At 47.3% G+C, this 70,738-nt stretch overlaps 3 protein-coding genes across 4 annotated transcripts in view; all 3 read left to right on the top strand.

The window, feature by feature from the left end:
* Positions 1–9,310, top strand: part of BPIFA3 (BPI fold containing family A member 3) — an 11,302-nt gene extending 1,992 nt beyond the window's left edge. Inside the window, 7 exon segments of the mRNA XM_033095482.1 lie at positions 3,623–3,744; positions 3,747–3,778; positions 5,569–5,676; positions 6,321–6,470; positions 8,015–8,099; positions 8,542–8,605; positions 9,138–9,310. Of these exon segments, the coding sequence (XP_032951373.1) occupies positions 3,623–3,744; positions 3,747–3,778; positions 5,569–5,676; positions 6,321–6,470; positions 8,015–8,099; positions 8,542–8,605; positions 9,138–9,310 (734 nt within the window).
* A 6,048-nt stretch (positions 9,311–15,358) lies between these two features.
* Positions 15,359–22,126, top strand: BPIFA1 (BPI fold containing family A member 1). The gene is made up of 9 exons (XM_033095108.1): positions 15,359–15,446; positions 16,983–17,130; positions 17,280–17,403; positions 18,903–19,010; positions 19,332–19,481; positions 20,366–20,450; positions 20,981–21,044; positions 21,387–21,462; positions 21,927–22,126. Exons 2-8 carry the CDS (start codon positions 16,998–17,000, stop codon positions 21,425–21,427), a joined length of 705 nt encoding a protein of 234 aa, XP_032950999.1. The 5' UTR covers positions 15,359–15,446; positions 16,983–16,997; the 3' UTR covers positions 21,428–21,462; positions 21,927–22,126.
* Positions 22,127–39,721: 17,595 nt separating this feature from the next.
* Positions 39,722–70,210, top strand: BPIFB1 (BPI fold containing family B member 1). Of its 2 annotated transcripts, none has more exons than XM_033095037.1 (16): positions 39,722–39,857; positions 49,667–49,823; positions 52,353–52,494; positions 53,148–53,255; positions 54,190–54,339; positions 55,119–55,200; positions 58,636–58,699; positions 60,445–60,530; positions 61,549–61,728; positions 62,709–62,762; positions 63,259–63,417; positions 64,728–64,795; positions 65,702–65,747; positions 66,621–66,684; positions 67,670–67,746; positions 70,048–70,210. In XM_033095037.1, exons 2-16 carry the CDS (start codon positions 49,709–49,711, stop codon positions 70,078–70,080), a joined length of 1,428 nt encoding a protein of 475 aa, XP_032950928.1. In that variant the 5' UTR covers positions 39,722–39,857; positions 49,667–49,708; the 3' UTR covers positions 70,081–70,210. The 2 variants fall into 2 exon arrangements, with proteins under 2 accessions (XP_032950928.1, XP_032950926.1); XM_033095035.1 differs by lacking the exon at positions 39,722–39,857 and adding an exon at positions 47,245–47,288.
* The last annotated feature ends 528 nt before the right edge of the window (positions 70,211–70,738 follow it).

Here is a 70,738-nt window from a genome sequence, read left to right as displayed (position 1 = left end):
GTTCCTAAAAAAAAAAAAAAATCTGGAAATTTGATTGGGATTACACCGAATTTGTTTGTTAAAGAGAATTAAGATTTTTGCAGTGTTAGGTCATCCAATCACAAACTTAGTATATCTTTCAATTTATTCAAATTTTACTTTATATCACTTAATAGACTTTTTAAGCCCTATAACTGTTTTAGCATGCTTCGTCAAACAAATTCCTAGAGAATTTATAGTTTTTGTTGTTATAGTAAATATTACCTAATTTTCTATTATATTCTCTATGTGGTATTGGTGGTGCAGACGAGAGGAAAGCTGTTGATTTTTTACAATTAATCTGCTATCCAAAAGTCTTACTGACCTCTTATTAGTTCTAATAGTTTGTCTTATTTATTCTTTTGGATTTTCTACCTGGAGATTACATCAGCTGAAAATAGTGACTGTTTTATCTCTTCTCTTCTAAATGTTACACTTCTTGTGCCTTTTTCAGATCTTGCAGTATAGCAAAGGCTTCTGATAGGAAGGGCAATGTCTCTAGAGTGCTCAGCTACGCAAGATATTTTCTGTAGGTTTTTGGAAGACAGTTTTTATCACATTGAGGAAGTCGCTTTATATCCCTAGTTTTCTGAATTTTTCTTAATAATAAGTCAGTATTGGTCTTTAACAAATGTTTTTTTGCTTCTAAAAATTAATCTATTTTTTCTTCTAATCCATTAATGTGGCAAATTCTCTTAGTAGATTATCTGATGTTGAACCTATCCTAGCATTTCTGGAATAAATAAGATTTTTAATAATGTACATTTTTATAATGTACTATAATGATATATTTATAAAGTACTATTTTATAATGTATTTATAATGTATCGTACTAAAATATATTTTATAATATAATCTGATATTTTTTATAATGTACTATTAGCTATTAGATTTGTTAGCTAATGATTTATTTAGGACTTTAGCAAGTTTTCATACATAAAATTGATGTATAACTTTCTTTCCTCATACTGTTCTTGAAGACAGGCAAGTTGTCCTAGCCTCATAAAACAAATTTGGCATCTTCTTTTTCTATTTTCTTTTATAATTACCTCATCATAAAAGTTTGGTAAAGCTCTTCCATAAAACCATCTAGATCAAAAACTTTTGGGGAGGGCCGGCCCTGTGGCTCAGGCGGTTAGAGCTCCATGCTCCTAACTCTGAAGGCTGCCAGTTCGATTCCCACATGGGCCAGTGGGCTCTCAACCACAAGGTTGCCAGTTCAATTCCTCGACTCGACTCCCGCAAGGGATGGTGAGCTGCGCCCCCTGCAACTAGCAATGGCAACTGGACCTGGAGCTGAGCTGCGCCCTCCACACTAAGACTGAAAGGACAACAACTTGAAGCTGAACGGCACCCTCCACAACTAAGATTGAGGGGACAACAACTTGACTTGGAAAAAAAAGTCCTGGAACTGCACACTGTTCCCCAATAAAGTCCTGTTCCCTTTCCCCAATTAAAATATATATATATATATATATATATATATATATATATGAATGAAATAGAAACTCCAATGGGGGAGAATATTTAAAAAAAAAAACTTTTGGGGAATGAAATCTTCAATTCCTATTTCTATTTCAAATGCTTTTAGATAATCAATGTTTCTCATTTTCCCTCATCACGACTTGTCATTTAGTTTTTCTCATTTTCCCTCATCACTACTTGTCATTTAGTTTATCAAATACATTGATGTGCAGTTGTGGGTCCAGGTATCCTCACCTGTACAATGAGTGCAGTCAGAGTGCTATTTCGTGGGGCTGCTTTTGAGGCTTAAATGAAGGAAAGTATGTACAAAGTGCTTTTTCCAACTGTGAATATCACTACAACCATCTCTCATGTATCAGGGTGTTTAGCCACAAGTAACAGAAAACCCAACTCAAGCTATTTCACGTAATTGAAAGTCATAGGTAGGGCAAGCTCCAGGTTTGATTCAATCAGCAGCTCAAAGCTGCCATTCAGAACTACATTTTGCCCATATTTTAGCTCAGCTATCATCATGGTTTTATCCTCATCCTGCTGATTCCCATCATGGTAGGAAAACGGTAGCCAGTGGCCATTGAGCTATAAGCTGTCTTGTTCCTTTCCAGTAGAAGAAAGATAAAGAAACCTTCTTCTCAAACATGAAATACAAGATCTTCTCTTTAGTCTGACAGGACCAACTTGAATCACATGCCAACTTTGAACCTGAAAGAGTCACCATGCAATAATAGCTCAGATAATCAACAGCTTCATGTGGAATTGGAGAGAGTGCCAGAATCAAAAGAGGGTTCAGATGGGAACAATAGGGTGGGGGAATGAAAGGAAGGGTGGGAGGATGGATGGATGAATGGATGAGTGGGTGAAATGGATGATGGATAGATGGATGGAAGGTTGGACGGATAGATGCATGAATGAATATTGGACAGATGGATAGGTGGATGGATGTATGAATTAATAGATGAAAGGGTGGATGGATGGATATTGGATAGACAGATAGATGGAGGATGGATGAATGAATGAATGGATGGATGGATAGATGGATAGATAGATGGATGGATGGCTATCGGACTGTTGACTACTAATGTCTGCTGCTCACAAATAGCCAAGTGCTACTATTTCATTAATCAAGAGTTACTAAGAGTTCTAGACATACTTATAGTTTCACTCTATTTTTGAAAATATGTGGTTAATGTATGTATGTCTTTTCTACGAGACAGAAAACTGGTTTGTGTCTTCAGTGCCCAGAACAGGGCTTGACACCCACGAGATATTCAATATTCTTTGGATAAATGCTTTCAATATTCTTCACAAGAATTCTATCAGCTTGGTATGAATACTGCCCCTATTATATAGATGAGGAAATCAAGACTCAGGAGGTGACAAAGCTAGGATTTGAACCCAGATCTGTGACTCCAGACACACTTTCTTGTTTGCAGACAGCAGAAGCGTGGGGTACTTTAAAGGGGTCTGGGAGCTGGCCCTGGAGGAAGGAGGGCGAGGTGTAACATGATTTCTGCTGGCCTGCAGTAACCCATACTTCTCAGTGCGAGTCTTGATCATAGAAAGGGTCGAGTCAGTAAAATAAATGTGCCCTGTGGTGAGCTCTGAGGTTTGTCAGAACTGGGCCCCCATCCTGGGCAGGAGAATCTGAAGCCAAACAAAGCAGGAATTAAGCATGTCCATGGCTTTTAAAATTCCCTTCCCTTTTGAAATTCATTCTTTTCTGCTGGGAGCTCTACTCAGTCATGCAGTTTATTTCTGGGCATGGTGTGAGAGGATTTACATTTATTCTTTCCTTATTTTCCCACCTATTTTAATCTTCAACCCACATTTATTGTAACCTACATCCTGTATGTTAGACTCTATGCTCCAGACTCAGAGATACAGCACTGGGGGAACTTCCAACCATAATATCTTTTTAGAACAGCTATTGCCTGCCAGACCCTCTGCAGGAATGTCACATCACCCCTGTAGAGCGTAATTTCAGGTGAAGAATATGGATCTCAAGTGTTGAGGGTAGGAGCGTTCAGCAAGAGGTGGATGAAGCAGCCGATAACTCAGGCCTCCTGACTCCAAGTCCCCACTGTTGCCATGACATTCTGCAATGTCCCTGGTCCATTTCTAGTTATTGCCCAAGGCCTCTTGAAGCATAACCTAGAGGGCCAAATCCAAGACATCCGCCTCCTGGACAGCATGAATGCCTTGGGGCAGGTGGCCCCATGGATGGTAGGCTGGCTAATCGGCGGCGCGGCGTGAAACTCCAGCAGCAGCAAGAAGGCAGGTGAGACCCCAAACCCTATCCCTAGCCCTGGGATTCTTTCTAGAGCTCTGGGTCAGAGGGCAGAGCTGGGGAATGAAGGTGCAAGGCCTGGGCAGGGGGAAGGAAGGAAGATTGGAAGGAGGAGATGTGAGGCCCCAATACAAGGAGTGATTTGTGGAGGGAACATAGCAGAGTAATTAGAAGTGAAGGCTTGGGAGTAAGAGTTTCTTCATTTAAATGCTGGCACTGCCACCAACCTTGGGGAAATTGCCGGACCATGCTGGCCTGATATATAACATGAGTACCGAGAGCACAGCCTGGATAAACATCTGCAGTGCCAAAGGAACCCAGGACGAGAGTCAAACATTTGAATCCCACTCTACTGTTTGATGGTTGTGTGACTCTGGGCACAGCATTTGAGCTGTCTAAGCTTCAAGCTTGAGTCCTCATCAGTGAAATGTGTATAATAATGGTCCCTGCCTCCGGAGTGGTTGGGAACTTTCTCTGCTGCACAGAGTGGATGCACAGCCATTGGTAGCTATGATCAACCTCACAGAACTGGGCCTGTCCTGCTCACCTCGATTTCCACTCCTGCTCTTGATGGATGTAGGCTTCTCCAGCTTCCCAGTCTCAAAGCTACTCAACCACACCACCATTATTCTAGCCGGTTGTGCCCTAGGGCTCCCTTCTCTCTGACTCGTATCCCCTGTTCTCCCCATTTTAATGAACACTGGTACTCACCAGCAGGGTATCCCTTGGTGAGTGCAGCCACAATCACCTCCCTTCATTCATGCCTTAAACAACTGTTACAACTATTCATTGAGTACCTACTATGTACCAGGACCTGGGTGGGGTACTGGGAATACAGCTGTAAACAAGACATACTGTCTTTTGGGATCTTAATCCTAGTTAGTGAGCTAGACCACAAAAGTAAATAACTAATTTCATGAAGACAAATCTGTCAAGGTAAAGGGTAAGAGTGAGGGGACTGATTAGATCAGGAGGACCTTTGTAAAGAGGTAGCCATTAGGTAGAAACTTGAACAAAGAAGTGAGGGACATGGGAAGCAGTGAGTGGAAAAGCCCTGAGGTAGGAAAGAGATTGGTGTGTTTGAGGAAGAGAAAAAGTCCTGTGTGGCTGGGTGAGCAAGGTGGCAGGTGGGGCCAGACCCTGCAGTTCTAAGGGGCCAGAGTATAGAGTTTGGATTTTATTCCAAGAGCAGTAAAAAACCAGGGGAGAATGTTGAGTGAGAGGGGAGGTAGGCCCCTCTGGCTGCCACCTGGAGAACAGTCGATAGAGACACCAAGACCATTGCCGGGAGCCCAGAGAAGCTAGAGCATCTCTAGACAGAAAGTGATGGCGAGACCTGGATCAGGTGAAAATGGTAGAGGTGGTGGGAAGTGGCCAAACTCAGGATACATTTTGCAAGCAGAGTCAACAACATGATTTGCTGATGGTTTGAATGGGGGGAGTGAAGGATGGAGAGAAATCAAAGACAGCCCTGGCATTTGGGCCTGGGCACTAAGGCAGATGGTGGGGCTGTCTACTGAGCGGGAGAGGCTTGGTGTAAGAACAGGTCCAGGGTCTGGCTCTGCTGTCGGCTGTGGGTTACACAAATGAGGTGTGTGGAACTGTTAGGGACACTTGGGTACAGCTTGCAGCCCAGGGCTCCTGCAGGTCGTTCTTGCCTTCAGAGCATCTATTAACTCCGACCCACGGCCAAGCCCTCTTTATAGGGGAGCTAGCCTTGTTTGTCAGCCTGAGGCCTTGATGTCTGAGGTCCCTCACCCCTCTGCTCTTTCCTTGTGTAGCATCAACATCACCAACATTCAGCTGGACGATGGCGGAATCCAGATATCTTCCCATAAGGAGTGGTTCTTGGCACACATCTCACTTGAATTTGACATTGATTGGAGCCTGTGAGTCCTACAGAAGTGAGGTCTGAGAGGGGTTCTTCCTCCTCACTGGGAACCTGGCAGCTGGGGGTGAATTTGGCAACCTGGAGAACCCAGATCGTTTTGACGCCAACCTGATTTCAAATCCTCGTTTCCGAATTCACTTGCTATGTGAACTTGGTCAAGTCACTTACATCTCTGAGCCTTGGTTCCTTCAGCTAAAATGTGAATGGCAATGATTGATCAGTGGAGGCAGGTCATATGCTCATGTCAACCCCTGTGAGTTCACTACAGTGATTTAAAAAAGAGAAATGCTGTATCTTATCACCCTTCCCTTCTCCTGTTCAAACTATCCACTGCCTCCGAGGAAAGAGAGGCTGCAGCTAAACGGCAAACATATTAAAAATAAGATGAATTCTCAAAGTTTGAATTTGCAAAGGCCCCTAATCTCGTCTATTTAAAGGATTTTCAGAAGCCACTCTGGCTCAGAGCAGTTTTCTCCTTAATCACTGACTGCAGGCAACACTGGGCTAGCTTGTTGGAAGGTCTCAGAGTGTGGACATTGCTGTCCGCACAGGGAGCCACTCTTCGCACTGGCCGCTTCCACCTCCTACCTCTCTCTGTCTCCTGCCCTTTCCCCTCCTGCTCCTCTTGCTCATCCCCAGAAGGCTCTTCAATAACAAGATCGCAAAGACACATGCCCACATGAACCTCGCCGTGGAGTCCTGGCTGGAGAAAGACAAGTTCTGCTGGAGGGGTCTGGCAATAGGCACTTGCCTCGGGGAGCCCAGCAGCAACCACACGACGGTCCTCACTGAGTGAGGTCCCAGCTGCCCCTCCTCAGGGCTGGGCCCCTTCCTGCCCTGCCCCAGCTGGGACTGCATGTCTCCACTTCCTCCTGGAGGAGCCCCAAACAGATCTCACCTTTTCCCCAGGATCTGCTTCTCCTCCTGCATCCCCTCCCAGTGATGGCCCTGCCACCCTCCCAGAAACCAGACTCTTCCTCCTCTTCACTTCCCGCAGCCCATCTTCACTGGCTCCCATCAGTGACTCCCTGGAAGCCCCCGCTTGCTCCCTTCTCTTCATCCCCACAATCACTGTCCCGGGTCATGGTCCACTTCCTGGACCATTGAGGGAGCCTCCTCCAGCTTTCCCTGACTGAACCTCCCCTCGTTTACTCCATTCTCCTCCTGCAGCAGAATTAACTTTCTAGCACGGGAATCTAGTCATGTCCCCCAACCCCTGCTCCAAATCTCCCAATGTTTCTCTCTCACTCTAGATGAAGAGCGAATTCCTGGATGTCACTCAAGGTCCTACTTTCCCTCTCCCCTGCCCCACTCTGCAGCTCTTTGCCCTGTAGTCTCTCTGAAGGATCCACCTCTCCATCAACATCCCATGCGTTTTATACCACTGTGCCTTTGCATATGTGGATCCTTTTGCCTGGAATGCCCTTCCCTTCTTCTCTAAGCTCCTCCTCATCACTCATTCATTCAACGTTTACTGGGAACTTGCTGTGTGCTAGGCACAGCATGCTTCACGCTAGAGATAATACAGTAGTGAACAAGAGAGAAAAAAATAGAGCTAAATGAAGACCGAGACTCTGGCTGACCAAGTCTGTCAACTCCATCAGACCGTGGATTCCTCAAGGGCAAGATTTGTGTCTGATTTCTCTCTGTAATTCCAGAAGGCTGAAAGCAACTAAGACCTCAGTGGATGTCCATTAATTTATTCATCAGATGTTCACTGGGTGCCTAGATCTTGCCAGACATTCACGGAGAAGACAGTGCAGGGGAAAGACTGGATTCTGGAGCTCTGCTGACCTGGTTCTAATCTAATCAACACTTAGTAACTAGCTGTGTGACCTTGGGCAAATCACACCACTCTCTAAATTGCCCCTTTGACTACTGCTGACAATGATACCTCTTACTGTGTTTCCCCAAAAGTAAGTCCTAGCCAGACCATCGGCTCTAATTTGTCTTTTGGAGCAAACATTAATATAAGACCTGGTATTACATTGTATTATATTACATTATGTTATATTATATAAGACCTGGTATATTATTATATTATATTATATTATATTATATTATATTATATTATATTATATTATATTATATTATATTATATTATATTATATTATATTATATTATATTATAGAGCCGGTCTTATAGTAAAATAAGACCGGGTCTTATATTAGTTTTTTTCCAAAGGACGCATTAGAGTTGATGGTCCGGCAAGGTCTTATTTTCGGGGAAACATGGTATATAGGGCTGGCTGAGGATTAAATGACCGTGAGAGGTGTGCTCAACACATAGCACCTGGCCTGTATTTATTTGTTCCGTATATCTACCTTCCTTTCTAGAGATATCTCACCAAATATGAAACATTTTCTCCACAATTTTAGAGAAAACCTGGGAAAGGTTATCCCACACCTGTTAGAAAGTCAGGTAAGTTTGAGAAAAATATTTTTGCCTTGGGCATCCTTTAGTCTGAGGGTCAGGGCATATATATTGGCCATTTAGCAAAGAGTTTCAAACTTTGGGCTTTAGAACTTGAAAGATCTCAATTAAAATGTTCAGTTTTGCCATCTACTGGCTGTGTGTCCTTAGGCCAGTGACTCAGACCCCTGGCACCTCAGTTTTTCCATCTGTAGCATGGAAACCATCACGATCCCTATTTCACGGAGACGTCATGAGGATTCAGGGAGATAAAACATGCAAGTGTTGTGTGTGGCCCCAGCGTGCAGTCGGTGCTCGATACAAGGAAGCTAAGCCACTCTCGCCATGATTCCGTATGGAAATCCAGTGGTGTCTAAGCTTCCAGCCACAGGCCCTGTCGTTTTCTTTTCCCAGTCGCTGATCTGACCTTTCTCTCTGTGCTGTGGTCCAGGCATGTCCTCTGATCAGTGAAATCCTCAGGCAGCTGGATGTGAAACTGTTGAAAAGCCTCATGGGTGAGTGTCTGCATCCATCCACTAAGGAGGACTCGGGATGGGCAAATGGCTGGAAGAGGCCCCCTGACTGGGGCTCCCAGTGAGGCCTGCATGTGTTCTGAGAACACTTAGAGGTGACCACATTATGATGACCTTTACTGTCCCCCAAGAGTGCTGGGGCAGCAGAGAGCACCGCTATAAGCAGGCTGGGCCCCGCCAAGTCACCCAAACCTCCAGGTTACCAGAGACTGTAGCTTCTCTCAAGATCTCCACTCAGTCCTTTGGGGAGCACTGGCCCCACCCCAAGCCTGAGACCACCCCAATCTAATTGCAGATAAACAGATACAGTCCCCACCTTCATGGAGCTCACAGTCTAGTGAATAGAAGGCAACAAGAAGCGAATACTTAAGTATCATTTGGAAAGAGCTGTAGTGTGAACGCTCTGGGCCTGGGCCCTCGGTCCGCATGAATGGTTGAGAATCCCCTTCAGTGCGAACCTGGGGGTTGGAGGGAGAGGCACACTGGTGACTGACGCTGCCTCCTCTCCTTACAGGCAAGCTGCTGCTCAGGAACTCAGCCAACTGTGAGTCCAGCCAGCCCGTGAGTGTCCTCCAACTGCCTGCTGATGGTCAGAAGGAGATTCCACATCTGGGGACCTTGAGTCTCTCTCAGAGCGTGGTTTCTTTCTACTGTCCCGAAAACCTTTACCACAGGCCCTCTGGATGACCCGTCCTCCTCCATAACTAATTCTAGCTCTGAAGGGTGCAGAGGTCCCCCTGCCTGGGCCCTGAATTTGGGTCCCTGATGTCAAGCCTGATGAAAGCCCATCCTGAGACGAAGTATACCGACACACCAGAGAAAACACTTCTCCTGGATTTTGCAGCCAGACACCCATCCATAGAGATGTGCTCATCAACGTAGAGGGTTCTATGGAGATTTCCCATTCCCTCATTCATTTAACCCATATTTACTGAACACATACTATGTGTCAAGCACTTTTCTGAGCTCCAGGAGAATATAGAGAAAGGGTAGCAAAGTGGAAAAGCCCAAATGTTGGCTTCAAACCAAGCTGAGTTCAAATTCAATTCAGCCCAATGAGAAGTTCCATGAGGGTGTGGACCATGTGCATTAGGGTGACCAATGTCCCCTCAGCCCACAGCGTAGGGCTGGCACAGAGTTCAAGCTCAGCTAATATCTGAGGTTTAATGAGTGGATGAATCCTGGTCTTATGACTCCCTAGCTGTGTTTGGGACCAGGCACTTTACCCCTTGATCTTTCCCAGCTGCAAAATGGGAATAGAAAGCTTATAGGATGTGGAGTAACTGGAGCCTTCGCACGGCTGGTGGGAGGGAAGTTGTGCCACCACTTGATAAAAGTGAGTAAAAGCATCTCCTAACGTGCCGCATACGCCTGCCTGCCTTATGACCCAGCAATTCCACCGCTAAGTCTATGCACAACAGAAACACACGCATATGGGCACCACGAGACGTGTACAGGATTGCTCGTAGCAGCAGTGGTCGTAATGGCCCCAAAGTAAAAACTCCCTAAATGCCCATCAAAAGAATGGATACATAGAAGGTCTTGTTGGGACAGTCACCCAGCAGAACGCTCCAGAGTAATGACAATGAACCACATAGATGAATCTCACACAACGAATAACGCCAGACACAAAAGAGCTCATGTGGCGTCTCCCATTTATACGAAGCTCAAAACAGCAAAACTAATCTATGCTGTTAGAGGTCAAGATGCTGGTTATTCCTGGGGAGCGGCTTAGTGACGGGGAAGGGTACGAGGGGGGCGATGTTCTGGTTCTGGATCTGGGTGCTGGTTCTGCAGAGGATGTTTAGTTTGTGAAAATTCATGCTCACTTCTGAGCATTTTTCTTAGGTATGTTATACTTGAACAAAAAATTTTTAAATGAAAAATATTTACCAGGCAGGAAAACCGCTTGCAATACGTTTAGCATATGCTAAGTCCATGGGGTATGCTTATTAAATGTCACTTGATTCATTGTTAATTATTTGATTAATGACTATTCAATTGTTAACTATTAATTCCTGTCCTCCTCCACCCAAGGGTAGAGAGAGCCTACTGAGAAATCAATGGGAAATGACACACATACTAATAATAGTAGCACACACATGTTAAGCCTGTGGCGTGTGCCAAACTTGGTGCTCAATGCTCACATGCAGCATCTCATCAAATCCGCACAGCAACCCCAGGAAGCACAGAACTGCTATCCTGTTTTACCCATGAGGACACGGAGGCCCAGAGAGAGAAAGCTACTTGCCCAAGGTCACACAGCCAGGAAATGACCAAGTTGACTGCACTCAGGAAAATAGACGCACACACTTGACCACTGTGAATACAGCCCCCCGTCAGTCTTTCCTCCCTTCCTTCTAACACCCCCCACCACTCCAACACACACACACACACACACACACACACACACACACACAGAGGGGAAAATGATGAAATATGTGTTCAGCTGGATTGAAAAACTCAAACAAGGAAGTGTCAACAGCTCAGAGAGGAGAACAGGGCAAGAAAGGCTCGTGTCTCCATCTTTCAATTCAGACTACCTAATCCGATATCCTTTTCTGGGGATTTGCAACCCTAAACGCCCATGTTCACACGGATGATACCCCCTGACGGCATTGAGGTTATGGGGTTTTTCCTGCTCATGGCTCAAAGAGTAAACACAGGAGGGCTGGCCCCATCCTCCAGAGAGGTCGCCTGGTCCCTTGGGGAAGGCAGCTTTTGTCTGTCGTCCCCCAGACTCCTCTGGGTGGCTCAGGGACCTCCTTCCTCAAGGGGCCTCCTCAGGTTTCTCTCGTTTTCATTTTAAGGTTCATGGACCTTTCATTTTAAGGTTCGTGGACTCATCATTTTCTCCTGGAAGAGCTTGTTGTTGACTGGACCCCTCTTATGACACTGAGGACCTGGGTGAGGAGTAATTTAAGCAGAAATTCAGCCCCAAATGCTCAGAAGCTTGCTCCAGACCCTGCGTGTCTATCCGTTGTAACTTCCATGCCCTTCTGTTAGAAATCGATTCTGCCAGGTGTTGGGATGCAAGCTACATTTATTTCCCCATTTAACTCTCTCCACAGCCCTAGGAGGTAGGTGCAATCAGCTCCATTTTATAGGTGAGGAAACGTAGTCTGGGACAGAGGGAAGCATCTTGCCCAGAGTCATGGGCTGAGCCAGGTTTGAAACGCAGGGCTGTCTGATTTCTCAGGAATGGGAAGGCTGCAGAGAACGTGAGCAGGCACTTTTGAACTGAAGATTCTGTGAGGTCAACTTGCTCTTGAAGTTAAGGGCACTGAAGCCAGACAGCCCCAGACAAGAGTCTTGACTTCACCTCTTCCTAGCTGAGATGACCCTGGCCAGGTGACTGTCCTTCCTGAGCATCAGTGTCCCCACAGTGTTGTTGGAAGTGGTATAAAGTTCTAGTGGCTCATAAAAAGCTTTTATTAGTAGTAGCTGTAAATGTAGGTGGAAAGATGAATCTCCAAGGTAAGTGGGACTTAGGTTAAGCAAACTCTGCTTTAAAAAATATATTTTCTCATCGAAGTTGGGGTGCCTAGCTCTCTGTGAACCCTTTTTGCCCTCTGCCCCTCAACAAAACCACTGGGGTTTCCAAGACAATCTGAAGATCCCCCCCTCAAATCCAGCGCCCTCTTGATCTTGCTCCCAGGGGACAGAACCAACGTCCCACTCCCAGGTTCTGGAGAACAGACCTTGCATAAGTCAGAGTCCCTTGGAAAAATTAACTCTGTCCTTTAAGAATGGATCTCTTGATTCATAGAACACCCCCCATAAAGGTTCCCAACCACAATCACAATCAGATACGGAGGGAGGAAAGGGCGCCACCCACAGTTTCTGAGAAACACGGTTGGAAGGCATTGACGTCACCAATGTGGAAAACACTGTCTAGAAATATTAGTGGTGTGTCCTTTTGCATTTCCTGATGCCCCATGACCCTTGCCCTGCTCGGGGCAGTGGGTCATGCAGCACCTGTGGCTTCAAGGACAGGTTTTTGAGTTTCCAACGCCAGGGTCTTTGACAAAACAGTGGTGACAGAGAACAGATCAGCACTCGCCCGTGGGTGTGGGAGGGTGTGGCTCTAAAAGGGCAGCAGGGAGGTGTTTGGGGAGCCATCCCGATTATTATGGTGCTAACCTAAAGCTGTACGTGCGTTAACATTCATTGAACTACACACTTAAAGATAAAAGGCCAATTTTACTGTGGGTTAATTAAAAAAGAAAAATTAAGTCTGGGTTTTTCAATTTCAAAACTTGGGGCACAGGGAACGTCAAGAATAGCACATACACGCATATACTGAACTGAAGCAAGGTTTCCTGCCCCAAGACTAGAAAATTCCCTTCCCCATGTTGGGTTGGTGGAGTGTGAGAGTCCAACAGAAATCGAGGAGAACATAGTTCTGGTGGGTTCTTGAAAGTGTCTCGTTCCTTTGTTATTCTCCATGTAAAACTTGGCATGGGAGGAGGGATGACAAAAACCAAGGCGACGTGCAGGATTCAAGAACAGAGGGCATCTGTGCCCATGTCCCCTTTCAGAGCCAGGAGAGATGACAAGACCCCAGGGAAGGAAGGTAACTGGAGGGTTTAGGTGGGTCCAGGCAGATGGGCTGGGGTAGCCCCTCCTGGTCCTTCCTGAGGCCCAAGGAATCGAGAAACAGCAGAACAATCTGGGCTGTCTTAACAAGAGAGTAACAAGTAACCGATACATCCAAAGGGGCCTTTCGACAGGAGGGACACACAGAGTCTCAGCAGTCAGGGGCCAGATGGCATGTGGAGGTCTCTGTATTTCCAGTCAAAACCGGGACAGGACAGCTTCCTCCTGATGCCAGGGCACAAGTGAAGCCCCTGGAACAGCAATAAAACCCCAGGGGCAATGGGCAAGTTTCTGTTACCCAGCAAAGGGCGCTTGAAATGGTATCATCACTAAACTATAGATCATTAGAAAGAAAAATGTGTAGACACATGAGTTCATGAACTAAGATTCATACAAGGAAGATTCCTGTGAGGAAGATATTACAATGCGACCATTGAGGAAACTGAAATGCATGGGGTTGGAGTGACTTTCCCAGAGTCACAGGATTTGAACGAGGGCAATCTGTGCCCCAATTCACCCTGGCTTCAAATCAAAGGCTGTTAGCTCTCCAGTAACTAGCTACACAAATTTCAATCAGTCCTTTGACTTATCTGCCCCAGTTTTCCCACAAAGATAGTAGCAACCTGACCCAACCCGTGAGAGCTGAACCGACATAACAAAAAATAGGACCCCTACCCCTTTGAGGGTGACTGACAACATACAACCTCTGGGAAAAGTCTAACAAGTGCTTGAATGGATAATTGAGTTCAAAGCCACGGCCCTGGCCCCGTGCAGGCATCAGCTGGACTCTCACAGAAAGTGGAAGCAGTTCCAGGGTAGGCAGCCTGGCTCACAGACTACTGGAGCAACAAGACACAGAGGTGAGTTCTGACTCTACTCCTTGCTGGCTGTGTGTCCCTGGGAAGTAGTCACCCTCTCTGAACCTTGGCTTCCGTATCTGATATTTGAGGGACAATACTAACAACTCCTGATGAAGATTAGGTTCAAATATGGAGAGCACCTGGCGTGTAGTAGGTGCTCAATAAATGTGCATTTCCTCTTTCTCTCTCTGTGGCTTATAAGGTCATAAGTTTTGCAAGGCAAGAGCTGCTCTCACTGGTCTAAGACCTTAATCTCTCCATGCCTCAGTTTTTTCATTTATAAAATAGATTCCCAAGGCCCAAGTGGTGGGGACAAATGCCTTATTTACTTTACTTGGGGAAGGAAGAAGAAAGACTAAAGATAGAAACCAGAATGTCACAGCATCCCTCGGGCCTGGAAACCTGGAAAGACTTTTCTAGGATATAAAAGTGAAATTTCATGACAGCGTGAAATTTACAGATGTGGAAAAGCAAAACAGTCAGTGAGCATTCAGCCAAGTAATTCAGAGAAAGGACTGGTGTGTGAATGCCTCAGCCCCATTATGCAGCTCTAGATGTGCCAACTCATACTCAGAGCCTCAGTTTCCTCCTTGTAAAATGGGGGTACTCATTCCTACGTCACATAGGGCTGTGAGGATTCATGAGATGCTGCATGTGAACAACAATGGCAGGCCTAGCACACAGCAAGGACTTGGCAAGTGTTAGCTGCTGGCGCCGTTTTTATTGTTATTATTATTTACTGAGTTGAGCTCTCTGTGTCTTTGGGCACTTGTCCCCGCTGGGCCTCAGTTTCCTCCTGTGCAAAGGAGGAACAGCAACCCCTCCCAGGTTCTGGTGAGACTATATAGCCCCTAGCTCATGACTGTCCTGCAATAGGGGCTCAGAAAATGGGAGACCCCAGATATAGGGAAATCAAAGGCAGTTTGACTCTTTTTGATACTTTGGGAACAAGAATTGGACTAGAAATGGAAAAGGGCACAGAGAGGAGACTGAGGTCCCGTCCTGGCCTCCAGGAGGCTCCCTCTTCTGGTGTTGATCTTTTAGGCCACCTTTGAGCATGGGTCCCTAGTCTCAACCCTGCTTGTGAAACCATGAAATCTTGAGTAACATCCTCATCTCAAGTTTTCCTCTGTTTAACTTGTCAATTAAATGGCTTAACCGTCTTACCTACTAATGCAATGGGCAATTATTTACTTTGGAGAGCCCTGAAAGATACCACCAGATTGCAGAATTGTGAATTTTCTAGAAGCCATCATCCGATTGCATCCTTCCTCATTCTCACTCTATAAAAAAGGCTGCATTCTTGGCAGAAGCAAGCAGGAGTGGGGAACCAGGACAACCACCAGAACCTCTGAGAAGCCCAGGTAAGACCTGCCCGTTCTGCTCTGACTCTGCAGCCCTGGGAGGCAGGGGTGGCAGGCTCCTCACTGCAGGCTGGGCACTGGCTGACTGCACTTAGGGTCACTCACTGGGGGCCTTCCGAGAGAAACAGGGCTGGCTATTTTCAGAGGCGTGGGGATGGCCATTCACTCTGCTTCCCTAAGAGACCAAGAACATCAGTGTAGAAATATTTCAGTGTAGAAATGGGAACGTGATGGTGACAGGATGCACATGAATACTGCTGAAATTCCACACTGGGTTTCTTTCATATGCGTGCTCTTCATCCCCTAAGTCAAAATCTCCATTGCACAAGTTTCACCCTGAGGGTGTCATTGTGGATTCAGACTATCATCCACAAACCTCCTAAAATCCTCCCAGTTTTGTACATTTTGATGCATTGTTCTGGGACTAGGGTCCTTAGCTGCTACTGGGTTCATAAAAGGTCTGTTTCCCAAGAGATTCCCAAGGCCCAATCCCTAGGCAGATCACAACTGTCTCATTGGTCCCCAAATCCCTTTTGATTCCAGTTGGCCTTAGCAATGATGATGCTTTGACTGAATCAACCAGTTGATGAAATTTCACCCCAACAGCCAGGTGTCTCCAAAGTGTAGGTACCAACTCCAGGTTTGGACATCTTTGTCAGCTGCCAAATAGGCCCATGAGAGGGTGGTGATATCTGGAAGGGGACTGGTGCAAAAGGCAGCCAGGGATTCCTCCAGAAGTTCATCCAGGTCAGCTTGAGGATAAAGAAAAAGGTGTAGAAAAAATATGCATGTGTGTGCGCCCGTTTGCATGTAGGGTGAGGAGCGGGTTCAGAGATCTATCTCGAACCACCGCTCTGCCATCAATTTGCCATGTGACCTTGAAAAAGTTACTACCCTTCTACCCTTCTCTGGTCCCCTGATTCTCCTTATGCAATGACGACTTTGAATGGCTCGGGATTTCCCCGCCACTGGTCTGGATGAGATGGTGGCTATGGCCATGTGACCTCTGATAGTCTGTGACTTGCAAGGGCTTCCACAAACCCTCACAAGCTAGCCCTGGACCAAAAGACTTAACGGGGATGGTGGCCAAGTCGTTGAGGTCGTTAGCCACTAACGTGTTTAAGCCTTTACTTTGTCTGAAGAGCAGGAACTAGGTGCAATGATGCAAGCCATTGCAAGCCAGGCCAATTAGAGTAAATCTGATGGTCACTTAATTTAAACAGACAGCCCTCTGGGTCAGACAGACCTGGCTTTAAATCTTATTCCCATGTGTACTTGTGACCTTGGGGAAAACTACCTAAATTCACTAGAACCCCCGTTTCCTCACCTGAGCAATGCCCACATCTTAGGAAGTGGTTCAGATGAAATCAGTTCCCGAGTGTGGAGTGCTCAGCCAGCCAGACGCCTGGCACAGAGGAAACGCTGAGTAGTGTTAGCTAGGGCTATTCCCTTCCCGGTGTTCTGGGGTCCGGGGCAGGTGGTGGATGAAATCCTCTCTGGTATCCATGCCACGTTGAGCCTGTCATCTGTCCACAGGTACCAAGACAGAAGATGTTTCACATTGGGGGCCTCATTGTTCTCTGTGGGCTGCTGGCCCAGGCCACGGCCCAGGACCAGACCATGCCCTCTACTCCAACAGCCGAGGACGAGAATCCCAAAGGTCTTCTTGGAAGCTTGAAGGGTGGTAAGTGAGAGTCTGTGACACCCCCTTTCAGGTGTGTGTGTGTCTCCAACCATCCCGGGGGGGAGGGGGGACAGGGATGAATGGGGAAGAGAGGCTGAGGATCTGCAATTGTCATATCTGACCCCGAGGACCTCTATATCCATTTTCAGCTCTCAGCAATGGCCTGGTCTCTGAGAATGTATTGAGCTCTATCAAAGAACTTCCGCTCGTGAACATCCTGAAGAATCAAACAGGCCTGCTTGGGAAACTGCCTTCTCTCCTGAACATCTTTGAGTGAGTCCTAAAGTAGGGCCTTGGTCCCCCAGAGAGCCTCCACTGGAGATCTGTTTGCCCCAGGCAGTGTCCCTGAAGGAGAGAGAGGGGTGGTCTGAACGTGAGGCCAGGACTCTGTCTGAGACCCTTCTCACAGTCCGGCAGGAAACACCAGCCCTCTTGAAACCAGCAATTGCCCCCAGTCCTGAGTCCCCAGAATCATCTACAATCCTCACAACAACCCTGTGAGGTTGACTTAATAATCCCTGGTTTGCAGTTGGAAAAACAGAAGCACAGAAAGATGCCTGGGCTCACACAACTAGACTGAGGCTGAGTGAAGCGTCTAACTCTAACTTACCTAAGTCCAAAGTCAAGGTTTTTCCCACTATCCGTGGCAATTTTGTCCTCCTCGTCTGTGGAATCCCTTAGAATGCAGGCGACCTTTGACGTAAGCAAGAAAGTGTAAACTACTCTCCTCGATTACACCACCAACGTATGTCCACGGAATGATCTCATATGATATTTCCCATTAGAGAGCTCTCTAAGCAAGGAGCAATAATGGAAAGTTTGATGCAGTGAGCTGGCAAAGCCTGGGTCCTTGATAGGGCTGGATCAAAGTCATTTCCAGGATTCTTACCTGCCCAGGTGCTTGCCCCTGACTTGAAGACAGACAGATAGGCTTGAGTTTGATTTCCAAATGCACCATGTACTTGCTGGGTGACCTGGGACCGGGCACTCCGTCCCTCAGGGTTTCTCAGTCCCACTCAGTTTCTCTATCTGTAAAATGAAGATTACGGTATCCACAGAGAAAAACTGTTGAAAGATCTGAAAAACTGTTGGGAGACCTGGCACAGTGACTGGCTCAGAGAAGAGGCTTACTTCCATCCTCTCTCCATTCTCCCTGACTTTCTGCTCCTCGATCTCCGTGACAAACATTGTTGATTGACCTGCCATTGAAGGTCATAGCAGGATGAGGATTCCTACCCATAAATGTTTGTGAAAAACTTACTCCACTTGTCCATACATCATCCACTCATCCACTTACCATCCGTCCATTCATCCATCCTCCCTTCCCTCTAACCACTTACCCTTCTATGAACCCACTTACATATTCATCTATTCACCTATCTACTCATCTATCAACCCACAAAGTCAACCAATATGGTATAATAGCCCATTTCTTTGTAAGGCTCTGAGCTGACGTACAGCATAGAAATACAATCCAGACACAGAACACAAACATAATGCATACACAGCCTCTAGCCTGGAATACCTCATAGAGTTAAGTTGAGGAGAGGGTCGTGGGTGTGTCAGGATCTGGCCAGGTGCCGAGGTTGGGAAAGACTGATGGACAACTCAGAACCCACGTGGTTTTCGCTGCAAGACCCCCCTCCTGTCTCTTCCATCCCACCTCAAGGGCAGCTCCACCTCTGGGATGGGTTCGATTGGGTTAAATGTAGTTTCTAGGTTTAGGTTTAGAAGAGCTAATGTTTCTCCCTTCAATGTTGCCTCCTGGGCAGTTTAGAAATCACTGATGCCCGGCTGATGGAATTGGGCCTCGTGCAGAGCCCTGACGGCCATCGTCTGTATGCCTCCTTCCCTCTGGACCTGCTCTTCATTATGAAACTGTGAGTGGATCCCGAGGGGGGATGGAAGGACGGCTCACCAAAGGAAACCCTGATGACCGTGGGTAGCCAAAAAGAGCGTATTGGAGTCTAACAGACATAAGCCTCCAAGTTCAATTCATTTGCTGCTATGCTGAATGACCTGGGGACACTTGGAAAATTCACTTGACCTCTTTGGGACTTGGTTTCCCCTACTGGGAAATGAGGTGTGTACAGCTGTGGGCAAGATGGGATGAGGTGAGGTTGGCATTTCTGGCAAAGAGAAAAACCTCCTTTACCTTGGAATGTGGTGGGCCCAGATGCAGCCGACTCTCTCCTTTGCAGGCCCCTGATCGGAAATATAATTGAAGTGAATGTGGATCTAAACATCACTGGAGAAATCCTGGCTGAAAGAAATGAAGCGGGGAATATCCACCTGGTCGTTGGCGACTGCAGTCACTCCCCTAGCACCATAAAAGTCACCCTGCTCAATGGGTGAGACCACAGGGGTGGCTTCTCCTGCCCAGAGACAATCGGATGGGATGAAGGATGGATGGTTGAGAAGATGGAACAATGGGAAAATGGATGAGGTGGAGGATTGCAGGGTGGGAGGATGGAAAGGTGGGAAGATGGATAGGAGAGAGGGAAGACCGGTGGAGGGAGGGATGGCAAAATGGCTGGGCAAATAGTTACTTATTCCTTCTTAAGTTGGGCTGACCAACTTTAAGCTGAATTAGGCAGTAAGAAATCTGAGTTTAAGTCCCGTCTGCCAGAGAAGTATGGGGAGAGATGGAGGGCTTCCAGTGTGAACTTGGGCAATCCTTCCCCAACGTGAGTCTCAGCTTACTCAGATAACAATAATATGGAGCTGCACTGGGGTTATTGATTGAATCCATTAAGATAATAGGTGTGAATGTGCTTCGTTCCCGTAAGGGGTAAAATCGCTATGGAGACTACCTGGGTTACTTATTTCAGTTACTGGTCACAAGGGATACTGAGTCATGCATGATATGCAGAACTTGTTCCCATCATGCCTAATATTTACTGAACACATATATTGTGATTCACGTGTATCATCTCATTGAATCCTCGTGACAACTACACACTAAGCACTGTTCATTCATTTATGGATTGTACAAAGTCTCACTGAATACCTGCTGTACACTGGAACTGTGTGTTTATTCTCCATGTACCTCCTGTGTGCACTGCTATGCAGGTGTCACTCCCGTTGGATAGGCCCCTTGGTATTTGCCTGCATGTGGGGTTGGATGGACAAGGCCCAGTTTCAGCTACTTAGTTCTGAGACTGTGATGGGCCCAGTGGCCCCCCTGAAGGCTTCCCCCAGGCCTCTGTACCACCCCATGGCTTTTCTCTTTCAGAAAAGCCCTCCGCCTCGTTCAAGCCTTTATAAACACCTTGACCGGTGTCTTTACTAACGTCCTTCCTGCGCTGGTGCAGAGCCAGGTAAGTGGGTAAAAGTGAGGGCCCCTGGCCCTTGGGCCTTAGAGCTTCTCATGCTGAAAGAGACCACTGGGGTGAGCTTTTCTGAGCCCCGCAGTTTGATAAGTAAATTCCATCCATATCTGTCCATTGATCCATCTCTCCATGTTTCTTTTTCCTTCCTTCAAAATGCTTTGATTGGTTACTACTTTGGGCCAGGCCCTGTGTGTGTCCACCCTACAGCTGAAATGGATTAGCCTTGCCCAGAGAAGCTCGCAGTGCACCCCCACTGCGGCTGCAGATAAGCACTGTGCCAGCCTATGCTTGGGTGCTAACCAGAAACTCACCCCTCCAAGAGCAGTCCACCCTACTTCCACCCTATACCATATGGTCCACCCTATACCATCACCTGTGGGATGGTATAGAATCAAACACTCCCAGACCCAGAAAAATGATAGAAAATCGCCCCAGATAATCCATCCAAGGATGATGCTTCTCCAAGGGTCTCCCACAGGTGCCACTTTGCCTAACTCCTCTCTCTGCCCCTTCGTCAGGTGTGCCCTCTGATCAATACGGCGCTTAGCCACTTGGACGTCACCGTGGCGCATGACATTGCCAGTAAGTACCCGTTTCCGAGCCCTCTCTCCTCCTCTGCAGGATCAGAGCTCTGTCCCTGCACACCATGGGACAGCTGGGTCCCTCCAGCCTTACCTCACCCCATTTCGGGTTTCTTTTTGCCTTGAATTATCCAGACAATGTTGAGGTATAGGCCCTGTCTCTCCCATCACCCCTGACACTGAGAACAGCGGGGCTGATGGACAGGAGGAGGCACTGCCCCCGCCACGCCCTGCCTGAACTTGGTTGGCTCTCCAGGCCTTGCGGAGAACGTGGGGTACCCCAAGCACCTTCACATTGAGACTGTCACTCAGGTCTGTGGTGGGTATTTGTTTAATTTTCCAGATCGTCTGATCCAAGGGCTGGACTTTGTCATCACGGTCTAAGCCTTCCAGGAAGGGACCTGTCCTCTGCTGAGTTGGTCAGTGCTGTTCCCCAGGGCTTGGGGGCTGCTGCACTTCTCCTGCTACGGGGGAGCAGGAGGCTTGGGACAGTGACATCCAAAGAGACACTGCAACACAGTCCCAAATAGAAACACATGGTCAGGGACACACACACACACACACACACACACACACACAAATGCCCAACACATGGTCACTCAGACAGACATACAGAGACATGCACAGCCATACACGTGCACACATGTGCACACCAGCAAACTCACACAAGCGTCCATGGATACACAGACACACATTCACTCAAACACATGCACAAGGAGCCCCTGTCCCCAGGCCTGGGCTCTCCCATGTCTGAGACAAGGCTCATAGCCCCAGGCCCTCAGCCTCCTCCCCTCCCTCTGGAGGGTGAGTCTGATTATGGGCCATTACCAATAAGAGTCAGTGACCTCAAGTCTCCATTCTGATTGGGGTCTTCTCCCAACAGAACCGTTTCCTGCTGCTCAATCCACCCCCTTCCCAGCTTCTGAGGACTCCCAGAAGGCTGCCCATGTTCTGGACAGTGACACAGCCATTATTTGGGGACTAGAGCAGCCTTCTCTCCAAGGAAACTGCTCCCCCTCCTTTCCCACCAGGCATGTATTACGCTCTGTGTTCCTCACCAAATAAAATTGCTCTTTCTCTGCACAGGGGCCTTGTCATTCTTCACCATCACTTGAGGACTCATAGGTTGGAAAGAGTCCTGGCCTGGGTGGTTGGAGCCATAGAACAGAGTTTGGACCTTACATCGGAGACTTTAATGGTCTTTAGCAGGACAAAGAGATGTGCAGCTTAGTGTGGATTTCAGAGTGACTGCTCTGGGTCCTTAGGACTGGCGGACACGAGGTTGGGGGTAGATGTAACACACCAGGCAGAGATGATGACACACAGCTTAATACACAGGAAGTAAAAATGACAGAATTGAGAGACGTCCAGGAGGTGGACCTGGAAGAGTGTAGGTGAGGGAGCAAGGGAAACTCCCATCGATGTCTCAGGTTGGGGAGCTCAAAAGTAACTGGAAATGCGGGAGGATGAGTTGATTCCAGCAGGAAGACTACTCCTTCAGCTGTGGTCACACTGCACGGAAGTGCCTGGGAAACCCCAAGAAAGTCGAGAAAGCTGACGGATACACAAGTCATCTCCCTCTCCTCTTTGCTTACTTGTAGCCAGTAATACTGGCCTCTTTTCTGTTCAAACAGTGAGAGGAAGATAAAATGACAAAGCGGAGGGGTAGGAGGAAGAAGAAACTGGACCAGAGTGTTCATTGCTGAAAGGCTTGAAATATAGGACCATAGAAAAGGGTCATTGGAGTTGCAAATGAAAAGATTATTGACGCCCGGGGTGAGAGTCATATTTTTGGAGGAAAAAGGCTGATTTTAAGGAGCTGAGAAGAGGAAGGGACATAAGGAAGTTGAGGCTGTGAACGCAAATAAGATTATGAAAAATTAGATGCAAGAAGGAAGAAGAACAGAGCTACCCAGGTTGGGGAAGATGGTCCTTTCAACCAAAAAATAAATATACTATTGTTTTTTGAGATCTAGGGGACTAGTGCAACCCTTTCACTCCACACATAAGAGTACTGAGGCATTGGGGTGTATGTGATTGACTTGCACGAGGTCACAGTGTGACAAAAGGCAAATCGAGGATTGAAACATCCCAGACCTCACAGAAAACCTTGTCCCTTGCTCTTTGGGAGACCTCATTGACCTTGTGAGAATACACTGATTCAGGTTGGTGTTTTTCAACCCCTGCGAAACATGTCATCATATCCAGACTCCACCTGTTGTTGCTACCACCCAACATGGTATCATGGGAAGACAGTCTTGGAGTTCAGAACTGCAAGAAGGTTTATTGTAGGAAATCAGCATCGGTCTTCTGGTGAGAATTAAAGGGAGGAAGCATCTTCCACACTCACAGAAACAGATCTTTGAGCTCAGGATGAGTAGTTAAATTTCATAAACAGCTGCATGATCTTTCTGAATTGCTACCTAGACAGTGACCTGAAGTACATAAGGACCTTCCAGACAGAACAAGCAATCAGGATCTGATTGGGCTTGGGGAGAATCCAGGCATTAGTTACCTTCATGCCCTTTCTGGACAGGTATTAGTGTTGAGTAAGAGTGCCCTTGGCAGGGTGGCCAGATCGCTCAGTTTGTTAGAGTATGATCACTGAACAACAGAATTGCTGGTTCGATTCCCACATGGGCCAGTGAGCTGCGCCCTCCACAACTAGATTGAAGACAACGAGCTGCTGCTGAGCTGCCGGAGGGGTGGCCGGATGGCTCAGTTGGTTAGAGTGCAGGCTCTCAACAACAAGGTTGCCAGTTCAATTTCTGCTGCGCCCCCTGCAACTAAGATTGAAAACAGCGACTGGACTTGGAGCTGAGCTGCACCCTCCACAACTAGATTGAAGGACAATGACTTGGAGCTGATGGGCCCTGGAGAAACACACTATTCCCCAATATTCCTCAATAAAAATTTTTTTAAAAAGAATGCCCTTGGCTGAGGCCCCCCAAAATCAAGGTAGATAAGTACAGGCACATGCACCTTGGAGCATCAGCATTTATCCTACTGTCCCCTGACGATGGCACCAAACTTCATTCCTGCCTAGACACACATCTACTGCCCATCTCTGGATGCTATTTTCTCACTGCTCCCCTGGACTTCTTCCTGTAGCCCACAGATGAGTCTTTCCCCTCCCCTAACTAACTAGTGTAAGACTCCCCTGGGTACAAAACAACCTGAGAGTTGGCCAGGTTAATCAGAACACATTTATGACTTTTAAATAGTGACAACATTTTCACATTTTTGAAAACTCTTTAGAAGGATGTCAGTGACAACAGCAGGTTAAAGGCCTTTGAAAATTCTCTCCTACATAAAAACAATGAGAAAAATAGCAACAACAACAACAAAAAGTCAGAACTAACTTTTCTCAGAATTCTTGAAATTAACCAAAGGTTTGCAGCAATCTGGAAGTTATTTATTCAATAAATAAATCATTCTGGGCTCTGTGAGCCTGCCTTATCCAGTGCCATTTCCTCTCGTACTCTACCGAGTCCACTAAAGACTCTGTGTGACACCCAAGGCAAGTGTCAAAGATCTTCAGTGAGCTGGAATTGATCCACCAGGGGGCGTAAAGTCACTGCAGTTGTCACCATAACCATGAACGCTCTGGACCACTAGGGCAGGCACTGGCTCTATCGAGCCCTGGATTCTACCTATGGCTAGCAGAGATGTCCTCAGGACGAAAGGAGGTAGGCAGGTCGTTCACAATGACCAACCATTCAGAGTCACACCTGCCTTCAATGACAGCCAGTGGGGAAGAGGAAATGAGCTTGAGTTGTTGCCCTTACAACAGGCTTCACGTTTCTATTTTATCATTAATTTCAAACTTCAACAACTTGACTTGTTTTCTCTCTCTTGCTCATCTCCTTCCCCAACCATCTTACCCACAAGGGGCTGAGTCTACTGTCTCTCAGACTCCTTCTACCCCAAGTCACCATCATAAAACCTCAGCAGTTTCTCTGCCACCTGCTTTCATTCTCTTTTCTATTCCCAACTCCCTATTTCCTTCTTCTAATTATCATCAATAGTAACATCTCAGAATTTGCTCAGTTTTTAAAAATTGGAATCTAAATTTCCACAATATTAGTTATAACAGAATAAGGCTGTGCTGCAGTAACACAGGAGCCCTGAAACCTCAGTGGCCTAACACAATAAAGTTTAATTCTTCACTCACACATTCACTCCCCGTTTCATTTTGGAGCTACACCATCTGGAATGCATGGCCTCCACGGTCAGCAAGACAGGGCAATGAGGACTAGCAGATAGGCAGAACGTCATGAAGAGCCAGGCTGAAAGTGGCACGCACCACTCTCTTCACATTTCATTGATCAGGTATTCTGAGCCCCAGTCCCTTCCTCTGCAGAAATCCCCAACTCAGAGGGATTTTGTGGGGATTAAATCAGCTAATGCAGACAAAATAGGTGCCTGTCACGGTGCCTGGCACGTAGTCAGGGCTCCAGAAACAGTAGTTATTATCATTCATGCCAACTGTTTCCCAGAATAGCATCTCAAGCAAATTATTTGAGCCTCGTTTCGTCATTGGAGAGAGAGAGAGAGAGACCCTCCAATTCTTCTTTTCACCACATTATTCAGGAAAACTTAACACTTTTCTGTTTCACTTGTATCTACTTGAGGTTACCTTCTATTTCTGAAAATTATGCTGGGGCTTTTAACTGAAAATTGTAAACATTTCCTATTATAGATTTCTTTAAAGATAGGGAAACCATTTAAAGGAGAGTTGCTAGTAAATAAAGATAATGGTGGCTAGCATGTGGCAGAAATCGTGGAGATGATATGGAAATGACTGTTGTCTAGGGAGCTTGGGGACCTGTCCTCCAATGCCTGACTAGCATGGCTAATGGATACCCTGAACCAAGACCAGGATCCTAGCCTTGCACCAGTGCCTGCATATATTTCCTATCACCACTAGAGAGCGCTGTTGCATAGCAACCCCACAGTCATCTTGAAGATTAATATTTATTTAGCATTAATGGTGGGCCCAGAACTTTGCTAAGCCCTTTATATGTAGGATTTTAGGGGATTTCCGGTCAAGATGGAGCAGTAGCTAAATGCTGGAATTACCTTCTCTCACAACCACATCAAAATTACAACTAAACTACAAAACAACCATCATTGAGGATCACCCCAAGTCTTGCTGACCCGAAGTCATATAACTAAGGACAGACAGAAGAAGCCACCTTGAGACTGGTAGGAGAGGCAGAGATGTGGAACGGGTTGGTCCTACACTCGCGTGTGACCATTAAAAATTGGGAGGGATATCTTGGCTGTGGAGGTCCACCCAGAAGAACGAGGGGTCCCAGCCTCTTCCCGGCCCAGGGTCCCAGTGCTTGGGAGAGAAATTCCCATAATTTCTCGCTGTGAAAACCAGCAGAGATTGTGACTGAGTGAGACAGAGAGTGGCTGCACTCCCAGCCACTCCTCTTAAAGAGACCATGCACGTACTTACCCACCATTGGAGTCACTGGCTCTGAGCCCCAACACTGGGGGCAGCAGCTGGAGAGGTGGCAAGGACACATGGTGGGGAACTGCGTTGTCTGGCTTCAGGATGGGGGCTGGAAGGGCAGCTTTCTCCTGGATGGAGGAGCCAGCGAAGGCCATTGTTTCTTTGTTGAGCCCTGTCCCTTATTGGCATGCAGACTCAGGTGGCCACCATATCTGAGTCTCCATCAAGCTGGCTATACCAGGTGATTCAAGACCCCACCCTGTCCAACTTTCGGGCACACCAAAGCCGTTTCCAGTGGCTTTTTCATACAAAACACTTGCCTTGACTCATGCTCCAGACTTTCCTAGGGTCTCCGAAAGGTTCACGGAACCCAGACAAGCGGCACCTAGCTTGAGCATGTCCTGTACCTCTGGCTGAGCCGCCCTAAGCCTGGCACTAGTGGCAGCTGGCCTTCATCCTCAGCTTGGTCTCTCAAGGCACTTCCAAGCATGGCATAGGTTGTAGCCATCTACAGATTTCTTTGTGACTCCTGCTGGGTGGCCCCAGGTTGGCATGGGCTGTGGCTGAATTTGACCTGCAGAGGGTCCCATCCCAGGCTGGCACCCCCAGTGGCAAGCTTCTAAACAAGCAGGAGTATCACCCAACTGACTCCAAGAACAATACACCCAAGGGACAGATTGGGCAGGCACTAGAGCCCTGCTGAGGCAGATCCTGCTCTGTAGGGTCAGCCCCTGCACCACAACTCCTCCACTGTAGTCAAGGTCAGTCCTCACAACAAAGGAGCCCAAGGGTCAATCCCTCCCACTGATGTGCAAATAGCAACCAAGGCTCAACTACAAAAGGAGGGCATACACAACCCCCACACAGGACACACCTGGAGTGCATGGCTCAGGTGACCAGAAGACTGCGCTTCTGAACCCCACAGCACACCTACTACATAAGGCCATTCTACTAAGACCGGGAGACACAGCAGCTCCACCTAATACATAGAAACACAGAGAGGCAGCTAAAATGGGGAGACAAAGAAATATGTCCCAAATAAAAGAACACAACAAAGCTCCAGAAAAAGAACTAAACAAAATGGTGGAAAGCAATCTACCAGATGCAGAGTTCCAAACACTGTTATAAGGATGCTTAACGATCTCAGGGAGAACCTCAACAAAGAGATAGAAAATATAAAAATGAAGATAGAAAACATAAAAAAAGAACCAGTCAGAAGTAAAGAATACAATAACGGAAATGAAGAATACATTACAGGGAATCAACAGTAGATTAGATGATGGATGAAGCAGAGGGTCAAACCAACAAGTTAGAAGATAAGGTAGCAGAAAACACCCAATTAGAACAGCAAAAAGAAAAAAGAATCCAAAAAATTGAGGAGAGTTTAAGGGGCCTCTGAGACAACCTCAAGTGTACCAATATTTGCATTATAGGAGTACCAGAAGGAGAAGAGAGAGAGCAAGGAATTGAAAACCTATTTGAAGAAATAATGACAGAAAATTTTCCTAACCTGGTGAAGGAAATAAATATACAAGCCCAGGAAGCACAGAGAGTTCCAATCAAGATGAACCCAAACAGGCCGACACCAAGACACATCATAATTAAAATGCCAAAGGTTAAAGACAAAGAGAGAATCTTAAAAGCAGCAAGAGAAAAGCAGTTAGTTACCTACAAGGGAGCTCCCATAAGACAATCAACGGATTTCTCAACAGAAACTTTGCAGGCCAGAAGGGATTTGCACAAAATATTCAACATGATGACAAGCAAGGATCTACAACCAAGACAACTCTACCCAGCAAGGCTATCATTTAAAATCAAAAGACAGATAAAGAATTTCCCAGACAAGAAAAAGCTAAAGGAGTTCATCACCACCAAACCAGTATTACAAGGAATCTTAGAGGGACTTCTTTAAGACAAAAATAGATAGATCAATAGATAGACAGATAGATAGATAGATAGATAGATAGATAGATAGATAGATAGATAGATAGACAGACAGATAGACAGATAGATAGATAAATACTATGAATAAAATGGCAATAATTACATACCTATCAACAACTACTTTCAGTGGAAATGGATTAAATGCTCCAATCAAAAGATAGGGGAACTAAATGGATAAGAAAACAAGACCTTTACATGTGCTGCTTACAAGAGACACACTGCAGATCGATAGAGACACAGACTGAATATAAAGGAATGAAAAAAGATATTTTATCAAAATGGAAACAAAAACAAACAAAAAATCTGGGATAGCAATACTTACACCATACAAAATAGACTTTAAAACAAAGAGTATAACAAGAGACAAAGAAGGACCTAGTAATCCCACTTCAGGGTATTTATCAAAAAAAAACCAAAATGCTACTCCAAGAGAATGTGCTCATCCATATGTTTATTGAAGCATTATTTACAATAGCCAAGATATGGAAGCAACCTGGGTGTCCATCAATGGATGGTGGATAAAGAGGTGGGACATATATACAATGGAATATTACTCAGCTGTAAAAAAGAATGAAATCTTGCCATCTGTGACAACATGGATGGACCTAGAGGGTATTGTGCTGAGTGGAATAAGTCAGACAGCAAAAGACAAATGTCATATGATTTCACTTATAAGTGGAACCTAAAGAACAAAATAAACAAACAAACAAAACAGAAACAAACTTATAGATATAGAGAATATTTTGATGGTTGCCAGATGGGGGTGGGGGTTGGACGTAAATGAAAAAGGAAAGGGGTTAAGAAGTACAAATTGGTTGTAACACAGTAGTCATGGGGATGTAGGGTATAGAATAAGGAATATAGTCAATAATATTGTAATAACTATGTATGATGTCATATGGGTACTAGATCTATCAGGGTGATAGATGGGAGGGGGTTGGGAGCAGAGTAAAAAAGGGATTAAGAAATACAAATTGGTAGTTACAAAATAGTCATGTGGATGTAAAGTATAGGGAATATAATCAATAATATGGTAATAACTATGTATAGTGCCAAGTGGGTACTAGTCAGGGGGATCACTTCTTAAATTATATAAATGTCTAATCACTATGCTGTACCCCTGAAACTAATGTAAAATAATATTGAATGTCAACTCTAATTAAAAAATTAAGGGGCTACTGGTTAGCTCACTTGGTTAGAGCACGGTGCTCACAACACCAAGGTTACTGGTTTGATCCCCGCATGGACCACTTTGAGCTGTGCCCTCCTTAAAAAAAAAAAAAAAAAAAAAAAGTTATGTTAAGGGCTGGCCCCGTGGCTCAGGTGGTTGGAGCGCAGTGCTCCTAACAACGAGGTCACCGGTTCGATTCCTACATGGGCCAGTGAGCTGCGCCCTCTACAGCTAAGATTGTGAACAACAGTTCTCCCTGGAGCTGGGCTGCCATGAGCAGCTAGAGGTTGGTGTGAGCTGCCACGGGCTGCTGTGTGCCACCACGGTGGCCAGCATGAGTGGCCGGCGGCCATGCGAGCAGCCGGCAGCTGCCGTAAACTGCTGTGAGTGGCAGACGCACGACTGACGACCTACTGCCTCAGCCGGGGGGAGCGCAAGGCTCACTATACCTGCATGGGCCAGGGAGCTGTGTCCTCCACAACTAGACTGAGAAACAACGGCTTGAACCGGAGTGGGGGGGGTGGAGGCGGAAGAAAGTGGGGGGGAATTAAAAAGAGGGGGGGAGAGATAAAAGAAGAATAAGAGGTTCAAAGTTCCAGATAAACAATAAGTCTTGGGGATATAATATACAGCATAGGAAATATAGCCAATAATATTGTGATGGGCGTGGTACAGTGTCAGAGGTTGGTTGCTGGACTTATCATGGTGATCACTTCTTTAGCATAGGGAATATAATCAGTAAATATGGTAATAGCTATGTATAGTGCCAGGTGGGTACTGTTGAATAGCTATGATGTTTACACCTGAAACTAATATAACATTGTATGTTGTATGTTAGCTATATTTTATAAAAATCTTTTTTTAAAATGTAGGATTTTATTTAATCCTCACAGAGATAAGGGTGCTAAGGCTGAAGGGCATACAACTTCTAAGTGGCGGATCCAGGATTCGAATCCTGAAAGTCAAACCTTAGAGACCAAGCTCTTTGCCACAGGTGGCAAATTCAAGAGCCTCCAGCCAAATCTGGCAAATTGTTTTTTCATTTTTACTTTAAATCACTTTAAATGCTGATTATTCTCCAACTGGGTGATGATTACAAATGCAGTCACCGTTTCCCCCCAAACGGCATCACATGAAATTGTCATATGCTATTAAATGCTTGGTGCTTCAAGTAGGGTTGCCAGATTTACCAATAAACACACAAGAAACCCAGTTGAGTTTGAATTTCAGATAAATAATGAGTAAATTCTAGGGTAAGTGTGTCCCAATGTTGCATGGCACAGCCTTAAACTAAAAGATTATTCATCTTTTATCTCATATTCAAATTTAAACGGGCGTCCTATATTTTTTTCTGGCAACCTTACCCCACAGGTATTTGCATTTATAACACCTGCTCTGTACTCCGTCTCTCCCAGGAGGAGACTATTTATTGAGCATCTCTTCTGTGCTAGTTTTGAGTGGGGCCACAGGCCATCAAGTGATCATGAGACCAGAACCTTCTGTTATGCACTAAGCACTATTATCCACCAAGACATAAGGTCAGGCAGGACCAACAGCCATTCATCACCAGGTAGAAATTGTACATCTAATTTAGGCTCAAGGAGGGCCAGTGGGCATAAGTAAACTGCATGAATAGGTGATCCAGACCGCCCCCCCCATGTCACCTGTATCATATCCTAGTGTTGCACTGACACTTCTCCCACAGTTCACACCTAGGGCCACATGAGGTATTCCCCACAATCAGCTGATGAAGGAGGGAAGAAACCTGAGCTTGGTTCGTGAATGGGTCAGCTCCCCATGTCGGTATAAGCTGAAAGTGGATGATGTTTCACTATGGTCCCACTTGGAGTGACTCTGAAAGACAGGAATAAGAGAAAACCTCCCCGTGAGCAAAACTTCAGGCTGCACACTTGGTCATCCACTTTGAGAAAGAGAGAAATGGCCACTATTTATAGTCTCACAGCCTGAGGCAAATGGCTTGCCAATTTAATGAAAGACCTGGAAGAAGTAAGATTTAAAGACTGGGATCACCGAGGCTGCTGTAGTAACTACCACGGAATGTGTGACCTGCCAACGGCAGGGACCAATACTGAGTTTCTGACATGGTGCCATCCATTCAGGTGACCAGCCCTCCACTTGGACCAGAGGAAGTGTTGAGGAGTAGGACAATGAGGAGGGACATTATGAGTGACAGTTAAGGCCTTGTGACCAATTGCAACATCAGGGACTCTAGTTAGCATTATAAGTTTCCCATCAATTACGAGTGTATCAGTTTGCTAGGGCGGCTGTAACAAAATACTGTGGAGTGGGTGACTTAAAATACAGAACTCTATTTTCTCACAGTTCTGGAGGCTGGGAGTCTAAGATCCGGGTGCTGGCAGGGTGGTTTCCTCTGAGGCCTCTCTCCTTGGCTGGTGGATGGCGGCCCTCTTGCTGCCTCTTCACCTGGTCGTCCCTCAGCTCATACATGCCCCTGATATCTCTCTGAGTGTAGCTAATTACCTCTTCTCGTACGGATACCAGTCAGATTGGAGTAGGGCCCACTCTAATGGCCCTATTGGAATTTAATTCCCTATCTAAAGGCCTTATCTCCAAATATAGTCACATTCTGAAGTACTGGGGATTAGGGCATATGAATTTGGGGGGGACACAATTCAGTCCAGAAAAATGACGAACCAGAATCTTGGAGCAGCCATGCTTGGATAGAGTGAACTTACTCTGAAAAGTAAGTGGATTCCAGCAGTGCAATGGGTACACTGTAGACACTGGCATTGCCCCACCCAGATCCCCTTTCCTGGGACTAACCCCCAGGAGCATCAGTGTGGCCACTAACAGCTCCCAGCCTCCCCCTTCTCTAGAGAATTGCCTGCAACTGACAGGAGCCTCTCACCACCTTGAGGGACAGTCCACAGCCAATGACTAACTTTCCAAGGGGAAAAAAATGCCAGCCCCTGTGCCTCGAGGTGAAACAACTCTGTGGTGTGTTCTTAGGCTCCGTCTCATAAGAGAACTGCAGTAGATTTAGCTGGAATATACCACTGGGGCTCTGAGGGGGGAGTGAACTCATGTGAGTGAGATGTCCATTATCAGAGACAAGGGGGGGGGAAAAGTCATGATATGACACATTCTGTGAAATGAAACACTAAAACTATATGTGCTGATGTGGAAAAATCTCCAAGACATGTTAATAAGAGAAGGGGGAACAAGGTGCAAACCACGATGTAGTTTGATCCTTCTATGATTATTCTAAAAGGAGAAGTCCTTTCTGGAAGGACAGACAAGGAAGTGTTAGCAGTGATGGAAACTCCTGGGAGCAGAGTGGGTTGGGGGTGAGGAGAATGTATGTCTGTGTTTCACTCAACATCCTTCCGTACTGCTGGAATTTTATCATGTACATGTATGACATTTCCCTCTACATTTTATTATTAAAATATTCATACATACAGGAAGTTTGAAATAATGCATAATAAGCACTCGTGTACCCACAACCTAGATTCCATAATTAACAGTTTGCTTATGCTTGCCCTCTCTAGCCATCCTTCCGTCTATCCCACCATCTTATTTTTTGATGCATTTCAGAGTCAATTGCAGATAGCAGTTCACTTTATCTTTAAACACTTCAGGATGCATTTCATTACCTAGAGTTCAGTATCTGTTTATGTTCTTTAGCTTTAAGAAAAATTTATATAGAATAAAATCCATAAATCTTCAAGTCTATCTATGTTTCTTTTTTATACCTGCTTTTCTTAAACTTTTTTAAAAGAGTGCCGGTGGTACTGGTGTCCATCGCTCCACTTTCAGCCAGCACTTATTAAGCCCCTACTGTGTGCCACACAGTGTGGCGGTGTGCTGGAGCAACACAGTGGACATGACAAAGTTGCAGTGCTCATGAGATTGCTGTTGGGGATGGGGTGCCGATAGATAAGCACCTAAACATGAACGCGTAAGTAAAAATTATCATTGGTGGCTGCGATGGGGACTGTGCAGGTCAAAAAGAGGGCGGATGTAATGGAGAGGGATTATAAGGCTGAGGGCAGGGAGTGCAGGAAGAAAACGTAAGAAGTTCCCTCCAAGGAGAGGACATTTGAGCAGATGCCTGAATGGTAAGAAGAGGGCCAGGCACATCCCAGCTTTGACAAGTCCTGACTGTTTCCTGGAACAAGCCTCTTCACCTCTCACAGCCTGTTTCCTCATCTGTGTTACAGGGATGGTAACAGCTCTGCCTCACAGGTTTGTGGTGAACGTTAAATAAAGGAGTTGATGTGCTTCACACAGGACCCAGCACACGTGAGCATGTAGCAAATATCAGCAGCAATTCCAATTGCCACTGCTGCCGCTGCCAATGCTGTTACATGCAGCCTGAGCTTCCTCTATGTGCAGACCCAGTGCGGGGTGCTGAGGACACAGGGTGAGTCACATGGGTGTCTTCCCTCATAGAGTGCACAGTCTAGAAGGTAAGACAGTTACAGAACAGAAAGAGTGATCAGAGCTGCAGGAGGAGAAATAGCTGGAAAGTACCCTCATGTCACTAAGGACGGAATGACTTCCTATGAGTGAGATGTCCAGGAAGACTTCCTGGAGGAGGTGACACCTGAGATGAGCCTAAAAAGACAATTGGGATGTCATCAGATGAGTAAGGGCAAGAGAACATTCCAGGCTAGAAAACCAGCCAGTGTAAAAGCAGAGAAAAAATGAACTGACCTGTTAAATGTTGAGGGAAAAAAAGCTTGGGTCAATAGGAAACCAGAGGCCAAACGAGTCCGGGGCTCATGCTGCCTGTGCCGCTTCAGACAATAGATCAACACAGAAGCTAGGTCATAGAATAAGCGTTTATTATCAGAGCAGCAGTGGTCTGAGAAGGCAACAGGTTAACACCTTCAAAATCTGCCTTCACCTTTGCAGTGTGGCTTGGGGTATTTAAAGGAAAATCTGGGTGTTCTTCCAGAGGCTACGTGATGGTTCTGGGGATCTGCATGGAGCCTTCCCTCTGAATATGTGGCTCCCCTTCGTGGTCATCAACCCAGGAGCAGTGATGACAGTAACCTGGAAAGAATGCTAGGCCATAAAGATTGCAACCAGTAAGCGTGGGGTATTGTGATCAGTAAGCGTAGGGTATTGTGAGCAGTAAGCGTGGGGTATTGTGAGCAGTAAGCAAGCATGAATTTCAGGGTAATTATCACACTTGATCTTAGCCAAAAGGCCGAGAAGCGATCAGGGTAATTATCTAAAGCAGGAAACTGGGACAGGGGACATTCTAAACTCAGGAACTGGGACAGGGGACATTCCAAGCTCAAACTGCAGGGAGATAATCTATTACTAAGCATTCGATCAAGGAAAGGGGAGGCCAGGGGTGCAGTGAGGCCTCTACGACGGCGGTCCCGACCGGGCTCTGCCTCAATTCCCCCATCTTATGTTATTTTATTTCTATAAAATTAGTATGGTTGCAAGGGTAGGGAACAATGACCGTTCTTGGCTGCTTCCTGCTGAGAGTGGGCGTCGTCCCTGCCTATGGGCACTAGAGTTTCTTGCTAATCTGTCATAGTGGGAAGGAAGCTGTTTCTGGTATTTCCAATAGTCAGAAAGGCTATTGAACCTAGCTCTTATATTAGCTTATTCTCCCTAGAGGAGCCCAGGGAGAGAAGAGCTAAAAGGCATTCAATGGGCGTCCCAGGTGAGGCACAGGTAGAGAGGCAATAAGGAGAAGCTCCAACAGTTCTGTTTGAAGAGGAGCTTCAGGTCTTCAGTTGGCTCACAGGACCAGGAGTGACGGTCTTCCTTCTGGAGGGAGTCCTGTGGAGACTGAAATGAAATCAGTTTGATTCGAGGGAAGTGGACCCAGCCACTGACTCTCTAAAGCCCAAGAACAGCTGGGGGTTCGGCAAAACTGCAAAGGGTCCCTTCCATTTAGGAGCTAACTGATCTGTTAGAGACCCCTCCCCCTCTAGGCTTCTAATAGTACTTTGTCCCCCGGTTTTCTGGGGCTATAATGTGTAGAGAGGTCAGCCTGGGGAGGTGCTGGTTCCCCATGTTTCCTAACTGACTGCTGAACCTCTCCCCCACGTTAACAACATAGGACATAACAGAATTGAGGTCAGAATTCAAAGCAATGGGCAGCAATTAGAGCCGGGGTATTAGAGGTCTCCTGACAAAACTTTTCCAGAGTCCTGTTTGAGTCTGATTTACTCATTTTACACTTTCTCTAAGGTATAGGCCAATGGTAAGGAACAGGCTTGAATATGAGTCCAAATTTAGGGGCTTTATTTATCCACACAAATGAGCAGGTCTCAGAGGAAACAGGCCCAGAGTAAGCAGTCAAGACAGAATAAGTGGCTCCCATATGAATCAGGAAATTAACAGGCTTACCTGCCACGGCAAGGGACACCTGCAGTTTCTCCCATGTGATGAGCATGGCCTCTTTCTTCTCAGGAGCCACTGGGCACTTTAGGTCCATCAGTCAATTACAGCCATTTGCAGGGAAGGAGTTGGTCCCCGCTCCCTTCAGAACAGGGAACAATCCCTCTTCCAGGGCCCTTTAGTTTGCACAGGGAACACAGTTGCTTTGGAGGATTAGGACATGCCTTATTCCAGTGGCCTGGGCTTCCACATTCAAAGCAGGCTTCTTTTCCTCTTCTGTAGCTGGTGGGATGGCCTGAGGTGGCCCTGGCTTTGGTCTGTCTATTAATTGCTGCCAAAAATCTGGCCTGCCTCTGGCCTCATCTACAGTCACTGTTCCTTTCTTTCCTCGTTTCCCCTGTCTTGGTTATTAAAGACATTTAAACAAATTTCCTGCCCTTCTTTTAGGATCTGAGCCTCTTTATCAGGGGGGTGTTGTTGTAATTTTTGTTGTTTTGTTTTTGTGTTTGTTGTAACAGTGGGCCAGCCAGACAGAACCATTATAAATATCCTGTTAGGTTAGGGAAAACAAGCTTCGTTACATTGGCCTCTATCTGAAATGGAGGAGGACACATGAACTCTAGCAATCCTCAAATACAGAAGTTTACATAACTATTACCAAAACTTAGTTCTTAGATTTAGTTTTCCTGAGTAACCAAATTAATACAATATAAAACATAGAAAATTATTTTGATGACACATATAATCTTTGCTTTTCAGGCAGAAAACTCTTTCATAATATCAGTAGCAGATCAACAGTCTAACAAACTTTGTCTTACTTAGCAGAGAGAAAATTTAACTAAATTTGTACCAACTTACTTTTGATATTTAAATTTACTTACTTAATCGAATTTAGCTTAACCATATATAAAATTCTCCCAAGGTTTTTCTTCACAAGCTTTCTATTAGGTTGTTGCAAAAGTAATTGCAGTGTTTGCAATTATTTTTAACCTTTTAAACAACTATTACTTTTGCACCAACCTAATATAACTTTCACAGTCTCTCTTAGTTTGTCTCCTCTCACTCATTCAGAGATAAACATCCTTAGGACAAACTACTTTCTTTCAGTTCCTTCAAAACTGCATTTCCATGCCTTATGCCTTCCTTGAAACACACATCATTTCCTTTCATATTAATTAGAATCCATAACCTTCAGAACCTTAACTTTTACTGACAACTAAAAGCAAGTATCTAATATTTCTATTAGCAAACCCATAAACCAATTTTGCAACCTCTAGACGTATAGCTTTTTGTTAGCAATATAGCTACCAATTTTTTAAATTATATTTTTAAAAAAATACAAAACACATTTACTGACAGATCTTAATTTATCTTTCAGATTTCCTGTGACAAGAAACCAAGAAGTAGGTGAACTCAGACTCATCCAATAATTAATATTTCAGCATTTTGTTATTTTGAAATACCTATTCAATAATTTTTATCATTTACACAACTTAGTAAAGCTGAAATCTTAAGTTACCAACAGAAGCTGGGAAAATACATCCAAGCATCCACACTATATATAATTATTACTGAAAAGTTCACCTAAACCCTTATTTTAGTTAACATTTTATTAGCTCTTAACTTTATGAGATTTCAATAGTAATTATTACCCAAGCTATTTTCTTGAAAATTTTAAAACAGAGATAACATAAATTATTTTCGTAAACCCAGGTAAAACAAAAGATACCATTTTGATGTTAATAACCTTAAAAATATATCTATTTAACCAAAATTTAAACCAGCCTTAGTATCAAATATTTTCTTAGCTCACATAATCCTGAAAAATATTTAGCTCATTTTTATTATTTATATTTATATAAGCACTTAATCTTTTAAATCTTTTTTCTTAAGCCAATCAAATGTAATCTGGTAATACCATCCAGAGGCAAAAAGCACTATTATATAAAACACAGACAAGCAACAGGTATCAGAGACCATATACATATAAACAGAATTATTAACAATTGCAGAGAGGTCCTAAGATCTTAAAATTGCCCTACAATTTCAAAGAGGCTGGAACAAGGAGTGGGGGGCCTGGTTTGAGAATTAGCAGCTTGATTTTAAAAGTGTCTTTTTTTTTTTTCTTTTCTTTCAATTACCTCAGCCTCAGTCATTCCTGGTTATAAGTGGATTAGGAGATGGGTGGAGTCCCCTTTTCTCTGAATTATCAGTTTAGTTCCCTTCTTTCCAGAGTCTATCATAAAGGCTTATGAGGGTCTGACAATTACTTTTGCCGACTCATCCTAGAAAAACTGCTACATACCTCCTTGCTGAATATCACTAGGGGTCACCTTCGAAGTACTTCCCCTTGGGGAAGCTTGCACTGCCTAGTCCACCCTTCAAAAGCAATTTGGGAACTCTTTTTCGGAATGGCCGTCAGAGCTGTCATTGTATTACCCTTGATGTCCTGAATGTCAACAAAATGTCTTCCTTTCAATATTTCCTTTATCTTCAGGTAAAGAAAGAAGTCGCATGGTGCCAGATCTGGTGAATAAGGTGGTTTGAAGACACACCATAGTGTTTTTATTTGACAGAAATTACCATGTACCAGAAGCGATGTGTGACACAGAGCCTTTTTGTTGCGATCACAAATTACGGTGAATGCTGCTTGCGGAGTGCCATCCAACAAAAAGGCAGGGATCTTCAATAGGGAAGGTGGCACATCGAAACTTAGTAATGGTGTGTGACAAGTTTCAACTTGTTCATTGCAGTCAGTCGGTGTGAGCTACCTTGAAGAGTGTGAGTTTTAAAGTATGCCATAAATCATCCTCCATTGTGACAATGCTCCCTGTCACACATCATTTTGGGCATATCAAAATTTTTTGTCAAAACATTACAGTGTGTCCTCATCCACCTATTTCACTGGATCTGGCATCGTGTGATGACTTCTGACTCTTCCCCAAGTCAAAATTGACCATGAAAGGTAAATGTTTTTGAATCGATTCAGGACATTGAGGCGCCACAACAGCGCACTAGAGACACTCACAAAGAGGCCTTCCAGAACTGATTTAGAAAGTGGCAAGAACAATGGGATGTGTATTCAAAGCCAGGGAGAGTATTCTGAGTGGGGTTAATGGCAATGTGTCTTTTACGGTAATATTTTTTTTATTTAAAACATTCACCATATTGTTTGATCACACCTCATATATTGATATGTTTTCCATTGAAGCCTATAGGCTGGACAGTCCCCCAGGATCATTTTTATGGTTCCAGAGAGTTTCTCTGGCTAAAGATCAGTGCTGCATCTGCCTGCAATGCGAATGATCCTATCAAAATTGATAGTCCCACTGTGCTGAATGTTTTTCTGCTTCTTTTGTCTCTGTGTGGCTCCTTGAGGGCCGGATGATTGTGGCAGAGGTAAAAGGTGAGGGGGAGGTGAAGAATGAGTGGAAAGAGGCTAGAAGTCAGGCTGTCTGTGCAAGGAGGCCTCTCTCAGGATCAGCAGACACTGAAAGTACAGAGAAGCAGAGTGGGATGGCGGAGGGGAGTCCCGAATGTCCCTGTCCAACTCAAAGGAAGACATAATAGCTCCTGAGGTGCCCCCACGTTCAGATGCATCTCCTGGTTTGCCACCGATTACCTTTCTCTCTCCTGGATGCCTGTCTGACTAAGTAAGTAAATGTTAGCACAGAAACCTAATTCCGTGTGGGTAACTTCAAGGGAGGTGCCCGATGGGCTCCCCCTCCTACCCTCCCAGCCCCCAGGAAGTCCAATAAGTAAAGAGCGAGACGTTCATCATCCAGGGAGGTCGTGAGTCCAGATAAGGTGCAGAGTTTCAAGAACTCACTCGTTCGGATTTCAGAGCCTTACTGGTGCCACTGGACACAGCTGCCCACAAGGTAAGAGATTTGTAATCTGGCTCGCACACACTCAGAAGAGCTCTAAAACATTTTTTGATGCATGATCGATAACTTGGTGCAGAGTTTTCCAGAAGCAGGGCTGCCTCCCACCACTGGCAGGAGTGAGAAGTGATTGGCTTCCTATTCTTCCTCAATCCTCCCAATATGAAAGGCTGGGTGGCATGCTAGTATGTCTTCAACACCTCTCCAACCATTGGCTGTTCTCTCCAGGCACCTCGCGCAGGCAATATGGCTAGCCAGAGCTCAACAACATGTTTCTGTTTGTTTTCACTGTGACACTAAAAAAAGTATTTCACCTCTCCGAAGGGGGCTCATCCAAACCTCATCTGTGAAATGAGAGTAAAACAGTGCTCACGTCAGGCACCAGTGTGAATTTAGATGGGTTAATGCAAGGAAAGGGTGTGTGAACGCTTCTTAGGCTGAATTATAGACATTATTGTCATCACCAGAGCTGTGTTGTCACTGCCTATTCATGGGAAGCAATGTGGCTTTTTCACTTTTGGTAGGGTTATACATTTTCCTGTGAGAAACAGAAAACGAACTATATCTGGGCTTTTAAACATGATTCTGTTTACCAAAATGCCTGGTGAATAAGCAGCAATCCCCCAGGGTTGGCAGATGTTGCAAAATGTGCAGGAAGATGTGGCCAGTAGGTGAAGGCCATACACAGACAACAGGTGTTTGGGAGACGATGGCTGAAAGATTCAGATCACAAGTTCCAGAGTCAGACGGACCAGAGTTCCAATCCTGGCTTCTTGTCCAGGTGGCTGTGTGGCCTTGAGCAGGTCATATGGCCTTTCTGCACCTCCATTTCCTTATCTGTACAATGTGGGTAATAGAAGTGAACTTGCGGGCTGGGCTTAACCTGGCACGCAGGTACTGAGCACTCAGAAATGGTAGCACTGTTCCTATTCTTTACTTTAGGCAGCCCCTCCTTTTCTATATATAATTAGTCCCCTAAGTTGTACTCCCAAAGTCAAACACATTAAATGTGAAAGTTGAACAAGAAGGATTTTACACAGTGTGTGTGTGTGTGTGTGTGTGTGTGTGTGTGTGTGTGTATGGATATTGGGGAGGGCATCCAGTTCCCAGGGGGCTAAAGCTGCTTAAACCCTCATAATGCGGTGATGGTAGAGCTCCAGCCTTCCATACATGTTATTTTATTTTTGTTCTGTGTCCCCTCAACTGACACAATTGTGACCTCCTGTGTTTTCACATTTTTTTGTTCATTTCTGGTTCACCCTCTGTCTCCCCAGGAGAATGTGAGCCTGGGGAGGGCAGGAGGTGGTTTGTTTGCTCCCTGTTATGTCCAAGGCACTCAGAACTGGGTCCATTAGCTGACTGTTCAACTGGCCTGTGTCTGTCCTCCCAATCTTGAGTGACTAAAAAGAATGGGGAGCACGTATCACTCTGTCTGGGTTTCCCTTTCTTAGGGCACTTACGAATGGCCAGCTGACCTCCACCAGGTCACATGTTGTCCAAATTCATGGGAATTACAGCGCTTAGCCTTCTGCCTACATTGAACCTGATCATGACTCAACGCCTGACCTTTCTGTCCCCATGTGACAAGCCCCCACCCCTTGACTGTGAGCCCTACAAGGGCGGGGAAGAACTAGGAGTCTAGTATAGCCAGGGTGTGTTTGCACTGAATCGTATTTATTCCTGTGCTACAAAAGAGGGATTATGTCCCTGAGTATCCAGTTCTGATTTTGATCTTTCTTTCCTGGTGGTTCCGGGACTAGTGTGACTGGGCTTTTGTTGCAGCTATTAGCCACGTCATCTCAGAGTTTTTCTGGAATCCTGAGTCTGTGGGTTGGCTCTGGGAAAGAAATGGGGCTTCTTCCACTCCTTTGTCCTCTTTCCAACCTTTATTTATTCATTTTCAAGTTAGTTTGTGGGGTTGTTTGCTGATCAAAAAAATGCATTCAGTGTAAAAATTTTTTTAATTATAAAAATACAAAGAAGATGGTACGAGGCACCTGTGATGACATCACCAAGAAATAAGCATTGTTTTGGTACATTTCCTTCCAGTATTTTTTCGCTATGAAAAAAATATTTCTTTCATATAATAAAATTTTTCTATTTTCATATAATAAAAAACAGAAAATGTTTTCTTTTTTCATTTGCTAAGACCCTTCAATACGTTACTCTATATTGTTTTGTGATGGTTGTTGGGTGGCCTACAATTTATTTAATAAATCCCCTGTTGCTGGACATTTAAGCTGGTCCTACTTTATGGTTATTGTACCTAATGCTGTAATGATCATTTTGCCTGCACCACTGGGCAATTCCCTCCCACAGAAACTACACAGACCCTGGGTCAATGGGTCTGAGTCTTCCTAAAACAAATTTGTCCCTGGGAACAGGCCATTCCTCACACCCATTTACCGAGTCCCCTTTACTCTAAGCAAAGGTTATCGGAGCCAACCTGACCCACACCCTCCTCTCACAGTTCACACCCTCATCCCACTGAGGCCCAGAGATAAGAACTGACTTGCCAAAGGCACTAGCAAACTCCGCGTTGTCTAGAGATTTTCTCCCCCATTCTGTTACCTCTTTGATACTTTGCAAGGGAATGCAAAATCTTCAACATGCAGGCAGGCGGTTGCAGCAAGGATGTGGCATCTGTACTGCTCGTGGCAGACATTGCTAGTCAATCATCACAGTCTCCTCTGCAGAGTCCAGACCCTGAAGACTTGTCCAACAGCCAGTACCAGGCAACGAGAATTGGCACAAGAGGTGCAGTATTTCTGCCATTCTGTGGCACCTTTGATGCCAACTAAGAGACTTTGTAAATTGTGGATTTGAGCCCACTCAAGTGAATTCCTCAAGGTGGCTTCCTTCTTGCCTTCTGAGTCAGTGACAGTCCACAAGTCCTCCTGATTTCCATTCGTCCAACCCTATCGTGTCCTCAGAGATGCTTTCTGTCTTTCTGCGGCAGCACAGACTTCCCAGAAGTGGATGCCCTTAGTCCCAGCTGGAGGCGATGGGGCGGGCTGGGATGGAGGGCAGAGCACAGGCTCCAGAGTCAGCCAGAACTGGATCCAAATCCTGACTCCACATTTTAGGCCTGTGGGACCTTGGGCAAGTCACTTCCCTTCTCCAAGAATCTTCCTTATGTGAAAAACAGGGGTGATAACACCTCTATTTTCTCCAACCTGGGCCTCAGTTTGGTGATCTATAGACTAGAAATGGCCTTCTCACTCTGCCACTTCGCTGTGTCAGAGTGTCCAGCTTTAAGTGGACATCAAACGCTCTCCCCCAACCCCTAACTGAGGCTTCTATGAGGCAGGAGAGAGGAGCCTCTCTCTCTCTCTCTCTCTCTCTCTCTCTCTCTCTCTCTCTCTCGCTCACTCTCTCTCTCTCTCTCTCTCTCTCTCTCTCTCTCTCTCTCTCTCACACACACACACACACACACACACACACACACACACACTGTTTTCCTTTCTCTCTGGCAGGAAGGAGAGGAAAGAGTGCAGGGGAAGTTTCCCCTGATTGATAACTAGCTCCCTACTCTTAGGGACCCAAAAATGTTTAGAGCTGAATCTCGTGAACACCTTCATGGGAGTATTTTCAAACCCCTCTGCCCGGCCTCTCAGGCTGTAACCACTGATAAGGACAGCGCTTTTCCAGCTGACCTCCTGCCGGCCACCCCCAACCCCTTTCCTCATCTGCTCAGGAGATGATATTGGGAAGGACTTAAACCAGCCCCGACCAGCTCTCTCTCCTGTAGGGTCCACACCAGCCCTTGGAAACACACACGCAAGCTTTGGCCCCATCCAGAGGGAGCAGAGAGCAATAATTTTCCACTCACAGAAGCCACTTTCCCCACCATGACTTCAGCTCATCAGTTTATTTCTCTCAGGCAAGAGAGAATCCAATACATTTCATGTCCTAACGCCAGGGAACAGACCCCTCATGCCCCTAAATGGTCCCTGGATAGCTCCCTCCGTCTAAGCATGCACTAGGGGCAGACACCCCTGCTCTCCTCACTGGAAGAGTCAGAGGAGGGACCATAGCTCTCCTAAGAAATATCTTCACAGATCTTCCTCCTTTGCCCTCTTGACCGTTTTATCACCTCAAGCTGGGTCAGGACCCTCACATGAGGGACCCAAGAGCTTTGCAGCCAGTTCGTGGCCACCTGCTTGCACTATGGTCTGACCACTCTCCTTGATATATAGCATCTGTGGAATTGTGGTGCCTCAGATGACACTTGAGTTTTCAGATTTGAGTAAGGGCTAGTGAGGACACCCATCAGTGGGCAGAGAAAAGAGGAAGAAGAGCCTTACTTCAGAAAGGGTAGCCAGGAAAGGCTTTTCCAAGGAAGGGACACGGTAACAGACTTGGTGAATGAGAAAGAACCAGTTGGAGGAAGGGCTGGCAGAAGAGCGCACTTAGGAGAAGGCTCAGCACATGCAAAGGCCCTGAGGTATGAATGGAGAGAGGGGTAAAGTGATGAGAGATGACGTGCTGAGAGGTGGGCAGCAGCCAACCATGTGGGGACCTTGTAGAGCTTGGATTTTTATGCAAGTGCGGCAGAAGCTTTTAGAGGGTTTTAATATGCAGGAGGGTGACAAGGTCTGAGTAATGTTTTTAAAAGTTAACTAAGACTGTTGGGTGGAAATTGGATTTTGGTAGTGGGGACTAAGGGTGGAAAGAGGGAAACTGGAGAGGAGACTGGGATGAGATAATGAATAATGGATGGATGGATGGATGGATGGATGGATGGATGGATGGATGGATGGATAAAATGGACATCCCTCAAGGCAGAGGGGGATCCAAGCTCCAAAAGAGTAAGTAGTTAGTTCTTTGGGGCTCCCAGGAGGGCAAGAGGATATCAGGTCCAGATGGGGCAGTGGTCAGGCAGCTTTATGCAGATCCTGCCTTCTGAATTGTGCCTTGAAGCTCAGTGATGTTAATATCTCAATAATAATAATAATAACAACAACAACAATAATAATAACAATATTTACCATTTACTGAATTCTTATCTTAGATGTTCTAAGCATTTCACATTGTCTTATGTGACCCTCAAAACAGTCCCATTTTACAATTGAGGAAACATGCTCAGAGGGAAGAAGCCGTTTTCCCAGCCGCACAGCACAGCTGACCAGCCCAGGAGCAGTGATTGAGCTATGTGTGTCGGACTCCAGAGGCTTTCCCTGCTCTGTTGCCCACACAGGGCAAGGCAGAGTTGCCAGGGGGTGGACAAGGCACTCCAGGAAGAGGACACAGCACAATCAAAGGCCCGGGAGCTGGGGAGGAGTGAGGCCAGGACAAAGAGGCCCTGGGGAATCTGAGGGGTGGCTGAGCACATTGAGGGCAGGGCTGTGGTGACCCGTGGGTTCCATGATGTGCCATACCTATAGAAGCACAGTCGTGCTTGCTGACCCCAGTGAGTGCAGGGGCTGAGAGGCAGGATGCAGCAGCTGATGTGACCCAAGCGCTGGCACTGGGCTCAGGCCTCCCACAGAGAGGCATTGTCCCTGGGCAGCAGGCGTGGCCAGCTGAGAAGCCCAGGACGGGAAGCCCAGGAGGGGACATTTGCCTCTCTGGAGATGTGCCCAAGGGATGGGCAGGGTCCTTCCCAGGAGGCCTCACCCTTAGGAGTTCAGGGACTTCAGCGCATGCGAACATGGCAGAATGGCAAACACTCTTTCCTTATTCCCCTGCGAAACTCCGGAAAGGGGAGACCAGCCAGGACCCAGTCATACACTGTATGGCTCCAGGGCGCTCTCTGCCCCTCTCTTGTCCCCCTGCACATGGACACAGGTTCAGCAGTGGCCCTCCCAGCTCTGAATCACAACCTGGCTTCTAGACTGAAGTCGGGCAGCAAGGATGTTCCCCCAGAGTATGCCAAAAGGCCATGTTTGCCTCCCACCCTGCTGGAGTCCCTGGGAGAGCAGAGCACGGTAGTGAAGAACGGGTGGTCGGGACTAAATGACTGAGTTCAAGTCCCAGCTCTGGCACTCCTGGCTGTGGGACCTGGAGCAAGCCACTCACCTCTCTGAGCCTCAGAGGCCCTCAGGTTCCTCTGGGTCAGGGCTGCTGACCCCCCGCTCTGGGTGACTGTGCAGGTTAAGTGAGTCACTGCCTGTGCCTGGGCGATGGATGATGGTGTTCCTGAAGGGCTGTTCATTTGTCCTTTTGGTTCATAGTCAGGCCTCATTCTTCATTCACTCTACAGATATTCGCTGAGATTCTGGAAGGCACAGACAGGCAAGGCGAAATGGGCGCTAACCACTGCAGAAGAAAGGAATAAAAGCACGTGCTAAGTGCTGTGTGAGCATGTACCTTAGTTCAGGCTCTCAGCAACCTGTGAGGGAGGTGATACTCTTAACCCCATTTTACAGATGAGGACATTGAGGCTCAAAGCTTACATACCTTGCCCAGGGCCCACAGCGAAGATGTAGCAAAAATGGGATTCAAGTCTATTTTCTTGAGTGAATTAATTAACGGAGATGTGTATTCCTAAATCCTTGGGTGCATTTAGGAATAAGGGATGGGGGCAAGGCTAGAACTTCCTTCCCCCAAGTTTATTATCTGAATTAAACTATGATAATAACTTCTCTACAGAGGCTCACCCTATTATGAGCACTTATAACAAAGCAACAACCTCTGGCGTTTACTGAGCACTGACTCTGTACAAGGACCTGTGCTCCAACTCACATTCACGGTGTTCCTGTCATCAGCCTAGGTCGTAAGTGCCGGAGTTATTCCCATTTCATAGATGTAAAACCAAGACTGGGACAGTTGAAGGAATGTGCCTCGTCACACGGCGTGGAAACAGTGGAGCCGGGACTCGAACCCAGTCTGTCCCCAGGATACTCCCGTGTCCAGCAGGCGGTGGAGACATCCCTAGATGGGCTTTGAAGTCAGAGCCTGACTCAAATGGCTCTGCTATTTGCTGACTGTGTGTGTCTGGTTCCTCTGGGGTCAAGTCAGGCTAATAATGGTGACCCTGGTGGGATTGAGACTCCACTGACAACCGATGTAAAGCCTGGGGAGGCAGCAGCCACGTCATAGGTGCTTCATACATCGTCACAGCTACTGTTTTCATCCTTGTCCCTACAGAAAGGACTGCCCAGGGGGCAGGGAGCCCCCTGCACAGGCCAACACATGTCTGGTCCAGCTGCCCGCCACATGCCCCAGCACCCCGCCCACCCTTCATGCCAGTCTACGACCTCCTTTCTCCAAACCTCAGGAAGCTAGAGTCCTGAGGCCGCCTCTGGGCAAGGATGTGGTTCAACAGAAGCCACAAATATTTTCCTTGGAGACCTTGGCCCGGTCTGAGGCCTTGGCTCAAATGCAAAGGTTGACTGCCTAGCCCAGAGTGTGCAGGATATAAGGACTTCCAGACCCACTGCCCAGGTGAGGAGAGAAGTAGGCTGAGGACTGTGGCGTGTCCAGGTAAAGGTGTAGGGAAGGGGCTGAAAGCCTAGGGCACCAGGAAGGTTCTGAATTGGAGACACCTGCTGGGGTCATGTCAGGAGCAGAGGGTAGGCTTGGCCCTGAGCTAAGGGTCTGAGGGTCAGGACCAGGGGATAGAGAGCTGCCCGGGTCCGTTACCCAGAAGACCAAAGAGCGGTGATAAGGAGTCAGACTGGCTGAGTCTTTGGCTGAGTCTTTACCTTGACTTCATCCTGATGACTAAAACCTACTCTGCACACACCAATTCCTCTGTGCTCAGCTCTGCGCTGGGGTGATTCTGGGGACAAGAAGTATCAGACAGTCTTGGCCCTCAGGGAACTCCCAATATGGGCCAGTGTGGTAAGTGCTGTGCCTAAGGAAAGCCCAGGAACATGGTGGTGGAGGGCAGTCAGGGAAGGCTTCCTGAAAGAGGTGACATGTCAGTTGAGAAGGCGAGTAGAAGTAGGCTGGATAAAGGAGGAGAGAAGGCATCCCATGGGAAGGGAAGAGCATAAGCAAAGGCCAGTTGGCAAGATACAATGCGAGGGGTGTGTGTACGGTGCTGGGATTTGGAGAGGAGATACTTTTCCACAGGAATGGAAATCATCCTCTTGGTTCCCTGAGCACCTCTGAGCAGAGGAGAATAGAGTGCAAAGAGAGTGGAAAGAAAACAGGGTCACAGTGCTTGAACGAAAAAGATTAGAGAGGGGTTTGGGGGGCTCACTGGGCAAAAGAGCAGAATGCAGGGTGTCATCTCTGTCTTCTGGCTTTGACTGCAAGGTGATTCTTTCTGACCCCAGTATTAGTAATAATAACTGTCATAATCATACTAACAGCTAATATTCATTGAGCTCTTATGGCATGCCAGACCCCAAATGGATTGTCTCATTTAATCCTCCCAACAAACCTGTGATGTAAGTATTATTATTACCCCTTATTTTACAGATGAGAAAACTAAGGCTCAGAGAGGGTAAGTCACTTGCCCAAGATCACACAGCAAGTGGTAGAGGCAGTCCTCCAACTTGGGTCTGTCTGATTCTGAGGCCCATGATATCTCTCCTCCACCCCCAGGCCTCCTGACACACAGGAATGGGGGTCCTGTGACTCAACAGGGGTCCCCATGGCTTACACCTTGTCAGTTAAGTAGGCTTGGGTTCCCCATTCTTCTGTGACTCCTTGAGGCCATTTATTCATTCAGCAACAAGTTACTTATTAGATGCCCACTGTGTCTCAGGCACTATGCTGGGTACTGCGGACATGACGGGGAGCGGGTAGAACCAACGCTCCCTCCCAGAGCTCATGGCCTGTTCAGGGAGGTAGACGTTGACTCATTATTACAAGTGTCTCTAATAGCTCACACTGTTCCAGTTCACAGAAGACACATGTCATCCAGATGCCACATTTGTCTTTGGCAACAAGAAACCCACATGCTGAGCCAAGCAAGGGCCTGGGTCTCTGGGTCAGCATCTTCCTTCCCTCCAAGCAGGACAGTCCACAGGAGGCAGAAGCTTCCATAGAGGGTTGGAGGCTGAGCCCGAGCGCAAGCTGGGGAGCTCAGGACCAAGTTATAGCTACTCCATGAAGAAGACAGTGCAGCGAAAGGGCCAGAATACCCCCAGCTCCTCTCCCAAGAGACCCACAGGCCTCTCCCTCACTCTCTGCCTTTCTCTTCCTGATTCCAAGCAGCCACCAATTACTTCCTCAGGCCCCTTAGAATTGCAGATTAAGCAAACAGCTTTCCTGCCACTTTGAGTCTTACCTGAATTCTCATGTGCTTTCTACCTTCAAACTTCCTGTCCTGGGCACACAGGAACCCTAGGGCAATATTTCTCCAAGTGTGGTCCAAGGTCGCTCACTACAGGAGAGGGAAATCTTTACGGAGGAAAGGGACATGTGAGCAAAGTTCTAAAGGATGAATAGGAGTTCAGCAGGGAGCTAAGAAAGGAGCTTACAGGAAGAAGGAAGATCAAGGGCAAAGGTGCACACAAGAGAGAACAGGATATGTTCTGGGACCTTCTAGCAGCTTGGAATGACTGGAACTATAGAGCAAAAGGGGAATAAGCAGGAGGTGGAGTTGGCTGAGGTTGGGCCATCGAGGATTTTAAGTGCCAAACGCTATGAAGCAGAGCCCTACTTCATTGTACCCAGTTGCCAGGTGAGTAAACTGAGGCACAGAGATTAAATTGATTGTCTAGGACATACAACTAGCACCTGGCAGCAGAGGCAGAACACAGACGCAAACAGTCAGGCTCCAGAGCCCACTCTCTTAACCACTTCACTCAGCAGCCTCTCCTGGACTCCACGCCCCAAGTCACCAGGTATGGTGGGCCTGCCCTTGGCCTCTGCCTGGCTCACAGGGCCTTTTGTGTTCACCCCAGGTTCAGACACCTGCCACCTGCTGCTCACTGAGCCCTAGGAAGATGGCCGGCTCAAGGACCTTCACTCTCCTCTGTGGTTTGCTGGCAGCCACCTTGGTCAGAGCCACCCTCAGCCCCCCTGCGGTTCTCAGCCTCAGCTCAGAAGTCATCAAAGAAAGTAAGTCTTGGTCACCAGGCCTCAGCACCGTAAGGCAAAGGGGGTAAGCAGGTGGAGTACTTCGAATGAGAGGGAGTTCCCCATCACTGGGGGTGTACAAGGCATGGCTGGGACCCCAGGACTAAGGTGAGACTCAAGCGGGTGAGTTATAAAAGGTTGGGAGTGTCTGTGATCCCAAGAGTCCGTGATTCCAAGATCCCCATGGAATCTCAAATTCCATGATTCCAAAACCCCGCTACTCTGAGGTTCCATCGCCCTCAGAAGGGTTGTGTGACACTGTGCAGTGATGCACCTGCCTCTCCTACTTGTCCTTGCCTGGAACCCCAAGGGCAGAGCACCTCCTTGGAGTTAGCGTCAGTGCACAAGCCGTCCCCAGAGCAAAGAACCTCGGCTGGGAGTCTGACAGCCTGGGACCCAGGCACAGCTGTTTCACCCTCCAGCTCTGGCCCTGGGCAGTTCCCTGAGCCTCAGGTCCTCCTCTGGAAAGAAACAAGAGGGCCTGCCTCAGCGTTGTTGGGACTATCCAATAGGACAGGGAGGGACAAGAGCTTTAAGAACTCTGTGGTCGGGCTTCTTAACCCCAGCACTTCTGACCTTGTGGGCCAAATAACTTTGTTGGGGGAGCCTGTCCTGTGCATTTGAGGATGTTTAGCAGCATCCTCAGCCCAGCTGTGACAACCTAAACTCTCCAGACATTGCCAAATGTCTCCTCGGGGCTAGAATCACGCTGGGTGAGAACCACTGCTCCGAAGTGTTGTCCCCTGAAAGGATGACAATCAGCTGGCTCTGGAGGTCCATCTAAAGCACTTAGAGACACGCCCTTTGCGTGCAGTGGGCCTGGGCCAAGGCGGGATGGGCGGGGAGTGGGGCCAGCTCTCGCAGGGCCACACAGGCACTGCAGCCAGGGAAGGGATCCCCAAGTAGGGACAGGGAGCAGAGAGTTCCCTGCTTGCATACTGTGAATTGCAAGCACATGGAATGTCAGTCAGAAGGAGCAACCATGGTTTAGGTTCCCCAGCAGCAGAATCTGAGTTGAGGAGCTGTGTGCAAGTGGTTCGTTTTAGAAGTGATCGCAGAAAACACCGGCAGGAGAGTGGGAAGCAAGTCAGGTAAGGGCAGGCCAGTTACTGCTGGGAGCTGGAGCCAGCCCGCCCACTGGGTAACTATGTTCCTTAGGGCCAGTCAGGAGACAGAAATCGCACGATGAACCCAATAGGTGTTCTGTGCAAAGAATTATGAGCAAGGGATTGGAGTCATGGGGAATTGGCTAAGATGGGAGGAGAAAAGAACTCCAAAAATTCCCCAGGAATTGAGGAGGTTAGGAGGCTAATCCAAGGACAGAATGAACTCGGAGGGGGAGAATCCTCCCCAGACTTCCTGGGAGAGTGTGGTTGAAGCCCACGCCACACCGAGTTGTCACAGGTCAGAGCTGGTCCACAGTTGGCAGGCTGAGGCCAGAGAGCAGAAAACTGCCTTTGGGGAGTCAATGGAATCCTCTGGAAAGCTGCCCCTGAGGAAGGGGGTTGCCGTTGACTCACTGAGAAGCCGTGTCCTGGAAACTACCTGGGGGCTAGCTGGGGTGTCCACTGTACCATTAGCTGCCCTCAGGAGTGCTGCAGAACTCACAGCCATGGATGGTGACACCACAAGCAGCCTGGTGAGAAGAGCACCCCAGGGCCAGAAAGGGAAGCCCGCTCCTCCTCCGTGCCCCTCCAGAGCCCCCCCTGACAGGGCTCACCTTAACATTGCACCAGCTGGCGAAGGAGGAATATTTACAGGGCCCCTCTCCATTATCACAGAGCAGGCAAAAAGAGTGCTTTTGTTGCTGAGAGATAACGACACACAGGGACACCGGGACGCAGTGGGGCACACACACGTGGGTCATCCTGCCCGAGGGTTGAGGGTGCTGGGGTGTTTGTACACCAATTCCCATCAGTCATTGGCTGAGGGCTGCTTTCCGAGCAGCAGCTGTCCAGCGCTTCTGACCTGCTCTGCACACAAGCCAGATGCCAGGGAAAGAGTCCGGCAGGGTTCCTGGATCACGGTCCCCTGATCTTGCCTCCTCCTTTCTCTGCTCAGCACCTGAGGCTCTTTGGACAACAGGCCCATAGGATGTAGGTGCCAGAGAATTGTTAGCAAGTGTGTTCTAGCAAAACAGCCCCAAAAAGGGCCTTATGGGTTCTCTGTCTGTTGGCTCTGGAATTGTTTGCCACTGGCTGAAGGAGGGATGCAGGTCCATGTGCCGAGTGTCCTGGCCAGTGCTCCTGGCAGAGGCTGGCAATCCTCAGGGGTGTGAATGGTCCCACTCATGCCCCAGCTTCAGTCTTCATGTGAAAATGACCCATCTGGTCCATCGTCCTCAAGGCCACATCTCCACGGGCGAGATGGTTCGGACAGAACCATCCATACCCTTGCCGTGTGTCCAGGTCTGAGTAGCCCTGAGGGACGCCTCGTCCCAGCCTGGAACCCCCACCAACCCATCCTCCTTGCTCCTCCTGCTGTCCCCTAATCCCTGGAATCTGCTCCCAGGGCTGACACAGGAGCTGAAGAATCACGATGCTGTCAACATCCTCCAGCAGCTGCCTCTGCTCAGCGCTGTGAGGGAGGAGCCAGCCGGGGGCATCCCCATACTAGGCAGCCTGGTGAATTCCGTCCTGAACTTTATCATCTGGTAAGTGGAGCAGGACCAAACGGGGAGCTCCTTGCCCACACCTCTGCCCAGGACACACTTTGCACACCCAGTCAGTCAACAAGCATCAGTTGGTGTCAGCTCTGTGCCTGACCACAGAGAATAGAACAAATGAAGTCCCTTCCTCAGAAGTTCCCAGAGGAGTTAACAAGAACCATAAGAGAGTCACACAGGAGCCCTAACAGGGCGACCCCAGAGGAAGGTCACCTGGGGTGAGAGGGTGAAGAGGTAAGGTGACGCTTCTCGGTGGAGCCAATGACTCCATGTTCACCAGGAGACAAGAAGAAAATGGCATTCCAGGTAGAGGGACCTGGGCGAAGGCATAGAGGAGTGGGAGGCAGTCAGAATGGCTGACGCTCAAACCCCAATGTGACAAGTGGGAGGTCAGTGAGGCCAGGTCATAGAGGGTCCCAGTCCAAGGAGCTGGGATTCATCTCCTTAGTGAGGGGGGAGCCATGGGAGTGTTGTGAGCAGGGGGGAGGGTAGGGATAGGGCAAGACCATGCTGGGGAGGAGTCAGTGGACTGGGCTTGGGTCCAGCTGCTGGCTGGGCACCAGGGGAGACAGGAACGACGGAGAGGATCAAGTTTGGGGATGATGCTCAGACGAATCTCATCTCTCCCACATCCCATCCAGGCTGAAAGTCACCTCAGCCAGCATCCTCCAGCTGCAAGTGCAACCTTCAGCTGATGGCCAGGAGCTGGTGGTCAAAGTCCCCCTGGACATGGTGGCTGGATTCAACACGTGAGTATCCCTTCAGTCAGGTACAGCAGGCCTGACATGTTCATCCACTCATTCCGCCCTTTCCTCCACGCACGGAAAAGAGTCCTAAACAGAGGGAAGAGAAAGTGCAAAGGCCCCGAGGCAAGAGCACACTTGCTTTGTTCAAAGAATAGCAAGGGGTGAGGAGAAGAGAGGGAGAACGGTGGGAGGTGAGGCCAGCAGGCAGCCGAGGCCAGATCACAGGGCCTGTGGACCAAGGTGAGGACTTGGCTTTTACTGAGAAGATGGGAGCCACGGAAGGTTCTGAGCAGAGGAGGGACATGGCATGTTTTAACATTTTGAATAATCTTCTGGTTGCTGTGTATAAGGGTAAGAGTGGAGGCAGAGAGGCCATCCAGAAACTATTGAAATAATTCAGAGGAGACAATGACAGCTTGGACCAGGGCCTGGGGGCAGGAAGGTGGTGACAAGCGGTCAGGTTCTGGATATGTTTTGGAGGTAGGTAGAGACAATAGGATTTCCTAATGATTGAATGTGACGGAAGAGAGAGAAGGAGAGAGACGGAGGCGTCAAGGCTGACTCCAAGGTGATTGCCTGTGCAATGGGCAGGATGGAGTGGCCAGCGATCAAGATGGGGAAGATCGTGAGAAGAACAGGTTTGGGGAGGATCCACGGTGTGTTTTGGACATGTTAAATTTGAGACGCTTGTTAGACACCTGAGTAGGGGGTTGGGTTTTGGAAGCTGTTGTCACAGGCAGTGGATTTAAACCAGGAGAAGAATCAAAAAACTGAGCCTGGACATGCTGGGGTCAAAAAAAAAATAAAAATGGGGGAGATGAGGAGCACCCAGCAAAAGTTTGAGAAGGGAGGTGAAGGTGCCAGAAGGCAGAGGGACAGGAGGGGTGCTCTAGCCGGGGGCTAGGATGGTGCTCACAGCTTCGGGCACCACTCCCAGGCCCCTGGTCAAGACCATTGTGGAGATGCACATGGAGACGGAGGTCCAAGCCACCATCCGCGTGGACACCAGCAAGAGGGGTGACTCTCACCTTGTCCTCGACAAATGCTCCAACAGTCACGGGAGCCTGCACATCAGCCTGCTGCATAAGTGAGTGTGGCCACCTCTCACTGGGCTCCCACCGTGCCTGGGAGGGAAGCTGGGTGGTGGCCTTGCCCCATTTTACAGGTGGAGAACACTGACGCTCAGAGGCAGAAAGAGACTCTCTCTCCTGACTCTAGATCTGGGGCTCGTTTCAGGGAACTTGTGATGCCAAGAAAGATCAAGACATCAAGGGTGGAAGCCATAATGATGGGATTTCAGGCATCACGCCAGGAAGTGGGGCAAACATTTACAGGTGGACAGGAGCCACCTTCCTAGGGCCCTCACACCACCCGAGGCAGGCTTGCATGGAGCCATGTGTAAAAACATGCTTTGGAGTCTCAGACAAATGCATCTCCCCATTTACATTCTGGGTGTTGCTGGGCAAGTCGCCACCCTGTGCCTCACCTGCCAAACTGCAGGGAGAGGATTAGCTCAGGCCACAGCCATAAGCAAGCGCAGGGCAGAGTGCACTGCACACAGCAGGGGCTCAAAAACATAGCGCTTCTCTCCACTTCTCCTTAGCAGGACAATGGGGAGAAACGCCAAATGCCATCAGTCTGGAGTCCAGCACAAATTTCTGTGACCACCCCCAGCCCAATCCCGGAGAACTCTCTGCCACCATCTGCACCTGGCTCAGGGTCTACTCCCAGCTCTGTCTTTTACAGGCCATGTAATCTTGGGCAAGTTCCTTCCTCCCCTGGACTCAGACTCCCCTTCTAGAAAACAGGGGAGAGGAGATCCTCTCTGACCTTCCCTAATCTCTCTCCCCTTCTCCTCTCTGGAAGACTCTCCTTCATGGTCAACTCCTTAGCCAACAAGGTCATGAACCTCCTGGTGCCAGCCCTGCCCAAACTGGTGAAAAGCCAGGTGAGTGGAATCAGTGCCTCCCTGGCCTGCAAAGATTGTTCCCCTCGTGGGGCTTGGGTGGAACTGCAAACCAGTGCTAAGGAATTTGTGTCTCCTCAGTGGGAAACTGGGCCCGAATCATTCTTTCAGCAAGGGGTCATTGAGGTCCAGGTAAAGAAAGTGCCGAAAGTCAAGCCGGAGCATGGTTAACAATGGACTCGGAGCGGTCGAGGGGAGGGAGCCCAGATTTGCACCATTTGCTGATTTCTCTGGTGTAAACCCTCCCTCCAAGGCCAATTTCAGTGAGCAGAGTTGGGAAGAAATGCACAGTAGCACACTATTGTCTGCTATTTCCAGCACACAGATACAATAGATGTAAACAGCCTCGAGAGCAAGAAATAAGAGTAAGGTATAACAAAATAATTAGGAAATAATGAGTTTTGAGTTTTCATTCACTTTGCTCTAGTATAATTTACCTGTAAGTTTATATAATTTAATTTTTAACAATGTCTAGGTTTAGTGCCAAGCTCAGAAATTCCTGAAAATTTAACAAATGGCCCTTGAAAACAAGCTGTAGCATATCCTTGTCTCACAATCAACCTGTGGTCTTCAGGGGTCTGTCACTCACAGGTCCTGTTGGGTTTATTTTTTTGAATCAGTACACATGGGTCTATCTCATTTTATATGCTCCTTATACACCACAGGTAAACTAAAAGTGTAAGTTGGATTTATCCACTTTGACCATTGATTTCCACTATAAATTCCAAGATGTGTTCACAACAGTGGGCCTCCTGGAGTTCAAAACACCTTGTCAGATAACTCAAATGTTTTTTACAATAAAACTTTTTGAAATGAAAAGATGATCTAATAACTAAACAACTTTGGGGGAAAAATACTTATAATCCCTGTACCTTAACTTGGCAGCTACTTTATTTTTTAATTAGTTTCAGGTGTACAAAACAACATAATGGAATTAGACATTTGGATTAGACATTTACACCCCTCACAAAGTGATAACCCCCCCAAGTCTACTACCCCTCTGACACCGTACATAGCTATTACAATACCATTGACTATATTCCCTATGCTGTACTTTATATCCCATGACTGTGTGTGTGTGTGTGTGTGTGTGTGTGTGTGTATATATATAATACTATAAACTATATACTATAATTATATATAAACTATATATAAACTATAAACTATATATATAAATAAACTATATATATAATTATATATAGTTACATATATATATTTAGTTATAATTGACATTCAATATTATTTTATATTAGTTTCAGGTATATAGTGCAGTGATTAGGCATTTATATAATCTATGAAGTGATCGCCCCGATAAGTCCAGTCTCGTCTGACACCCTACATAATCTTTACAACATTATTGATTATATTCCCCATACTGTATTTCACATCTGTGTGACTACCAAGTTATACTTTCTAATCCCTTCACCTTCTCCCCCATCCCCAATCCCCCTCCCATCTAGCAACCATCAGTTTTTACTCTGTATCTATGAGTCGACTTCTGTTTTGTTTGCATGTTTATTCTTTTCTTTAGATTCCATATATAAGTGAAGATATATGGTATTTGTCTTTCTCACTCTGACTTATTTCACTTAGAATAATACCCTCTAGGTCCATCCATGTTGTTGCAAATGGTAAGATTTCATTCTTTTTTATGGTAGAGTAATACTCCATTGTATCAATGTACCACAGTTTCTTTCTCCAACTGTCTATTGATGGGCATTTTGGTTGTTTCCAACTTGGCAGCCATTTTCTCTTGCATATTGCCTTCCAATCTCCATCCACATGCACTCAAATTTTTATGTGGCTGCACTCAGTGTCAATACTATTTGATATTCTTTAAGTTATGTCTATTTTCTATGCCACTGTATAATATTCATAATTATTGTAATAGCATCATATTTAATACTTTACTAAACCATTCCAGAGAGCCTTCATAAAGGAATCTGAAAGTGAATATTTTGTAAAATTTGGCTTTTCTTACATAAGATAATTTTTCTTTTAAGAAAAAAATGTTTTTCTATTTAACAGTGGGAGTTTCTTAAAGTAGGGCCCAGCTGGAAATTTCTTCCCAGCCTCCAGCAAAATCACACTGTCCTCATACTTTAATAGCTAAAACTATATTTTTACATTTATTACATTTTACTTTTACTAGAAAAGATGGCACGAACTTGGGATTACAAAATGCTCTTTGCATAATATCTGTTTTTAAGGGTGAAAGGCCACCTATAGTAAATAAAATGAGAGAACTGGCTTTCCGTTAGTCATCATGGTTTCCCAACACGACTCTGTGGGTTTAATACGATGGTCATATGAATATTTTACTTGATGTGAAGGGAAAAGTTACAGCATGTTGAAATCTGGCAGGAGCCCACCTAGAAAATGCTGAAGCCCTGTCAGTATAAATGCATGGGTCCCAACCTGAGTTCCCACAGCAGAACCCCCTGGGAAGACTTTTAAAATACAGTAGCCCTCCCCTTATCTGCAGTTTCGCTTTCCAAGGTTTCAGTTACCCATGGTCAACTGTAGTCCAAAAATATTAAATTGAAAATTCTGGAAATAAATAATTCATAAGTTTTAAATTATGCGCTGTTCTGAGTAGCGTGATGAAATCTCCAGCTGTCCTGCTCCATCCCACCTGGGACGTGAATCATCCCTCTGTCCAGCATCTCCATGCTGTATATGCTGCCCACTAGTCATTTAATAGCCTTCTTGGTTATCAGATTGTCACGGTATCATAGAGCTTCTGCTCAAGTCACCCTTATTTTACGTACTAATCGCCCAAAGCGCATGTGGATAATTATTTGCCGTGGGGCTGTCCTGTGTGCTGTGGGATGTTTAGGCATCCCTGGCCTGTATCCACTAGATGCCAGTAACATCACCTCCCAAGTTATGATAACTAAAATGTCTCCAGAAATTTCCAAATGTCTCCTGGGGGACAAAATTGCTTCTTGATAAGAACTGCTGGCGATTGGGGTTGGGAAAGGAAGAGTTCAGTGGGCAAAGGGATGTGTTGGGGCTAGAAACCCACCACAGGCACAGAGAGATTGTTCATGAGTCTGCTTGGGTCTGTCTTGCTGGCTTCTGTTCTAGAGTCTGATATGCAGAAGGAACTCGGTAATGACGCATTGGATAAGTGAATGAAGGAATGACTTCTCCATCTCCCTTTCGTGGAAAACATGGGCTCTCAGGAACAAGATGAGAAGTCTGATGGAGAGGGTACCTGGCAGGCTAGGCATACCCTGGACATAGGGCAAGGGACAAACCATTGCACCACTGAGTCCTCAACCCCATGGATGAAAACCTGGTTGGCCGTGGGCACAGTGGTGGGACTCAGGCTACGTGAGCTGAGCATGGGTCACTGTGGGGCTGTGTTCTGGCTCCCCTGCTGATGGAGCCCCCGCATTTGTGCTGTTACAGCTGTGTCCCGTGATCGAGGCGGCTTTTGAGGACATGTATGCAGACCTCCTGCGCCTGGTGAGGGGTAAGTGCACTGCTCTCTCTCACCTTTTTCCTTTACTGCTGGGCCGGCCTCCAGGCCTTGGCTCTGCCCAGGGGGCACCTCTCCAGTCAGGCCTGAGCAGCAACTCAGCCCAGCAGCAGGTAGGAAGGGCATCATTTGATCCCTGCCTGGGATGAGACAGGAATTGAACACAACTGTGACTTCACCAGTATCTACTATGTGCAAGTTTCCATGTGAGCCAGCGGGTGCCCCAGATAAACCCAAGTTCAAACCCCAGCTCTCCCATTGACTTGTTCTGTGACTATGGGAAAGCCAATTCTACCTCCTCATCCTCAGTTTTCTCATCTGTAAAATAGGACTTACACATCCTACCTCACAGGATTGTTAGTGAGGATTAAAAATTTACAGGAAAGTTCCAAACACATAGCAGGTGCTCTGCCTGGCACAGAGAAGTGTTTTCAAATGTGTGCTGTATCGATAAATGAATGAATGATACGGCAACCACTGTGGGCTATTAGAAGAGAGGGAACAGGTAAGAGACAAGATGTGTGCTCAGGAAGGAGGACATTTCTCCCTCCCTGAGAGTAGAGAGAGGAGGACTCGGGTTTCTGCCCCCACCTCAGAATTCTGCTGTGCTCAGACTCCTTGGAGTGGGGATTGATGGGAAGAAGAAAATTCTACCATCTACTGTTTTGGGATCTGAAGAGGCTCATTCAAAGGGGTGACCAAAGAGGAGTGGGAAGAAGAGAATGGAATCAGTGCATGCATAGAGCAAATATTGAGCTGGGTGTTTTATATACACCGTCTGGCTGACTCCTCAGGCGACACCGTGAAGCAATGATCATTACCTCACTCCGCAGATGAGAAAACTGAGACTCAGAGAAATTAAGTCATTTGTCCAAGTTCACAGAGGAAGTTAGTCACAGGGGAAGGCTCAAACCCAATTCTTCAAGTTCCAAGTCTGGTGTAGTTCAGATTTGAGCCAACTTTAGTAGGTGTACAACCTACGAGGTAGGTATTACTATTACACTCCCATTTTGAGATGAGAAAACTGAGGTTGAAGCAGGAAGAGACCACCCAAGGCTGCTAAGGCTAGAATCGAAATCTCTCTGGCTTCTCTGCTCCCCAAGATCAGGGTGGGAGGTGGCGGGGGTCGGGAGGGTGAGGCAATAGTCGGGCCAAAGACCAACACCCCGCCCGCCCCGCCCCCTCTGCTGCCCTCCCCATTCTCGGCCCAACAACTTGGCGGCCAAGTGGGGAATCACGAGGCAAATATCTGGTGGACAGATCCGGACGCCGCCCAGGCCCAGATGCAGATCACAGTGTAGTCGGGGAGGTGGAGAGTTATAAGCAATTAGGTCAGTTTCGTTCCAAACCAAGACGGTGGCACAGGACCCACTGGGTTCAATGCTTTTCACGGTATGAGCAATCATTCCACTTTTCTGAGCCTTGGTACCCCCATCTGTCAAATGGGGGTAATAATAGGACCCACCTCCTAAGGTTACTCTGAGGGTTAAGTGAGCTAACACATGTAAAGGTTTAGCACAGTACCTGGCGCTTGATAGATGCGCAGTAAATGTCAGTCGTTATCATTTTCATCATGGTCATTATCAACACCATCATCCCTACCGCGTCCCCCACTAACCCCGTGATAATGATATTATACTTACCGCGCAATCATGCAGCTCCAGCCAAAAGCAGCCCCCAAACCACCCCAGCAGTACTGCCGTCCACCCTCACAGAACTTTCTTCTCGTTCCTGAGCAGTGCCCGTTTCCCTCAGCTCTGACCACCTGGAGTTTGACTTCCTGTCTCCTGACATCAAGGGTAATGGCATCCAGCTCAACCTGAGGGTGAGTGGCATGGGACCTTGAGAGTAAAATGGGGACACCACTGCCCTTCTCTGACCACCAAGGGTCAGACACCATGGTTCTGTTTCAGGGGAGAAAACATCGGTCACGTTTAGGACACACAGGCTTGATTTAGAAAAATCTCCACAAACTGAACATGTCCCATGTAAACCATTCTAAGGGAGAAAAAATAGGAGGTGGAATCCAAGGGCCACACAAAGAACATAGACCCTGGTGATCTGTCCTCTGACCCTAATTTCCCCAGTCAGGGGCCAGAGTGTGTGCACTGGGGCTCTTGGCCTTTCTCTCAGGCAAGCCCCTACCAATCCCCAAATATCTGGTTACCTTGAAACAAGAGCTCAGGATCAAAACACATCAAGGATTACAAAGACCTAAGTTTCTCTCCCAGCTCCACAACTCCCTGCTGTGTGACTTTGGGCAAGTTTCCTCACCTCTCTGAGCCTCAGTGTCCACTTGTGTAAAATGCAGATAATAATAATCACCAAAGAGAGGAAGAAATGAGACTGCATAGGGTCTGGCAGGCGGGAGGAGCCCAGTAACTGTCAATTCTCTGTAAAATGTGGAGCCACACACTCACACGGGGGCTGGACTCCCTAAAGGACCAGGACAACCTGGGCAGCTTGAATCCCAGACCAGTTTTCATGGGTCCCTTGGAAAACTGCAGCATCAAACATTTCCATTGGTTTTGTTGCAGTTTTGAATGTTCCCCTCATCCAAAGTGTCTGTGAGGTATCTGAGAAGTTGAAACCCAAATGCCAAATAAGACATCTAAGGTTTTTTAAAAATCAGAGATTATCTGAGGTGTGCAGGGAGAGTATATGTTGCTAGGCACCGGAGATAATTCATTACCTACAGCAAGGCACTGACCTCTATGCTAAGCGTCCTGGAAGCAAGTGCAAAAAGGGAAACAAGCTGAGTGATGTCATTTCCTTCTAGGTTGTTATTGGGTAAGCTGAGGAATTAAAGATCCCAGCCAACTCTCTGCTCTGTGTCTCCTTAGGCCAAGTTGTTGGACTCACAGGGAACTGTGACCAACTGGTTCAATAAGTCTGCAGTTTCCCTGACAACACCCTCCCTGGGCAGTGCCCCTTTCAGCCTCACCGTGAGGCAAGATGTGGTGAATGCTGCAATTGCTGCCTTGCTCCCTCCAGAAGAACTCATGGTCCTGTTGGACTATGTGGTAAGCCTTGACATGGGACAGAGGATGGAGCCATCTCTACCGTATCGTGAGAATTTCCTGAATCAAAGGGGGTGCAAGGACCCCTAAGCCGCCAGCACGAATCCCATCAGGCTCAGTTTAAACCCCTCTAGTAATGGAGAGTTCCCTCTCTTCCCTAACAGTCTCTGCCTCTGACATACGGCTCTAAAGCTGAAACTTTCCCTGTACACCCAGTGCCAGTCCTAATTCTGCCCTCCGGTACCTGATACACCTGTTTCCTCTGCCAAATAACAGTACTGTCGAGCCAAAGGGCATCTTAGATACTGAGTGGTCCAGGGATGTCAATTGTGCCCCTGCTGCCCACTATGGGGCCGGTCGCAGACATCACTAATTGATCAGGGCCCTCCTTCTTATTGAGCCCAGATGCTGAGACAGCCTTGGAATCCTTATCAACACAGCACAGCTGGCAACCACCACCAGTCAACCAAAGTGTGCTTCCCCCTCCAGGGTGACTTGTAGGGAAACTGAGGCCCACAGGGGGAAAGGGTTGGCTCAAAGTTATGGGAAGGTGTCAGGACTTCAGGTCAGCTGACAGACAACAGATAACCAAGCTTGTGAGGATTAGAACTCAGGGTAAGGGACTGAGATGGTGAGAAAAGAGGAGTGGTCACTGGCAACCACATTCATGGTATATAAGAAATATGTACCATAGTTCTTAGTTCTATAGTAAGAATTGGATCATTTCTCTGTGTCCTCTGGGAGCAGGGAGCTGCCCCCAGACCCACAACCACCACCAGCCCACAGTAAAAGTCCAGGCCAACAGGGACCCCATGCCCCACAGCAGCTGACAGAGCTCTTTTCCACCAGTGACAAACACATAGCCTGGACCATCAACCCACTCAGCTTTTCTGGGGTTCTGGGGATCTCAGCAGTGGAGCTGCTGGAGGTGTGTCTCCCCTCTCCCCTTCAGCTGACCTGTTCTGGCTTCCTCTCGTCCTCAGCTTCCTGAGCTGGCCCGTCGGCTGAAGTCCAGCATCAAGGTGATCAATGAACAGGTTAGTCCATTGGCCGTCTGCAGCTTGACAGGTGTGTGCTGTGGTCTGTCCACCGGACTCTGGGGAATAAAATACCGTGGGAACATGCTCTTGCTTTCCAGCACTGGTGACTTTTACAGACCGGGTCCCTGTCCTCACAGAGATTTCAGTCTAACAGGACAGGTTGACCTGCATACAATCACACAGATAATATTTCAGTTACAAAGGACAGACTCTAAGGATTATGAGAGCATTACAGGGTACCTGACAGAGTTGGGGAAACTAGGGAGTGCTTCCCTGGAGGGAAGGCTATTCCAGAGAGGGAGAAGCACAACCAAAGGCTGTGAGGTGGGGAGGGCAACAATCCATCCAGGATCTGAGAGGACGTGTGGCTGGGGCAGAGAGAAAGCAGGGAGGCCAGGAAGTTGGGCACAGGCCATGCCATATGGCCACATGGGACCCTGTGGGCCACGGTGGGGCACCTGGGAGGCCACATGTGGGGCTGATGTCCTTCCAGGCTGCGAATCAGCTGGGACGCACACAGATAGTAAAGATTCTAATCCAGGAGCGCCCAGAGCTTCTTCTGGACCAGGGCAGTGCCAAGGTGGCCCAACTGATTGTGCTGGAAGTATTTGTCACCAATGAAGCTCGCCGCCCCCTCTTCACCCTGGGCGTGGTAAGTTCAATTGCCTGTGACATTGGCAGCAATCTGGGGGACCCTCCAATTTGCTGTTCCTATTCACCTCTCTTGCTTTGCTAAACACTTCCTCCACTCTTGTTACCCAGTAGGATTGGAGTAGGGGGAGCTCTAAACCAATAATCGTGAGCTTTGAGGGCCCAGCTCTGACCCTGTGACTTTTCTAGTCATTCAGTCCTCTTGTACCCCCTTGTTAGTCAGTTACTGGCCACCAACGGTCCCTGGGGTAGGAAGGCCATAACCTCCCAGCAAACCAGCTCTGTTCAAGCAACAGCATTTCTCCAGAGAAGGGGTGGCTGTGGACTGTTAGCTGCAGTGCTCAGCAGCAGAGGGATGGATGCCCTGCCCTAGAGAGAGGATCTGAGTGGGGCACCAACCGCACCCTCCACAGAGGGCAAAGGAGAGAGACAGACATGGCAGGATTCATGGTTGGGCCCTGGATGCCTAACCAAGGAGTCTGGACAGTCCCTGGTTATTAAGCTAATGTTGACACTATCCTTACAGTAGAGTCTCTGCGTGCATCTGTGTGGTTTATCCACACACAACTTCAGGGGTGCTATTCACAAAGACTACAGGATGCACAGTGCCCTGGCTTCCTGTATTGAGGGGTATTCTGATCCCCCAACCAGCAGTGGGAATGGACTGCCCGGGCCAGCCTCACTCCCTGGGGATCTGGCCCCGCCGTGGCGAATGGCAGGCATTCTTCAAAAGGCCCCCTGGACCAGGTCTGCAGGACAACTTTGTTTTCTGGGTGCAGCCGACCTGGAGCTGGAGCCTGACACTCAGGCTCACCCCAGCCCACAGGTCAAGTTGATGCATACGTTTAGCACCCGTATTGGAGACTTGGCTTCACTTCTGACCTTTCCGATAATAATGGTTAACATCACTAGGGGGTTACTGATCTTTGTCCCTCAGTTTCCTCACCTCTACAATGGGGTAATAATAGGAGCCACTTCGCTGGGTCGTGAGGATCAAATAATCATATAAAGCATATAAACTCCTTAAAACACTGCCTGACACCCAGTGAGGGCTCCAAGCATGTTGGCTGCTGTCATCCTCCTCCTCATTCCCCATAACAATCCTATCTGTTCAATGGGAAGTGGGAACAGGTATATCCCATTTAACAGATGAGGAAAGTGAGGCCAGAGGTCAAACACTTTTCCAAGGTCACAGAGCCAGTAGCTGAGATTCAAGTGTCAGCTTGACCCCAGACCCTCCTTGCGTAACCCCACACCCCACACCTGACGCATCCTCTGAAAGAAATGGGGCCTGGGCTTCTCTTGTTGCAGGAAGCCAGCTTAGAAGCTCAGTTTTACACCGAAGGTGACGGACTTATGCTCAACTTAAATGAAATCAGGTAACATGTAAATAAATCATTGTGAAGATTCTGGCGATGAAAATGAGTCCTGCCTAGCAACCACTGGGTTTCTTTAAATACCTAGTGTTTTGAATCTCCAGGGTGTGAGCGTCCAGGGAAGGCTACTCCAGGACAGGCAGAAAGACTGCCTTACCTGAACTGTCCTGCTGTCGAGGACCAAGTATGAGACAGAGAAGGAAAGGGAAATGGCCTTGTAGCAGCCCTTGGGCAAGCTGACCCTGGGATGGGAAAAACCTGTCCAGCACCATTCCCTTGGCCGTGGGTGGCCTCTTCTGGACCCCTCCAAGACAGTGGCAATGACACTCATACCCAAACGCTGAGCACCCATGGAGCCCAGCCCCAAAGCTTGGACTGCCAGCTCTCTGCGCCCCTGCCTGTTCTCCCCGCATCCCACCACCCTCCTGCTGCCCCAGAGAGCTCAGGGGCTGCAAACTAGACCCTCCTAGGACAACTCAAGTGCATGCATGTGTTTTTGATCAGCTCACATAGGGTTAGGTATTTTTTAATATAAATGAGTTACCAAAATATAAAAATCAGAGTATCTGGCTGCCGTGTGTGCCTGCATGCCTACATGGAATCAGGTACCCCCGTTAGAAGGAAACCGAGATGCCCTGTTTGCCACAGTCCTTACTCCAGAGGATGATTTTTCTGAACTTCAGGCAGCTATTTGTTGTCTGTCTCCCCACTTCCCCCAACCCCCAGTTACAGTGTAAGCTGCATGAAGCAAAGATTTGATTTGGTTCACTGCTGTTTCTGCAGAGCCGGTACTGTGTCTGGTACATAGTAGGTGCTCAATAAATAGTTGTTGAATGAATGAATGAATGAAGGAAGGAAGGAAGGAAGGAGACTCTGAGGGACCACTCTCATGGGTATCTTCTGTTGCAGCGCTAATCGAATCCACCTGATGAACTCAGGCATTGGCCTGTTCAACGTGAGTATTAACATGGTGTCCCTGGGGACATGGGACAGCTCAGGATGATCCATTTCGAAAGCAGACACTGCCCAGAATGTGCTTTGACCAAGGTCCCCGTGGGCAGCCCCATGGTGAGCTGGTTGGCCTCCCCATTATCAGCCAAAGTCCAACCTCCTGGTTCAGGCATTTACTGAGCACCTACTGTATGCCGAACACAGCTGAGAACACACACATACTCACAGACACACAGACACACACTCACTTTCCGTCTGTGAAGTTTTGACCCCAAGTTAGAAATCCAATCCCTTCTAATCACAATCTCATTTTGCTCATGTAGACTCGTCTCAGTGACGCTGCACAGCCCCTTCCCTCTTGTCCTCAGTTTCCCCATCTGAGTCAGATGAAATCAGACATCTCAAATTGGTTGAATCCTGTCTTCTGCCATGGTGTGGGTTTTAGGGGGTTTTTGGTGGGGGGGAGCTCCTTATGCTTCTCTTTTGTTTTGTTTACGAATATTTTTAAATGGGGAGGTTTCCACATGAAAACCAGGACTTCTGGTTTCCCTCGAGAAGTCAAAATCTCAGGAAATACAAGGGCAAAATTTCCTCAGGGCAATTCTGCTGGAACAGACCGGTAGAGCCCCTAAGAGTGGGGGGTAGGGGGTGCATCCTTCCAATGCACCCCAGTCCCCCCACTTGCCAGGCCCCTGGGCCAGCTGGGTTTGTGCCACTCCCGGGAACCCTCCCTTGTAGCTTTGATTGGCAGGGTACTTGGGATTCCAGTACCTCTACCAGCTTCCCTCACCGTGGGGCTAGACTGTATCTATCCGAGAAATGTCTAGGAGGACTTTGGCTTCTCAGCCCAGGTAATGATGTCCCTTCTGTCTCACAGCCTGAACTTCTGAAAGACAGCGTCACCGAGATCCTCATGTCCGTCCTGCTGCCAAATGAAAATGGTGGGTCTCTTTGCTATCCATCCTCCCACTCCCCGAGGTTTTGAGGGTGGGTGCTTTACTCCTCCTGCCTGAGTCTCCATTTGGGGCCCCTTTCAATCATTTCCCACCCATCCTCAGAGCCTTGTTCAAATTCCACCTCCTCCAGGAAGCCTTCCCGGTCATCCAGCTGAAAATAAGCTCTCCCATCTCCAAATTCCCAACCCAATTCCTTTCCTGGTACCAGAGCCTAGACATGCAAAGATGAACTAGGTAATGCCCAGCCTTACCGGGCTGACAACAGGAGAGACACAGAGGTGTAAACAGACAACTACTCGTAGAGCACACTTGATGTGTCTTAGACGTGGTTCAAGTCCTGATTCCCCCTCTTGCTGGCTGCCTAGCCTTAGATAAGCTACCTCATCATACTGAGCCTCACTTTCTCCATCTGTATAATGGGGAAAAAAGAGCACCTTCCTCAGAAGTAGAGAGATAATGTTTATAGGGGCAGAGAGGAGGTGCCGGCACAGTCAGTGCTCAACATTTCTTCGCCATTGCTGTTGTTGGCATTGTCATTTGTGTTAGTAGTGGAGGAAGCCAAGGGAAAAGGTGAAATTACTCTAATTAAGCCCCAGGTCATGGGGGTGGGGGAAATTGGTAACCTATGCCAGCCCCACGTTTTTCATGTCTTTATTTTATTAGCCTGAGAAATCTCAAAGTATAGACAGCGCTGCTGTGGATGAAGGGAGCCCCTGATGGTTCCTGAGCAGGAGTGGGAGAGGATGTGAGGAATGCCCTTTGGAGCAGACAGAAGCCAGTGCTGGAGGCAAAGGTTGGGGAGATGAGCCTGGGTAGATGCTGGGCCGGAGAACAGATGAGAGGAGGCGAAAGGGACAGTCTGAATCGGGTGTGCCAGGTCCAATGTTGCCCTCTGGAAACTGTGAGCTTGCCCACGGCCGCACAGGCCCACCCGGGCCCCACCAGTCTCTGACCACATTTGTTATTTCAGGCAAATTAAGATCTGGGATCATGATGTCGATGGTGAAAGCCTTGGGATTCGAAGAAGCTTCATGGTCTCTGACCAAGGTGAGTGGGGTTAAACATCCTGTCCTGGGGAAGGCACAGTCGCTGAGAGAGCCCTGGGCTGGGAGCTGGGGGCTGTGCTCCAACCCTGGCCCCTCTGGTCATTCATGGGAGACCTTGGGCAAGTCCATTCTTCTCTCAGGGCCTCAGTTCCTCATCTGTAAGTGGGAGAATGTAACTGTCCTTGCCTGGGGTCAACACACCTCCAGCTTTTTCCACCCTATCTGTCATTCATTCATTCATTTGTTCTTTCTTTCAGTAAAGCCCAGCATATAATAGGTGCTCAATAAATGCTCATTGAGCATATGACTTTCCTTGGTAGCTTCTGGAGAGGGGAGATGTAGCAGCATCACCCCCATTTGCAAATATTATCATTAATAACAACAGTCCATAATCATTCTGTGCCAGGCACTGGGTAATAGGTAGCATCTCACTCAGTCTTCACACCCACCCTATGTGGTAGATCTTGTTTCATCCCCATTTTACAGATGGAGAAACTGAGGCTCAAAGATGGCAAGTCCATTTCCAAGGATATACACCCAGTAGGTGGCACAGTTGAGATTTGCATTCAGCACTTGCCCTGATAATCCCCTGCTTTGGACCCCAACCTCCGCATGAGCCAAAGACAGTGAGGTGGTTCTATCTCAGTAAGCTGGCCAGCAGACATTTACTAAGCACCTACTGTGTGCCAGGCAGTGATCACTACCATGAACAAAACAGACAGAAACTCCTGCCCTCTGGGAGTTTCTAGTCCACTCTAGAGGAGGAGAGACATTGAAAGCAGATAAACAATTAAGAAAACCCACAAGTAACTGCCCTTTCTTCCATGGCCAGGGTGTCTAACCGAAGGCCAAGGAGGCACTTGGGACCAAACCTATAACTCTTATTAGTCCTGATTTGCCCAAAGCTGTGGCCTGGCACCACTGAATTTCTGAGCTGTTTAGTTCCAGAGAAATCCCCAGAGGAAACAGTCTCAAAAATGCCCCCTATCCCACTAGGGTTGAATTTAGGGGGAGGGTAAGAGGCTTTGTTAACTGGCTTCAAAGGCAAGTTGACATGTGACTTATTATCAGCTGCCCACCTCAAAAACTGTGTCCACCCTGCAGCTGGCTTCGATGGAGAATAATGAGAACATACTGTGGATGGTACCAAAGGAGGCTGAGAGTCTAGACTCAGGCATGTGAGGACTGGTTCAAATCCTGGCTCTGCCTCTGTCTAGCCAGGGAACCTCAGGCAGGTCCTCTGGCCTCTCTGAGCCCAGCTTCCTCAACCGTAAAACCCAACAGATGTCTTAATGCACAGGTCATGCATTAATGGACTACATTGCAATGATCCAATTTAATATGAGTAGTTTATCTAAGACACATACTGCATTTGATTCATGTTGGGTGGACAACTGGTGTCCATATAACCGGATGTCTAGAGCTTGGTTTATTTCACATATCTCTTATTAGGAGGCATTTAGCAACTGTCCTCTCTTTTTTTTTTTAATCAACTTTCATCACATAATCCATCATTTGCAGTTTGGGTTGGAAAGGTATCATTTCATTCTTTGGATCTGTTTCCAAATTTCCTGTTTTGCTCTGTTCATTTGTTTTGGACTGGTAGCACATGGATTTCCTTTTTATAGCTTTATAATATGTTTTATTAGGTTGGTGCAAAATTAATTGTGGTTTTTACAATTATTTTTAACCTTTTAAACCACAGTTACTTTTGCACCAACCTAATAAAATGTAGTCTAAGGAGTGAGTAAATGGATAGATATGAGATAAAGCAAGTATGGGTTTTTTTAAAAAAGTAATAATAACATCTAAGTGATGAGTATACAAGTGCTCACTATAAAATTCTTTCAACCTTGCTGTATGTTTGAAAATGATCACAATACAATATTGGGGGAAATCTACTCGGTTACGTTCCTCATATCACATTTAGTTTTCTTTTTTTAAAAAAGCAAAAGCCTTGTTAAAAATTTAGCTGCCTGGGACACAATGGATAGGACCAGTAATCTGCATTTGATGAAACTTTGGGGGAGTTTCGGTGATCAGCTGGGATTGGGGACAACAATCCTGCACAATCCCACACTCTACACACAGATACTTTACCTGTGCCCCTGTGCACGCAGGCCCCTGCGTGGCATCACTGTTCACACACAAACCTACCCCTCTGATCCTTTCAAGAATTCTGTATGAGTGACTTCAGGGTCATGACCCCAATGCCAGTGGTCACCTTGGAGGACAAGTCAGCATAAATCACAAGGCAGGAGATAAAAAAAAAACCAATTTGACTTTTCTCCTCCAATTCCAGGATGCCCTCGTGGTCACCCCAGCGTCCTCGTAGAACTTTGGACCTCTCTCCTCTCTCCCAGCGAAGACTTGGACAGTGGCCATCCAGGGCACGTGGGGTCCCAGTAGGAATGTGGGAACTGGCTTTGTAGGTGTCTCTCTCTGCAATAAACACTTGTCTGTGACTCCTGAAGTCTGGAGTGTATCTTTGTCCGAACTCAGGCCCTGGAAGTCTTGGGGGCTGGACATCCAAGCCACATCTGGGTCATGTTCAGGCCCTTCTGAGCCAATCTGAGCCACGTCCGAGCTATGTTTGGGCCACATCGGACCACATGTGGATAACGTGCAGGGTCTTGGCTGCCTCCCTGGGCGTCAAAAATAAGAAAGCCAGTTGTGTCCTCCCACCTTCTGTGTTGGCCTCCACTTATGGTGCCTTGTTGCTCTTGGCAGTGTGGTGGGTAGACAGCTCTCTGAACAGTGTGACTCTGGAGGCAGGTTTTGAGTTCTGGCCTGGCCCCCTTCAATGGTGTCCAACTCTGGGATGTGGCCTCCCCTCAGTGGTTCTCAGTTTCCTTCTCTTATAAAATTGGGAGAATCATAGTCCCCACCTTGGTGGGCTGTAGTGAGGATGAAATGAGAGAATGGTTCCTGGCACAGGGGAGGTACTCAGACAATGTCATCTGTGGGTGATGTCATCGTCACTGCTGTTACCT

The sequence above is a fragment of the Rhinolophus ferrumequinum genome, chromosome 23 (genome assembly GCF_004115265.2).
Source record: "Rhinolophus ferrumequinum isolate MPI-CBG mRhiFer1 chromosome 23, mRhiFer1_v1.p, whole genome shotgun sequence".
In the NCBI taxonomy this organism is placed as follows: Eukaryota; Metazoa; Chordata; class Mammalia; order Chiroptera; family Rhinolophidae; genus Rhinolophus; species Rhinolophus ferrumequinum.
Note: the sequence above shows the minus strand (reverse complement) of the source record. Positions and strands in the feature narration are given on the sequence as shown.

Coding starts and splice junctions, on each gene's coding strand:
- BPIFA1 (XM_033095108.1), top strand. CDS start 16,998: ATGTTTCACATTGGGGGCCTCATTGTTCTCTGTGGGCTGCTGGCCCAG. Junction 19,011..19,331: donor CTGCTCTTCATTATGAAACT/GTGAGTGGATCC, acceptor TCTCCTTTGCAG/GCCCCTGATCGGAAATATAA. Junction 21,045..21,386: donor CGTGGCGCATGACATTGCCA/GTAAGTACCCGT, acceptor TTAATTTTCCAG/ATCGTCTGATCCAAGGGCTG.
- BPIFB1 (XM_033095037.1), top strand. CDS start 49,709: ATGGCCGGCTCAAGGACCTTCACTCTCCTCTGTGGTTTGCTGGCAGCC. Junction 53,256..54,189: donor ATGGTGGCTGGATTCAACAC/GTGAGTATCCCT, acceptor CACCACTCCCAG/GCCCCTGGTCAAGACCATTG. Junction 54,340..55,118: donor CACATCAGCCTGCTGCATAA/GTGAGTGTGGCC, acceptor CCTCTCTGGAAG/ACTCTCCTTCATGGTCAACT.